This window comes from Cenococcum geophilum (genome assembly GCF_001692895.1).
Source record: "Cenococcum geophilum 1.58 unplaced genomic scaffold K441scaffold_8, whole genome shotgun sequence".
Lineage (NCBI taxonomy): Eukaryota > Fungi > Ascomycota > Dothideomycetes > Gloniales > Gloniaceae > Cenococcum > Cenococcum geophilum.
In genome coordinates, this window is record NW_027137566.1 from 2,860,757 (window position 1) to 2,927,393 (window position 66,637).

Consider the following 66,637-nt stretch of genomic DNA (forward strand, 5'->3'; position numbering starts at 1 on the left):
AACGAACGGACGAATTAAATTAAAGCTTCGGAACGTCAAAATAAGGTTACGCCAAGACGCTAACTAGACCCTTCTTAACCCTTTTAAATTAACAGCAAACGACCGTTATAACAGACGACTCCTATAGTACCACATTCTCGTAGAATAGGCCAGATACGAGGCTGATGCTAGATGGACGATTACCAAGATGGTATAGAATAATCTAAGCAGTACTACACTTAGCTGGATACTAGAAAAACAGTCACTAAATGATATTCAATTAAGAGACTATCGCAACCAGAGCCGTATAACAACCGTTTAGACAACCAAAAACACATAAGAAGAACTAGAAATAATAGGAACAATTAATTTTAATTCCAAAGCCCCAGCTTCTACAATACCAATCAAGCCTATATTGGCACCAGTTAAGCCTATATCGGCACCAATCTCAACGTATTAACGTCACCAGTTGTAATAACTGCAACGTCACCAAATTCAACGTCTTAACGTCACCAATCTCAACGTCTTAACGTCACTAGAGTTATTAAGAGACTCGGCTAAATACGACGGCTTTATCCAAAGCCTTACCATACCAAACGACGTCACCGTCGCTCGACCAGATCAAAAAGATCTACCTTAACCACAGATTAGACGACTGCCTTGAATGCAGATCGTATCACCACACCTAAATCAATTAATTCAGTAGAGCCTCCTACAAAGGATGCTAAATAGCTACCGACTCCCAGCAGAACGGTATCTCTATTAATAACTGCCTTAAATGCAGATTAAAACGGTATCACCTGGATCAAACGATTCAGTAGAGCCTCCTACAAAGGATGCTAAACATCTACCTCGGTTACAAATCAAATAACTACCCCGAACACGGATTAAATAACTGCCTTAAATGCAGATTAAATCACTACACCTCTTTAAATACAGTCTCCTAAGAGGCTGGGGAGGACACCTTTTTAAATATAGTCTCCTAAGAGGCTACGGAGGACATCTCTTTAAATACAGCTCTATGTCCAGAGATATAAAGCTAGGGAGTATAGTTTCTACCTTCATTTTTCTTTCTATAGCTTTAACTACACCATAAAATCTAGGGGGGTGTGTAACCGACTACCGGTATCAGTACCCTGCCAAAACAGTACGCTGTCTCACCAGCATACCACCCCGTCTCGACTGCGTATCACCCTGTTTTAGCTACACATTAAGTACCCCCCTTCATCTTATTACCTGCACCTTTTTCATATATTTATACCACTTGATTTCTATAGATTTATAATTAAGTTGCTCGTTCAATTCCCACACTACAAAGCTTACATCTTCTATTGGCACCGCTCTATGCTTTTAAAAAGTATAGCAATTTAATACCTAACTCTAACCTACTTTAATTGACCCGCCTAACCAATACGATTATAACTAGACTAATTAAATATATAGTAGCCGGGGTAGATAATACGGCAGAGGGTATAATTAACGACTATAAGGTAAAGGTAGAGGCCCTTGTAGAGGTTTATTTCGAAATAATTGCTAGAAGAAGTATTACGTTTATAAGAAACCGAATTGCTAGTTAACTAGGCATTCTCTTAATAAAAGGAGGCATATAATAAGTTCCGCTAAAGTATAAGAAATATTAAAAATTATAAGGTTACTACGGCCTACTTTTAAAGCTTCCTAGTTTAATATAAAGGCGTAAAAGGTCTTAAGGGTAAGGTTAATAAGGCCGAATAGCTCCTTGTAGATATAGAAATTGAGGACTACTTACCCGACTAATACTTTACTAAGTATAGTAAGGTAGATAGTAAATAAACCGTTACTATTCTTAATGACTAATCTACGCTCCATTCTATTACGAAGTTAGATATTTTTAATAAGCTAAAGGAGAGTTCCGCGTTCTCCTTTAATAATAGATACTTAGCGAACGTCTTTTATGGTATTATACTAGATACTAAAGCCGCAGGAGTATCTATAGTAGAAGAACCTTAAGTTCGAGCCCTTTAGTAGCTTAATAGCTCTGTTTAAATTAACTATTTAATAGCAGGCCAACACACGATTCGTTTTAGTAAGGGTACTATAATCTCTCTTGGTATAATTAGGGTCTAAACCCCCTTAGGGCACATCACTTTCTATATTATTCCTACGAATACCCCGTTTCTATTTTGCATTAGAGATATAAATAGATTAGGCGTTAAGCTTAATAACCTTAAGAATATACTTATTTAGGGAGATAATTGGGTGCCTGTTATACGCAAGTAGGGTTACCCCTAGTTGCTCCTTTATTAACTAGAAAAGAGTGTTACTTAAAGCCATTTAACTAAGTTAGAGTTACGTTAACTATACCGTCGTTTTGGCTACCTATCCGTTTATTAATTGCTTAGGGTTTTTTAATAAGCAGGCTATAAAGTTAAGGTTAAGGCAATTAAGCATCTTATAAAGTACTGCTATTACTACTAAATAAACCAGAAGTCCCCTGGCCGATTTAAGTTCACTCTTAAAAATAACTATAACTTTAACTTCTATATTATTGTTGACGTTATATATCTTAGCGGCAAGCNAGTACTCTAAGTTATTAACTTCTTAACCTCCTTCTAAGCCGCATGTTTCTTAAAGGATATATTAACTAGGAATATATAGGATACCCTTTAATTATACTAAATTAATGTCTACTTAGGACCCCCTGATTAAATCGTCTATAATATAGGAAAGAACTTCTTATTTATAGAGTTTTAATAATAGATAAAGGCAATGGTAATTAAGGTTAAGGAAGTCCCTATTAAGGCATATAATAGTATTGGAAAAGTAGAGCGATATTATACGCCATTACGCCGCGTATATAAGATTATCTCTTTAGAACTAAAGGACGCTAGCGAAAAACTTACCTTATAAATAGCTGTTAAAGCCATTAACGATTCCGCTGGCCTAGATGGACTCGTACCCACGTTACTAGTCTTTGGCGCCTACCCTTAAATAGCTAATAATTCTTTACTATCCCCCTCCGTTATATAATAAGCTAAGGCTATTTATAAGGCAACGAAGGAGGTATAATATCTCTACGCTATATGCTAGGTTAACGACGCACTAGGAATAAGAAATGGTCTAAACACCTTAACTACGCTTAATCTGCTACTCTAGTCTAAGGTACGCATATGGCGTAAAAAGGGAGAATGGTTAAGCCCACATTAACTTATTATAATTAATGGTTAGACTTATACTATTTAAATACCTTACGGACCTACTTAATTCCGTTTAACTATTATTAAGCCTTACTATAAAGATAATAGTTCCGAGCCTTTATAGGATGCTATAGAAGATGCCCTAGAGGAGAGCTATAATTAACGTGCTCTAGAAGGCGACCATAATTCTAATATAATTGTAGTAGATACGCCGCAACTATAACGCGGTAGAGGTCGCCTAAAAGAATTACAAAATTGCTAATACCTTATTAATTTTAAAGAGCAATTCGTTGCTGCTATTAAGAATAGAATTAAGTTATTAATGGCCTTTATAACAGCTAAGGAGAAGGCTGACTTCGAGCTTACAAAACAGCTTTAAAAGGAAGGTCGTATTATAACTTTAGGAGCTCCTTTCTAAGTATCCGATAAGTAGGAGATTGATGGTCTTATTACAAAAGGAGTCTTTAAATTCGAGAAGTATGACCTTACCAAATTCGGTAGAGTTCGCATCTTTAAGTTAAGAATAGTTAATAAGATTAAGGGCAAAGCTACCGACGCCCTATTTAAGAAATTAAGGCTTATTATCTAAGGCTATAATAACAATAGTAAGGAGGTAATTCTTATATAATCTCCTATAATTTAACAAGCTAGTTAGTAAGTTATTGTTATACTAGCTCCCTCCCTAATAAAGAATAGAATGGCGGTCTATTTATAAGATATTACTTAGGCCTACACCCAATTAGAGACGCACCTTTAGCGCTTAATATTAGCATACCTTCTAGAGCAAATTCGCTACTAATATCCCAAAGATATAATTATAGTTATGCTTAAGCTATTATATAGAATCGCAGAGGTAGGAACTTATTAGTAGGCTACCTATAGCAAGCACCATAAAGAGAAACTTTTAATAACTACTTCTATATTTGATTTATACTTCCTTATTATAACTACGGGAACCCTATTCGGAATTGTTGGTATATAAACTAATAATATAATTATCTTAGGAGACAACTAATTCTTAGCTTATAAAGAAGATAAGCTAGTAAAGGCAAATCTTATAGTAAAGCTAAAGGAAAAGCTTAATTTAATAACACTATTACTTTTTAATAGATACATCCTCCCCCTAAACGAGGATGCTATTGCTTTGCGCTAGAAGGGTTAAGGTAAGAAGATTAATATTATTAACGTTAACTCTCTAAAATAAGGATATATAGAGTAACGCGCTTATGGAGCTTATATTACTTCTATCTATTAACCTAAGGCTTTATTTAATCTCTTAGTTACTACCTAACACCAGAAACTAACTAAGGATAACGTTCTTGCCCTAAATAAGCGTTTTTCCTAGCAAATGAACCATCTCAATTAGGGACTACTCTACGTGCCTATTAATCTTCCTACCACTAAGCTCTTTATATTTATTAATAGATTATTTATAAATAATAAAGATTTTAGCTCCTAGCTAGGATATAAGATTATTATTACAAACGAATCTACTAGAGAGAATAACTTTATAATCCACGGCAATTTTATTTATTAGAGCTTAACTAAGAGTAAGCGCGTTACTTAAAGCGTTTTAGCGTTAGAGATATATAGAATAGTTGGCGGAGTTAATATAGCAATTGCAATTGGAACTACCCTAAAGATGATTATAGATTAACTCGAACTCCCTGTTATCCCTATAATTGTATATACCGACTTATATTCCCTCTATAAGTGTTTAGTTAAGCTTAGTACTACAAAGGAGAAGCGCCTTATAATTGANATTATAGCACTTTATTAATCCTATAAACGGCGAGAACTCTTTAAGATTTAATAGATTAACGGTTAAGATAACCTAGTAGATATAATAATAAAGGCAAACCTAAATAAGGCTCTAGAAACGTTTATTAATATAAACACCCTATATATACAAGTTAAAGGTTGGGTTAAAAGGGAGTAGGAGTAGGACATATTACAATAGCAGAATTTGGTAGAATTCTATAACTTGACAGAATTTGGCAGAATTCTATAACTTAGTAGAAGTTGGTAAAACTCCATAGCTTAACAGAATTTGGTAGAATTTAGCAGAATATAGCTAGTAGAATTTGGCAGAAGTCTATGGCTTAGTAGAATTTAGTAAAAGTCTATAGCTTAGTAGAATATAGTAAATTGCGGCAGATTGCGGCAGATTGCGGCAAAGTGTGGTTTTATAACACTACGCAAGTTAAGCGGTATCTATATATATATGGCAACCATAAAAGAAGAGTTGCTAGTATCGGGAATAAGGCAAGCGGTCGTTACGTGTCGCCGCGGCACTAGCGTGGCAAGGAGTCTTAAGCTCCTTACCCTTCCTTATTCTAACAAAAAGCTTTATTAACCAATATTACTATAACCTACTCGAGTAGTCGTTATTGGTGAGTCACCCTATGTGACTAATAGTAACTAAGGTTATATAATATGCTATATATTAAATAAGAGGAATAAAAGGGACTTACGTACCTTATATATAAGACATATATTATATATAAAAAGGATTTTATAGAAGTACGGTTATATATTTAAGGACCCTTAGTCCCTACCTAGATAGTTCCTTCCTTATAGTAATTCTTAGAATATAATTAGAGTTAATCTATTAGGTAACTACTCCACTAGTTATTATTACGTTGTTAACTTTAATTTACATTACCTATATACCTAGCCCATTAACGAACTTAACGTAGTTCTTGCTACAAAGTTCCGTTACAACTATAAGTATTTCTATTTTACTCTTCCTTTATTTATAAGCTAATAGGTTTATAGAAAAATATATAAAGTATATTAAAATCCTAACCCTCTCCTTTGTCTTATTACTCTTATAGTTACAATAGGACTTTATAATACTACCTTCGCCGTTTTAAATTTATAAAACCCTAAATAGATTTTATATACTTAGGTACCCGCTTAAAAACTATATAAAATCTTTAGGTAAAAGGAGAGTAAACTAAATAAACCTATATTTCGCGAATTAGAATATTATAAAGGCCAAAATTTTATATTTAAAAAGAGCCTAATACCCCTGTGCGCTAAAACTTCTTACCATTATATAAAGCGACTAAGACGCGATATTAGTCTTAAGTAGCTATTATTATAATTATATATTTAACTCGCTACTAGAAATGTAACGGAGCCTTATAGCAGGAACTACGGTAAACTCGTTAATAGGCTAGGTATATAGGTATTGCAAGTAAGTTAACAACGTAATAATAACTAGTAGAGTAGTTGCCTAACAGATTAGCTCTAATTATATTCTGAGAATTACTATAAGGAAGGAACTATCTAGGTAGGGATTAAGGGTCCTTAAATACATAACCGTACTCCTAAGAAAGTCATTACTCTATCTACTCTGTCTACTTTATTCGCTCTATTATAGATCTCGCAGATTATATAAATTATATAGATTATATTACGTAACTCTACTTACTATTCCTCGTTATATAGTTCTACGGGTTCCATCCTAGACTATGCTTATATTAACTAACTAGCTTCCTCTAACTCCTCTCTAAGTAGTTATAACATTGTACTTAAAGCGTTCGTAATACTATCTCCCTTCTCTTTATCTTCGTCCTTAAAGATACCTAGTATCTTTAAGTCGCTTACTAGAGGTGTAATATCTATTTAATTAATTTGGTTAATATTGTTACTTATAATGCCTAAAGCACCTTCTTCTTCTTTAACTCTTCGTTATACGCGTATAGTCTCTTCTATACTGTCGCTTGGTAAAGTAATACTATCTCCGTATTCTCGTTATTTAAAAGAGGGGTTAGTTTATATTACCTTAGCAAGTCCTTTATCTTAATAGCCCTCTTTCTATACAGAGTGCACTAAAGTAAACATTTAATTATCCTACGATATTCGCTTAATTTCTAACGCTAAGTATACATGTCCTATAACTCTTAATAGTCTTTAAGTTCCCTAAGTAATTTATTATAGGGTCTCGTATTTAATTTACCGCTGTAAAGCTTAATAGTAAGCTGTCCTTGGCGCTGCTTACGGTCTAATATGCCTTAGAAGAGTCCGTATATGTCCTTAAAACTTAATATCTAGCTTATACCCATCTTTAGTGTTTAAAACATATCTATAAAAAGGTTTATTTAAAGGAGTAAAAACTTATTTAATAAGGTTTATAAGAACTTAGTACTAAAAAAACGTATTCTCTTCTAATAGAGAAGGAAATAACTCTAAGTAGTTCGGTAGTCGCTCTTCCTAAGTCCCCCTTAGGTAACTCATTCTTTAGCGATTCCTCTTTATTAATATTACCTAACCTTTTCTCTTCTAATACTCCTGTACCTTTTTTATAGCGTTTTTTAGGTTCTCTAATAGTTCCTAGATAGTCTCATTATAGCCTATCCACTTTACTTTATACTATATTTTATTATCTACGTCCTTATAACTAACGATCTTTAAAACTTGCTATTTATCTTCCTTTTATCCTCTATACGTGTCTACTTTATAAACTAGTGGCTTAATATTCCCGTATGCTAGCTCTAGCATTACAATATGCTATATAGGGTAAATCTTTATCCTAGCTAGTAGGTTTAACTTAAATATAACTAATAAAATTTTCTATATAATTTTAAAAGGTCCTAGTCTAACGTAGTTTAACTTTTTACTTAGTTATTAACTCTTAAAATTTTTATATAGTAGCCACACTTTATCTCCCTCCTTAAGATCTGGTCCCTTAGATCTCTTAGCATTATAGTACTTTTTTATCCTTTACTATACCACCTTAGCTATTTCCGTAAGGTCTATATAAAGATTTATTAAACTCTTTATTCTTTACTTAGCTATGCTACTTATCTTCTTTACTTAATGTAGCGATAATAAGGTCCTTGGCTTATATCCGTAATTCGCCTTAAATAGTAATATGCCCATTCCTTTTTATAGTGTTATATTATATATAAACTATATAACTAGTAATAGCGATACCTAATTATTCTATGTATAATTAATATAATGCCTTAGATATTATTCTAGTGTCTAATTTAATCTTTCTGTTTAACTGTCTATCTGTAAATAATATACGGTAGAAGTTACTACTTAAACTCCTTACTTGGCTAAGAACACTTCCTAAAATACTACTATAAATCTTAGATCTCTGTCCGATATAATCTTACTTAGTACTTTATATCTTATAAATACTTCTATAACATAGATTCTAGCAATATCTTCCGCTAATATTTCTTCTAAATATACTATAAAGTATCCCTACTTTATAAGTTTGTCTACTATTACTAAGATTACGTTATAATCTTATCCGGTAATAGGATCTCTTAACTTTAGTAACTTAATAATAAAGTCCTATAATATAACCTCCTATAGTCTCTCTAGTATTTCGATAGGTTATAGCTCTCTATATAGCTTATACCTCGTTAGTTTATTCCTTTAGCAATCTAGATATTCTTTTATAACTTGTCTAGCTAGTCCCTAGATTCTATTAATAATATACTCCTTTTAAAGTCTTAACACTAAGCCTATAGCTCCATTGTGTCCTTAAGTTAATCCTTTATAAAATGACTTAATAAACTCTTTTGCAATAGATCTTAGTATATACGTTACTTCTTAATTTTCGTACTGCTCTAAGTTTAGATCCTCTATTTATACGTCTAGGATCTTTTATATCTAATCACTTTCTAGTAATTCGTAGGTCTTTTCTTCTCGTGTTACTGTAATTTTTAGATAATTATACCTAATTAATCTATTTATATCCTTTCGCAATAGAGCCCCTAATGGTTTTTCATCGTTTTATAGTTTAGCCTTTCTACTTAAAGCGTCTGCTTATATATTCTTTGTTCCCTTAGTATATTAAATCTCAAAATAGTATTCTGCAAGCATCTCCGCCCATCTAACCTATCTATAATTAAGTTCTTTCGTTATTAGGAACCCCGTTAGGTTTTTATAATCTATCTTAACTATAAATAGTTTTTCTGTACCTTATAAAAATGATCTCTATTTTTTTAGTGCTGTAACTATACCTAATAACTCCTTATTATAGATGTTATAGTTCAGTTCTAGTGGTGTTATCTTTTAACTATAATATGCTACTAGGTGCTATTTATCTTTATATTTCTATAGAAAGCACGCTCCTAGTGTATAGTCTAATGCATTTATTTTAACTACTATCTCTAACTGTGGTTAATATATTTTAAGAACTAGCTCCTAGGTAAATAACTGTTTAACTTTTTTAAACAGTTCCTTTTATTCCTTTCCCCATATCTATAGTTCTTCCTTCTTTATTAATCTTATAAGTGGCTTAATATTCTTTAACCATTAAGCTATAAACCTTCTGCAGTAGTTATAGAACCCTAGAAATGACCTTAACTATATTATATTTTCTAATTTTTGCCAATTTACTATAGCCTCGATCTTCTTTAGATTTATACTAAGTTAGCCTAGTTTAATAATAAATCCGATAAAATCTATCTTCCTAGTAAAGAATTTGCATTTCTTAATTGCTACTAGCATCTGTTCTTCTTATAGTCTCTTTAAGACCCATTTAACGTATTCCCTATATTCTTCCTTACTTATTAAGTAGATAATAATATTATTAAGGTATACTATAACAAATTTATCCAAGTATTCTCTTAATATATTGTTAATACGCTTCTAAAACGTTACTAGTGCGTTTATAAGCCCGAATTGTATAACTAGTAGTTTATACAGTCCTTTCTTTAACCTAAAGGCCGCCTTCTATTCGTTGCCTTTCTTAATTCTGATCTAATAGTACGCCTATCTTAGATCTATCTTTATAAAGATTTACGCGTTGCCAATCCTATCTTAAATTTCGCTAATTAAGGGTAAAGGATACCTATCCTTCCTAGTGATGCTGTTTAACTATCTATAGTTAATATATAGCCTAAGTTTTCTATTCTTCTTTAGTACAAATAGTATTGGATATCCCGCTAATAACTGCGATGGTCTAATATATCCTTTTTAAAGATTTTCCTAGATAAACTCCTTAAGTGCCTGTAACTCTTTTTCTGTTAACTTATAAGTTGGGTAGAACCTTAAACTCGTTCCTAGTTCTAGCTCTATCTTATAGTCCTATACTATATAATCTAATAGATTTTTACTTTCTAGTAACCATAGCTTCTTGCCATACTTATAGTATCTCTTTAGTACATAGCTTAATCCTTAATTAGTCTCCTTATACATCGCTCCGACTTAGTACTATACTAACTTAGTTTATTATCGCATCTTACGTCGTTATATATCTCTAATATCGACCTAACCTATAACCTAATCAATCTTTAGATTATATTCCTGTAACTAAGGCATTCCTAATTAGACTGGTTTTAGATAATGCGAATAAGCGAGCATAAAATATCCTTTATCCAATAGAAAATGCATAAAATATCGCAATCGATAAGGATAAAATGGCCTATGCAGAGCTTTTCCACCCCAACCAGGCAGAATTTGGCAGATATTGTAGATATTGCGGATATTACGGATATTGCGGATATTGCGGATATTATAGTAGGAACATATAGGCTATCTACCCCCCCAACTATATAATAGCTAAATACTTAAGGAAAAATCCCCTATTCTTCTTATAGTTCTTCTCTAATGCTAATTCTTTAAACATTCTGTTTTCTTAAGAGTTTTAGGATTTATATACATTCTCTCCCATGATACCGTACAACGTCCTCCTAAAAAGACTCTCTCTGGCTTATCACTTATCGCTGGGATTAAGAGAATTTCGATTGCCATAAGTAAGAGCCGTGGCCAGCGCTTTCGTTGTTGCTCTTAAGACCACCACTAAAGCGCAGTTGTTAAAATTTTATATGGTGTCTTAGAGATAAAGTCCTCGTACTTATCCTAACTTTTTAGTCGAAATATTATACTATTAAGATCTTCGGCAATCTTATTAAACTCATTAAGGTCTTAAGCTGGGGCTAGCTTTTTGTATAATAACGTATTTCTAGGTATAGAACTCCTATTCTAATATCTCTCCTAAAGCTCTTTAACGCTATTAAGTACAGGCTTACGCCACTTCTTTTTCCAAACCTGCTTAATATATCTCGTATAACGGGCTAGATAAAGAATAAGTGCAGCGGCGTAAAGGGGCGAGTCGTTTGTTTTATAGTAATACCTATTAAAGGTATTCTAGGCATTTCTAATGCGTTTAGAGAACTCTTTATTAAATATATACTCCTTCTATTATATAACATTAGCTAAATTAGGAAATAGAGAGAAGATAAACTAACCTAAGATTTATTAAGGTGCTTAATTATAACATCTATTATAAAGAGTATATTCTTAAGTATTGCTTCATATCCCTGACATTTTAAGGTTGCCTAGTGAAATATCTAAAGAAAACTTTTTATCGTACGAAGAGCCTCCCAGTCTTTTAGACTAAGATAGTCCTTTTTAAGTATATTAAGATAACGCTTAATATACGTATTAATGGCAGACTCTTTCTAAATTGCTACACTAAGCATAAGATACCAGCTATTCCACCTTATACAATTATTAAGCGGAATTCTTCTCCCTATAAGACTTTTAAACTCCCTTATACGACTAGCTGAGCTACGGGTATGTACAGTAATATTATAAAGCTTTCCAAGTGCGCCAAGCTTCCGAAATATATCACTTTTCTCTTTCTCCTCTTTTAGATCCAACTCCTTTCCTTCTTCGTACGACTCAATATCGTCAAGACTAATTAGGTTTTTGAAAAGAAAAGCCTATACGGCAAGGTTTAGAATATAACCCTAACAGCGGATCCGTTAGTGGACGGGATTCCATTTAATTCTTTCTTCCTAGAGAAGCCAGTTGCTTATCATACAACAGAGCTTATCGTTTGCAGTATGGTTATTAGATATAATAGCACCCAGCTTTTGCGTAATCCCGTAGCCCGTAAGTACTAGAAGGAGAGTATTCTATTGCTTATCCCTACTATAAGAGGCTACCATACAAAGGCCGAGGAGAGCGTTTGTAAGCTTTTCCTGGCTATTAATAAAATGGCCACAAATTGCGAGGAGAAGGTGATTATTTGGAGAGGTCCAGATATCGACGGAGAGATAAATGCTTATAAGTGCAGACTGCAGCCTCTTTCGTATAATATCCTTTTGTGATATCTATAAGTTATAGATCTTTTTACTGACTTCTAAATGGGCTATAGTTATATAGCCATCTACTTTAGGATTAATTAACTGTAGAAGGACATGGAACTCTGGCCACTTAACCATCCAAAATAGTAAGTTTTATACGACAATTAATGTAACAAGGGCTTCATCAATAACTTCCTTATTTAGGACCGCTCGGAGCACTTCTAAATCTAGCTCTTCTATCTCATTTTAAGACGACGCTTTAAGGTAAAGATCTTTTAATTAATCCCGTATTGCTTCTTTTATACAACTAGTTTTAGGCTTAACCGTAATACTATGCTTTAACGCTAAGTGGTTTCGGAAGTTAGAAGTCGACTATATAGCGTATAACTCTATACAGTGTTTACAATAGAGTAAAAGACGGGCCTTTTTATTTCGTATGGGCTCACTATTGCTTGGTAGACGGGTATACTCCCATATTAAAAGAGCCGAGCAACCTCTTATTTTTAATTTAGAGGTATTAATAGAGTTAAGAGCTTCTAATTCCAGCTCTAAAGCCATATTTTATACAATAATAAAGAAGAAGAAGGCGACTGAAAATTTATTTGGGGTATGCCAAGACTTATCGCGATAAGATTTATCCAAAACCAGCCTGTTCCTAATACTACCTTATTATTCCCTAATAGTAATATATTAAAAGACATCTTAACTTATCTCCCTTTAATAGTTATCTAAATTAGTCCTATTTTAAGATTAATAATACCTCCTCTATAGGCTATCGGATCTCCTAAAATTGTTACTAATAGATAAGGGTGCTTTTTTTGCCTGTGTGGTAGCCCTATCCTTTTAACTGCTGCTAGTAAGATATGGTTTTATATCACTTTACTATCTACTAACGCTTTAAACTATTAATCTTGCCAATTAACTCTTAGGTTTAGGTGTTATCCTTAAATTCCTTTAAGGGTTTAAGGCTCTACTACTGGCTTCCTTTAGTCCTATAGGCCTCTACTTTTCCTAACTATTAGCTGCTTAATCCTGTTACACTTAGCTTATTCTTTAGCCAATACCTAGTTTGCTTTTTGTTTTTAATATACTATAGATAGGTGTTTTCTAGATATTTCTACTATTATCATCTATCTAAGCATTCTTCTGTAAGGAACCTTCCTAGTTAAAGTATTAAACTTCCTTCCTCTTAGGCTTCTGCTGGATGCCAGCTGTGTATATACTTAGCATTCCTATACTATTGTTTATCTATTATCCAGTATATCCTTATAGGGTATTTCTAGTTCTTTTCCTTTAGATTCTTATATATTTTGTATATATTATCTACGTATGCAATCTATAATAGCGTGTAGTATGCTAGGTGCTTTAGGTCAACTTTTAGCTCGTCTTCATCCCCAAGTTTAAACCTCTGTCGTACTAATCTAAACGTTGCAACTTTATTCGCAGGTACTAAGACGCGCCTCTTACTTCTCTAGTCCTCTAATCGTTCCTCTAGATTCTTTAATATTATAATTAAGGCTCCCTTAATATAATTTATTGCTTTTTCCGTAATTAGGTAGTCTTGGATAACTTTTTTATCTAACTATATATAGAAATCTTCCTACTTATTATTATGTCGTTGCTTATACCACTTTTGGTATAGCTGCTAGAGTATATACGGTCTGTCCGTGAAGAAGTATCTTCTTATTGCTGCGTTATAATAGCCTTTTATATATCGTTCTTTAAACCTAGTAGGAATCTTTAGATCCTCTTTATTTTCCAGTTTAGTAAGCTACTTAGCTCTTAGTGTGCCTGTTCTTGGCCTATTAGTGATCTTTTATATAGGTACTCTATCCCTTATACAACCTAGTATGCTAGATCTTATATCTAGTTTCTTTTCTTACTATATAATGATTCTTGCTCTAAACTCGTCTATGGTTTCTTATTGCTTACGTCTTATAATTAGATCTTTAAAGTTCTCTTACTTCTTAATTACTATATTAACTTTTTAATCTTTAGGTTAAACACTATATTTACCTAGTAAGTCTTTTAGGTCTATATATCTGTCTCCTAATCTAATTACTGTTTGTACTATAGATTCCCTAATCTATAGCGAAGTCTCTTACTTCTTTCTTGCGGGTGTCCTTATTTATACTCTAAATTCTTAACCCTTTAAATCTTTTAACCCTAAGCTTGCTTCTTTCTTAAGCTACGCTCTAGCCTTAATCTAACTAGGCTTTACTAGTATCCTTATCTTGTCTTAAGAGTCCTAGATCTTACTTATCTTATTTTAAAAGTCTTATATTTTTAGGAAACTTCGTCCTAAGCTTATTTATATATTGCTAAACTAAGCTATTACTCTATTCTATTGGTTTTTGTCTATTATAAGTCCTTAAGTATGCCTTATTTTATCTTAAGAATCTTAGTCATTTCTTATCTTATCTTAAGAATCTTAAGCCTTTAGCCTTTTACCTTTATTAAGTGGTGAGCTAGTACTAGCAGTTGTTTGCTTGCTTAATTGTCTCTAGATATTACTCCTTCCGTCTTATAAAGCAATAGATGCTATATTTAATGGTGTTATAATACCCGTTACCGAACCTTGCTCTATAGCGGTCTTAGTCTTTACTTTTATTGCGTTATTAAGGTTTAGATACCCCTAGTTAGTTCCTTTACTATCCTCGTTACTGTTAATTAATAAGTACTCCGACTCCATTATTATTATTACTAATTATTATCTATATATTACTATAATATCTTAATCTAGCTTATAGAGTTAATCTTATTCTTTATCTAACTCTTTAGTTCCTTTAATTCCTTTTAACTCTAGCTCTTATAGCTAATAGCTTGCACTATACTTAGCGTCTTTATAAATTTGGTATGCGTTATTATAATAAAACGCAAAAATTCTAATTAAACATTCTTTTATTCCTCGTAGTATACTATTATCCCTCTATACGTTTATGTTATATACTGCTAGTCTAGTTCCCTTTACTATATAGTAACTCTAACTACTTTTACAGTCTTTAGTAAAATAACCCTGTTTTCCGCAATTTATATAAGCTCCCTCTTTAAACTATTACTTTTATTATAGAGTCCGCTTAAACGTCTTCTATTGCTAAGATCCTTGGTTTAGCCTATGCTCCTTAGTCCTATAATCACTTAATCCTTAACCTCTAGGTTTCTATAGTTTCTTACTCTATTTCTTATAAGTTTCTTTAGTACCACTTAGGTCCATTAGCTTTACGCCATACTATATTTTCTAATTTAGCTTGGGTTATTATATACTCTACGTCTTATACGACTATAGAACCCTATCTTAGCCTTTCTTAGCCTGTTCCCTTTAGTAGATCCTATTATTAATCTTTATCGCTTAATCTATTAGTTCCCTTAGGGTATCCGCGTCTTCTATTAGAATAATTACGTCCTAGACTTTAGCCTTAAGTCCCTATTTATACTATACTATAAGCGCCTTATTATTCTACTTAACTTATATTACTAGTGTTTAGAACTACGTTATATACTTAATTACTAAGGTTTATTACGTAATGTCTTAGAGTTTTCTTTCTACTATAGTTATTGCCTCTAGATCTCCGAACATTTATATAAGTCGCTCTACAAACCCTCCCTAACTTAAGAATATAAACCGTACCTCTTAGTTCGTTGTTATTATTTTATTTACTTATATCTCTATAAGGTAAGGCTTAAACTATTTAAGTACTCTTCCTAATAAGAACAATCCTGCGTATACTACTTAATCTATAGTTATTGCTAGTTTTATTCCTTCTTGCGCAACCTTAAAGTATATTTACGTAAGGAATCCTTTAAGCTTTAATCTCTCTCCTAAGAATCTTTTAATCAATAGTAACTTAACCTTTGCTACTCCTATTCCATTAATCCTATTTTTAAGTGCTACGTTATCTCCCATCAACTAGTTAACTATTGCTTATAGCTGTCCTACTATTACAGGTTATTGTAAATTAGTATCTGCTATACTAGTGTCGTTACCTAATCTTAACGTAGTTGCCGCCGTTAATAGCGTCGTAGTGGCTGCTTTTAGTGGCATATTATTCGACTTATTAAAACCGTAACTGTGGTAGTGATTATATAACGGAGCCTTATAGCAGGAACTACGGTAGACTTGTTAATAGGCTAGGTATATAGGTATTACAAGTAAGTTAACAACGTAATAATAACTAGTAGAGTAGTTGCCTAACAGATTAACTCTAATTGTATTCTGAGAATTACTATAAGGAAGGAACTATCTAGGTAGGGACTAAGGGTCCTTAAATACACAACCGTACTCCTAAGAAAGTCGTTGCTCTGTCTGCTCTGTCTACTCTATTCGCTCTGTTATAGATTTCGCAGATTACACAGATTACACAGATCACATTACGTGACTCTACTTACCATTCCTCGTTATATGGTTCTATGGGTTCTATTCTAGACCGTGCTTGTATTAACTAACTAGGTTCCTCCAACTCCTCTCCAAGTAGTCGTAATATTGTACTTAAAGCGTTCGTAACAAGAAATACTATTAATAGTACACTCTTCCTTATTAGCTTAATTCTACTTATTCTATAGATTTAGGCTAACTTTACTTAAATTTATAAATATAGTAACTACCGCTAAACAAGACTAGGTTATAAGCTATTTTTATAACAGTATATTTTAGTTTTATATTAACTAGCGCGTTAAGTATAACGTCTAGGTCAGTGTAGGCGAAAATAATCCAACGGTCAATATTATTGGCCAATATTTGGTATTGGCCAATATCGCTAAATTACCCAATATCGGCCAATATCGGCTAATAATTCTTGGCATTCCCCACAACCCTAAATTTCTTTTACAATATTTATTATATATACAATAAAATGGCTTCTAATAATAAAATATTAAATTCTACACTATCTACTAGTACGGAAAGATTAAAAGATAAAAGGAACCCCAAAATCTAGTGCTATACACAAGATCCATATAACAACGAGCTAAAAAAATACTAGGATAAGCAATATATTTTATATTGCAAATACTATACGGAAGAACCATACGGCGTAAAGTATATTATAAATTTCCGGAATTATCTTATAAAGAAGTATAAGATTACTGTTTCTAAAACCCCGAGTGTTGTTTATTAAGGTGCTAAAGAAAAGCTTTAAGATCTATATATACAGCTTTGTACAAAACATAATTATATAAAGGTTAATTCTTTTATACTTAAAAACGCTCTTAATAAGGAGGCTATTATAGCTGCCCTTATTTTCCTTATTACTGTACGAAATCTTCCACTTTAACTTATTAAGTGGCTAGAGTTCCATACATTCTGCCAGGTCCTTAATCCAGAGGTAGAGGGTTTTATTATAACAACTTATATATAAGTAAGGAAGAGGATTAAAGAATTATAGGAATTAACAAAAGACATTATACGAAAGAAGCTTCAGTTAGCAATATTAAGTATTCATCTTTTAGTTAATATTTAGACCTCTCCTAATCGGCATCTTCTCCTTGGAGTATGCGCCCACTTTATTAAGTAAAACTTAAAAGGACTCTCTAGAGCTCTCCTTGCTCTTCGTACGGTATAATCTTATAATAAAGATAATCAGTTCTTAACTCTGCTTCCTATACTAAAGGACTACGGGATTACACGAAATCTTAGTGCAGTTATCTCAGATAATGCGGGAATAAATGATACTCTTTATCGTACGATCGAAAAGTATATAAAAGAGGAGGAAGCTATTATATGGAAATCTTTATACAAACGAATCCGTTGCAATGGCCATATTATCAATCTTACTGTCTAAGCCTCTTTTTTTAAGGCTGAAGTTAAGCAGATTAATTTATACGAAGCTAAAGATAAAGATGAAAATTTTTAAGATATGGGCGCCCTTGGAAAGCTTTACAATATTATTATACATATATAAAGCTCTCCTGGCCGTATAAGGGCTATTAAAGAGCTAGTAGGAAGACGAATTCTACTTAATAATCGTACAAGATAGAATAGCTAGTGTGAGATATTATAGGTTACTATTTAATATAAGCCTGCAATAGATTAATACATAAAGAAGTATAGCTTAGATAATAATTTTCTAAATCCTATAGACTGGAAATAGCTTTATATAATAATAGGCTTTCTTTTTGTCTTTAAGAAAGCAACTCTTATGACTTAAGGGCATAATGCAACAATCTTAGATGTACTTTTTTAAATGGACCTCCTTATGCACTACTTTAAAAACAGCTTAGTAAGGTATATATATTTAGAGGGAGTATATATAGGCTAATATCGTATAATAGGAAGATTATAAAGAAGACAAATTCTTCTATAAGCGGATTAAGGCTGGTTAGGAGGTATTTAATAAATACTACCTAAAGTCTAATAAGTCTCCGCTATATACTGCAGCAATTATTCTTTATTTATAATGTTATATAGAGTATATTAAAGTAAATTAGAGTAAGAAGTGGCGAAAGCTAGCGCTTAATACAGTAGAGCAACTTTGGAATGAGTATCAAAGTCAGTATTAAGGCCCCCAGCCTTTACTACAAGTATTAAGTACTGCATCGTATAAAAAGGCCTTATCTAAAGAAGATCTTAATCCATATAAGCAGCTTATTGAGAACCTTAATAAGTTTAATCGCCTAAAGAGCTAAGATAAGTATAAGAACTATATCGCCGAGAACCCACTTCGTATTAAGGTTTCTCCTCTTAAATGGTAGTGTTAAGATAAGCAACGTAAGCGTTGGCCACGACTCTTATTAATGGCTATTAATATTCTATTAATTCCAGCTATAAGTAATAACCTAGAGCGGGTATTTTTAGGAGCACGTTGTATAGTTTTATGGGAGCGAGTAAAGCTTAGGGTTAATACAATTAAGATACTTAAATGCTTAAAAAATTAGAAGCAGAATTAAATGGCAATAGAAGAGTTCTAATAGAGAAGAGTTAATTATACGGATAAGAAAGGAAAAAAAAGAATACTTTAAGCTAGATGCAGAATAGAATAGAATATATATACGTATTTCTTCGTATAACACGTAATTATACGCTCCTTCTTTATGCAGTACTTCACCTTATTTAACCTCTCTTCTTCCTTTATCTTTAACCCAGCTACTATCTACCACTACAACTAGTTCTAGCTTATTAGCTACTATTAAAACATAAGTATCCTAGCTTCGTACGAGCATTACCTAAGCCTCTAGCCTTACTAATATACTCTTAACTGCCTGCCTTATATAAGTGTTAAGCACTAACGAGTAAAGCAGCAACAGCAGCACCACTACCATAACTACTACCACTACTACTACTACTACTAGTTCATCAACTACCAATATGTAAGTATTCTTACTTTATATAAGCATTGCTTAAGCCTCGCCCTTTACTAATCTACCCTAGTTGCTTGCTTTATACGAATACTGACATATATATAGGGCCCTTATTCTCTAGGATGCCGCTACCGCTACCTAAGCCCTTGCTACCGCCGCCCAGAACCCCTAAGCCCCCGTTCTCTTTATAGGACAGTAGCAGTTGGCCCTATATATACATAGTCTATAGGGCCGAGCACTTCTAGCCCTTCCTAGGCAGGATGTGGTATTTATACGTGGGAGCATTTACCCATATTAGATAGGAATGCATCGGCCCTTATACGTTAATGCCATCCTTATATAATCTCGTGGAAGGGTAGTAGATTAACCTTGCTAGCGGTGCCGCGGCGCTATACTAGGCCCATAACCCTTCCTATCGTGCCGTTGGGCTAACGGTTACTTCGGCGGTTACTGCGCTAATTATAAATAGCCTAACTATGCTAGTTAGTGCACCGTATAAGACGGGGGTAATAATGCACCTGCGCCGGCCAACCATGGCTTGCCCCTAGTAGGGGGAGGGGGGTCTAGGACGGCGACAGATCCTCTCTTAATAGAGGATAATAAGCCTGGGGCTACGGCCCAAAATGCAATTATTTTAGCTTAGGTTTATACAAATTTTCTCTCTTATATACATTAGCATATAGCTAACTATTAGGATTATTAGCAGCAACCTGCATATACCTAGCTAGTTAGGGGTGTCTCTAGCACCTAGATCTGATCTGTACCTCTACGTGGTATCTAGGATAAGTAGCTATATAGCGAAACTAAACAGATCACTATGTACACAGTTATATTAGTTTAATTTATTTTAATGTTGCGGAAATATAATTTTCCGGTCTATATTGGCTAATAACCCAATATTAACCAATATTTTATTGGCTAATAAGCGATATTAGATCTACATCGTATTTACTTATTTTTGCCTAGCCTGGTCTAGGTAATATATTTAGACGGGCTATCTAATAGGGCTTTAGTAAAGGTTATAGAAAATATAAGCCTAATATTTAACTTATATACGCTAAAAAGGTTAACTATTATAGCGACTTAGTTAATCGAGGCACGAGCGCCGTAAAGAACGTATGCAAGCCTATACAATTGGTAGTTTATAGACCCGGATATCAAGATAAGGAGCAGAAGGTGGAAAAGGACACGTCTATATACATATGCCAAGGCTTAAGCGAGCCCCCTGACTAGATCCGTTACGGTGCCGTAACATTAACTAAAAAGCAGTTATATAAAGTTATAAATTACCTAATAATAGTTAAGTTGCTTTAATAGGGAGATAATTTAATAAATAAAATAAAATAGATATGAAATGGCTTTAAGCTTTTTGTAAGGGTACATAACGTGGTATATAGGGTTTTGCTCGGTCCCTAGGTTTTGCTTAAGCTAGTAGACCGCCTCCCTTTTTAGGCTAGTAGGTTTCCTAAAGTAGAATATTACCACTTCCGAACTTTAAACATCAACTTTTTACCAACTAAACTATATTTTAACTCCACTAAATCTATTATTAAATAACAGCTATGCCCTTTAAACCTCGTGTGCCAGATACAGAAGACCGCCTATAAGCTGCTTTAACAGCCTGGCGAACTAGCGGCCTTTATTACAGCCCAGAAGCCTACATAAAGGCCTATAGGGTACTTCCTTCTACCTTTTGAAGACGCCTATAGGGTAAACACCAATCTCACTAAGTCGCCCACATCAACCAATATCGTATTACACCAGCTGGCAAAGCAGCAATTATTCGGCACTGTATTTATCTTACTAATACTAGATTTTCGTGTCAACTCTATACAATCCGGATGATAGCTACTATTATTCTATAACGCGAACACGCCTACCTTCCTCAGTACTATGAAATTTAACCACTAAGTAAGAACTGGGTTAGTTACTTCCTAAAGCGATAGGATAAGCTTTAAATCTACTATATATGGTTAATTAACCTAGAACGAGCCATTACCAATAATAATCCCGCCCTTATTACAAAGTTCTTTTCCAATTACTCTAACGCTAAGACCCAGTATAATATTAAAGACGATAACACCTAGAATATAGATGAGACTGGTACCTTAATAGGCTACGCATATAGCGTCAAGGTAGTAATATTACGAGGCAGGGCCACTAATTTTAAGACGATTAACGGCTCTAGGGAGTAGGTCTTATAGATTGATTGTATAGGCATAAGGGGAATAACTATACCGCCCTTTATTATTTTTAAAGGCTATATACACACCAAGAGAATATAGGAGGAAGCTCGCGAAGCTCTTGGCGACTATTTAATTGGTGTTAGTAAGAATAGTTAGTTAAATTAAGAAATTAGACTAAAGTAACTGGAGCACTTTAAGTACTATACCCGGCGACCTGAGATATGGAAGAGGGCAGCAGCAGAGGCAGTAGAAGGAAGAAACAGTAAATTAATTGGCTATTAACTACTGGTAATAGATGGCCATAGCAGCTATATCAACGTTGGCTTTGTCGAGTACTGCTAGAACCATAAGATTATACCTATATACCTGCCTCCGCATTTAACGCATATACTCCAGCCATTAGATCTTATTATATTTTCGCTTCTTAAGCGCGTATACTCTACAAAAGTTAACGAATACGCAGCTCGTAGAATTACTGGTATAAACAAAGACTATTTTATAAAGATTCTTGGCGAGATTCAACCGCAAATTTATACTAAGACTTTAATAAAAAGTGCCTTTAAGGCGGCAGGCCTCCTCCCATATAACCCAAATCGACCCCTCACACGCTGCTCTGCTCGGCCATCTACTCCTCCACCTTGCCTAGCTAAGGCGACGATTTTATTATTACCTTTGCATCCTCCCCCTCCTAATAGCGCCTACGCTAGATCTCGTTACTAGCAAATAATCCTCTATCCAGAAACAACTCTAGAGGCAACAGAGGCCTGTATTAATTCGCTAATACAGCACCTATAATCTTTGGAGGATAATCTTAAGTTACTACAGGTGGAAAACAAAGAGCTGCGGTAACATACTAATAAAAGGCGGGAAAGGAAGAAGCGGAAGCAGACAGTACTCTCTAAAGAGTTAGTTCTTACATTAGCGGCGGCTCAGGAACTTGCTGCTACTAGGGAAGCTGCCATAAAGGCTAAAGAAGAAGCTAAGATAGCTAGAGACGAGCTACAGAAAAAGCGCCAAATAGCAATTACGCTTGAAAGAGAACAGGTGGAAGCCAGGAAGGAAGCTCGGAGGATTGCCGCTGATGCAAAGAAGCTATTTACGCTTCATAATAGAGAGGCAGGGGGCGCGGCAAAGGTGGCGAAGAAGGCGAAGAAGGCCTTAGACGCTGCCGCCAAGATTGCTTGCCAGAAGAACACTACTAAGACCCGATTAGCGGCTATTGAAGCGGCTAATCAATGGCAGTCGCATCAATTAACGGCTAAGACGCTCCGGAAGCAAGCAGAAGAGTCTTCTTCTGCATGGGCCGCAGCTCAAGTCGTTGTTAAGCAACTTTAGAATGCAGCTAAGAAGACATCGGATCTTCCAGGTCTACTAGAGGACCTCCAGGAAGACCAGGAGGACGATGATATAACTGACAACGAGTCCTTAGATAAGGAGGGTGAGTTAATTAATGGCGACTGGGGCCAAATACACCAGCCAATTGAGCCTTGAAACACCTAGAAATCGACTTTAGATAGACCTTATATATATTTTTATTGCTTCAAGACTCCTTACCAACAATGCGATGATTTGTGATGGTTTTTACTAATTATTTACTACCAAGTTGGCATTTTGGCGAATTTTGATGTTCAAATCGAGCAAAACCCAGGGACCGAGCAAAACCCCGTGTGCCACGTTATATTAGATCCCGCCGCGCTTGCGACAAGTTCGCAAGCACTCTCAGTCTTTTTGGCCGTATGGCGACGTAAGGCGGGACACGTTACACTTTTACTCCTTTTAATAAAGAAGTCCTTATTTAATAGAGAAAAGAAATAAATGCTACTCTAAATTAAAAGATAAAGAGTTTATAAGATAAGGTTTACCTAATTGTTTACTTAATCGCCCACCCTAATTGTTACCTACTTTCTACCATTTTGTATATAACCCCTTAAGGAGGCGTACAAGCCTTCTTTAGTAAGGGAAGCGCGTTGTGATCGCGAATATTGTTTAGTAATATGAAATTAGGGAGGGCCCTATCACGACTCTACCGGGCAGGCACCTGATCGTTGATCAATACTTTGGCCTTATTTTCTTTAGCTCTACGATCACGAGGTGAGGTTGTACGGATATTTCCATTTGATATCGGCGATCACTCCACATACGGCTAGTGGAAGGCTTGATCGACACGCGCTCCGAGGTGGAAGTAATTAAAATTTAGCCACAATTAACTTTAATTTTGACGTACATTGAAATCCTAATCGCTATAAGGAGGCTTTAAATATGTTATTAGTATACATAGTAAAGCTTCTTAATGCCCTGTCGCAGATATTAGAGCCCCTTTATATGAGATCTTTTCCGGAATGAGGCAATTAATCCGGAATCGAGCCGATCAAAGCGATACATGACTCATCCCGGAACAAGGACGACCCGTTCTAGAATGAGGCAGGAATGTTCCGGAATATGCGTGTACCGGTATCAGTCGGAACAGGCGTCCTATATCTATATCGTCAGCTCGGTGGGGCATGCGGGGTTGGGACGGTATGGCAGGACGCTGGTGTATCGGCTCGACACGCAGTCTTTCCGGATCGAGGAGATGGAGGTTCTAGGGGAGGCGCCGGAGTGGACCTCTCGCCATAAAGCGACCGTCGTCTCGGATCACGAGATTTGCATTTCGGTTGGCATGGTCTTGATAGGAGATGGGTTGCAGGAACGCAGTGTTGGTACGCGGAGCTTGAGGTGGGCGCGAAGGTCGTGATGGGATTCGTCGTGTTGGAGCACTAGTAGCTTCGCTGAGATCCCGAGCAAAGGGACGGGGGAATTGAAGGTTAGTTCGGGAAGTCCTTTTCCCTCTTGCTATGAACCAGCTCATAGTAACAGTATAGTTGCAAAAGAAATATCTAGACCTCCTCTGAGAAAGTTCCACTCCGCCGAGCACCTCCCACGTCTCGTGAAACCCGGGCTATCAGCCACGACTTCCATTGTGTCGCCCCCTACAACTTCGCCCGCCATCCACCATCCCTATCCCCAACAACCACCTCCCCGGCCTCCCTCAAAACCTCCTCCACCAAACCCACCACCTCCCCCGCACACCCCCAGCTCAGCGTCCACCCCGACCCCCCATGGCCATAAGAATGCACGACCCGACTCCTTCCCCCACCTACCCTCTCCCTGCCCTCCCGCTCGACTCTCACGCCGCCCTCCCGAAACGGCCTCAGGCCCTGGACAAGCGGGTTCGTATCGAGCTCCGCGCCCCGTAGCGCAGGCAGGAACGCCTCCGCTCGCTCCCGCATCCGCACCACGGCGGGAGAGGAAACAATCAAATCTAGCGCCTCCTCCCGCGGCTGGACCAGCCCGCCCACCAGCAGGATCCCTTTGCCGCGCGGGACGAGGAACACCATATCTGCCTCCGTGTCTGCCTCTGTCTCCGCAGACAACTCCGCCGACGCTGAGCCAGCAGCCGCAGCCGCAGCCGTTCCCCTCCCACCGCCCGCCGCCCCCCGAAATACCCCCACCGACACCGCCAATGCAGCCTCCACTTTCGGAAACTCCTCCGTCCCCGGATTCCGTACCCGCAGCAACGCCCCCCGCACTGGATAAACCCCTTTATCAGCCGCGAGGACGCGACTGCCCAGCCCGGCCGCATTGACGAGAGCGGCAGCGGCATAGCGCCGCAACAACTCACCCTCCTTGCCCAGCAGATCCGCGTCGAAGGTCTCAGTGACTAGGCAGGCGCCCTTGGCGCGGACCAGGAAAAGTAGCCAGCGCATGGCGCGGGTGGTGTTGATGACGGGGGCGGTCAGGGCGTAGGCGTCCCGCGCGCCGTAGGCTGGTGAGACGGCGAAGTGTTGGATCAGGGCTGGAGTGTGGACGAAGCCGCGGACGCCGGATTGCGCTATCTCGCGCATCTTCGCGGCGTGGACCGGGTCATCCGCCACCGGCGCCGGGAAGAAGAAGGCGGAGGGCCGCATCGCGACCCCGGAGTCGCGCTGGATAGCTGGGATGTCGGCCAGCGCGGCCCAGATGGCGTACGATGTCATGGCCCAGGGCTTTGCGCGCGCGAGGGCGGGGCGGTCGTGTGGACGCCGCAGACGGCGGGCGGGAATTCCCACAGCGCGCCGGCGATTTGGGATGTCAGCAGCTTGCTGGGCGTCGTGCTGGGCCAGGCGGCGGAGAGGATGGTGACGTGGTAGCCTTTGTCAAGGAGGGCCCAGGCGGTTGTGAGGCCGGCGATGCCAGCGCCGACAATGAGGATGCGGGGGGAGGAGGCGGTTGGCGCGTTGAGGGGCTTCGGGTCTGGAGAGAGGTCGCGCCACATGGCGAGGGGGAGGTGAGGGGTTTTTTCCATTGAGGTTGGTGGGTAGAGGATTGTAAGGGTAATGATGTGAGGTGAGGTGAAAGAGAGGTGGGCTTGAGAATGTAAACTCCGCCTAGGTGGTTGCAAGAGGATCTAGATTGAGTTCTCTACTGGAGATCGGACAGGGATAAGGAGGAGTAGGATAATTTCAACGAACCGTTGTTTGGACAGGTGGAGTCTGAGTGACAAAGTATTCTGGGCCCTGCAGTAATCGGAGTTTGGAGTGTAAGGAGTTAGAAACGACGGACATGAATCCTATAAAGGAAATTGGGAAACAGAAAGATGAATCCGAAAAGCACTATATAAATTCTTTCGGCTCGTTACACAAGTGAATTATAGCGCTATTTCTATTGCATCTATACTGGAAAATGACATGCTTGAGCAATATCATTGCAGCCCAACGAAAATATCACGGCGGATATCATTTACATTCACTGTGGCGTGATTGTTAGTTTGCCAAGGTTCCTGTTCCGCTTTATACCGGTATTTGGCTTATTCCAGACTATTTCTGCATCATTCCAGAATAAAGCCGTCCTTTTTTAGGTATAAGTCGTGCTCCGCTTTATACCGGTACACGCCTTATTCCGGAACAAATCGTCCTTAAAGAGGAACAAGTTGTGTGTCGCTTTTCAGAGCTTTATTCCGGAAAATATTCAAAGCCATATAAAGCTTTTTAATAAAGCTTTTAGGTAGATTTTAGTAATTTCTATAATTTAGTATAAGAAATATAGTGTAAGCTTTGCAGTGTGGGTATTGAACGAGCGACTTGATTGTAAATCTATGGAAATCAAGTGGTATAAATACATGAAAGTAGACCCCGAACTCCGAAGTCCATGACTCATTTCAAACGTATCTGAGACATACGAGGGTAGTGCTGACGTAGGTGAAACAGGGTAATATGCAAGGTCCGGTAGTCGGTTACACACCCCCCCAGATTTGACGGTGTAGTCAAAGCTGTAGAAAGAAAAATGAAGGCAGAAACTACACTCCCTAGCTTTATATCTCCGGACATAGAGCTGTATTCAAAGAGATGTCCCCTATGCATATCTGTAACCGACTACCGAGGCTTGCATTACCTTGTGATTCACCACCCGCCCCTCGACATCATGTCTCAGTACCTATGTCTCACTACCTATTTCCATTACCTATCGCCGACTGTAATCGCTGTCTACTGAGGCAATTGTAGATCATCGTCATCATCCTCTTGCTACCTACCTCGTGTATATATAGAGACTTTACAGCTACATTTACAATCAAGTCGCTCGTTTATTTCCACACACTGCAAAAGCTTACAATATCCCCAGCCAAAGATATAGAGGAAGACGAAATGCCGCGCGGGAAAGTCTAGGCTGTTGGGTAGGCAGGTAGCTATATAGTAGAGTTTGACGTGCCTGCTTATCCACGCCTCTACCCTACTTTTCCAGCGGGGTCCCACCTATGGGCGTTATCCACCTTCTATAGTTAAGGCCCAGCCAAAAGCCCCCCCGCCTAGGTAACTCCTGTTTACCCCTTAAGTATATCTTACTGACATACCGTCCTAGCAACTAAACGGTTCCGTCTGTTAATATACTAATACGCGCCTCCGTTCTCTTGTGCTACGTAATAATCCCTCTAGCTAGGACGTAATCCCGCCTGCCTACTAGGTATATTAAGGGTTAAAGCCTAACTAAGGGATAAGGTCCTTAAAGCTAGTAGTGGCTACTATATACTACGCCCTATAGGAAGCTAGTAGTAATATAGGGGCGTAATACCCTATATATATATGCATTAGGTCGCGTATACCACGCCTATTATAAGTCACCTTTTAACGCTATAGGGCCGTTAAAGTTGGCCTATATTTCCGCTGCCTAAAGCTTTACCTATATTTTAGTAAACTTAATTATCTATTTTAGTAGGCCCTTCTTTCTTAGGATTTATAGAAATCTCTTATATAATGTATAGTTAAAGGCTCCGTTTATATCTAGGCTTAGTATAAATACTATATAGCCTAGGCGGGCTTACTATACTACCTAAACGCTAGAGGTAATTATAGTATATCTAAGAGTTAGCGTCGCTGCTAAGAGGCTAATAACGTAAGCAGTTAGTAAGCTTATAGAGTTATAATAGTTAGCTAGCTAATAGCTTGCTACCTTAGTAATAAGGTTTAGTAGTAAACTATAGCTTTTAGTAGAAGTTAAGGGTATTTAAATCTTCGGCTAAAGATCCGGTTAGTTAATTATACGCTAAGTAATAAAAAACCTCTAAGAATCTCTCACTTAGCTATAGTATTCTCGCTTATATAAGTATTTATATACTAAGAAATATTTAGTGCGTATACTATTCCTAAAATTAATTAAATTAGGTATTAACTACTTATAACTATATTATAACTATATATAATTAAAGCTTTATATTTCTAATATAGTTTCTTTACTATTCTATCTATATTATATATAAGGCCGTCAAAAACGGACTCTGCACCTGTATGTAGTGACGGCTACGAACCTAGGTCTTTAAAGTTTAGACTTAGAGCCAATATAGAGACGTTGTATAGCGTGCGATAGGACCTAGTGGTCGTGGTTATAAGCGTTATAAGCGGTGGTGAAAAATTTTCAGATGGTAAGATCTTGAAAACCACTACTATAGCCCTCTATAATTTAGCTACGCTATTCTCCTATTAAGGCACCTATATAATCTAATGTGGATATACGGCATTTAATAGTATCCCCTAACCCCTAATAGAAAGTATTAACAACCTCTTATATTAACGAACGAGCGATCGCGAGTAAATAAGTAGACGAATAAGCAAATATACGGCCCCTCCTAACCCCTAGGGCGATCGCCCGCGGAGTATGCGGTTACTCGCCGTTTTTTCTACTAAATACTACCTAGCAGCCTGGATTGCGACCTACGGTTTTCCCTATCTTCTTTTAATGGAGTAGTGACCCTTAGAAAGGGCCTAGCTGGGGCCTAGGCATAAAAGATACCTAAATATACAATATCCCGCTCGCTTATTAGTATTACGGTAGTTAGAACGGATAAATCCCCCTTATACCTTTAATAGGCCCTAGGGGGGGGAAGGTATAGCATATATAGCAATAGTTAGATAAGAAATAGCATATAGGGGATGGCTAAGATATGGGAAACAGCAGTATAGCAATTAATTGGTAAGGCCTAGCTAGGACGTAGTGAACCCTAGCTAGGGTAAGCTAGAGAAGGAAGTAGTGGTTCCTAAGGAGTTTAAATATCTAAGGAGGATAGGACGTAGCCGTAGACCTATAGGGCCGCCGCTATAGACAGACATGGCAAATTAGGGTTTTTTATCCTACTAAGGTGGCTTATAGGGTTTTTCCTCCCCCCTAGCAGCAAGGGTTTTTTCCCGTCAATATTACTTTTCCCTTATATACGGAGTAGTCTGCGTGGGGCTAAATAACATCCGTATTAAACGTTAATTAAAGAAGAATTATTATATTATATATAAGTAACTAGTTATATAATAGCTTTATAGTAGTATAATAAAGGGCAGCTATTAAGCTGTTTTATTTTATATATATAGTCGCAAAAAATATATATATAAATCTTAGATATACTTATTATAAGGGTTATTTTAACCTTTACTCGGGTGCACGCCTAGGAGCTCTTAAGGGCTACTAAGGCTAGCCCTTAGCACCTCCTTATAACCTCCTTAGGCTTACAGCCCTTCTATCCTCCTTATTAGTTCGTCTCTAAATAAAGCTATTACTATACCTACTCTTTACTATATCGTCCTCTTCTATTAACTCTCCTTATATAAGGTAAGGATGTGGATAGGGAGTCTAATAATAGAATAATAGGGTATATTGTATAAGTAGACAAATCCTTAAGGGAGAAGGAGGAGTCTGAGGTAAGGTAAGGAGGGGGTTTCCCTAGGGGTATGTGCTCTGCACGTGCCTTACAGGCGAGTTGTATGCGAGTCGCCTGTGCCTCGCAGCTATATAACTATATACTTAGGTTTTCACCTAATAATGCCCCCCCCTTTAAAAAGGGTCGTCCCTGATCCTTTATATACTTAGGCCTTAATAAAACCCTATAAAAACCTTAATAAGGAAAAAATTGGAAGGGAAAGAGCATCCTAATTTTGCGTATAGAGAGATAGGTAGTACAATTGCGCGAAGATATTAAGGAACTTTAACCGCCAGTTAAAGTTGTCTAATTAGTCAGATTTAGCTTACTAAAACTTCCCTACATTTTACTAAGCTAATAGCAATTTTATATACCCGGTATAGAAAATCCTAATTAGTCTATTTAACAGGTAGAGCTAGTAGCTCAATACTATCGCCTAAATTTAGTAGATACGAAATATTCCAAAAGCTTACTTATATAGGTAGGTTGCTAGTACCTTGCGGGTAGTTATAGGTTACTTATATATAGCCAGATTTATAAACGGTAAGGCTATATACCTATTAAACCCGCCGCTAACCCTTGCTTTAGCCTTGCGCTATACCGGCGTAGCGCCGTATATACTTTATAGGTAGGTTATAGGTTACTTATATACAGCCAGGTTAGGATAGTAAGGCTATATACCCGTTAAACCCGCCACTAACCCTTACTTTAGCCTTGCGCGTTATTTGTATAGTATATATATAGAATAGTATATAAGTTGTCTGTATAGGTTATTACTAGTAGGTTACTAGTAGGTTATAGACCTTAGTTAAAGGACCCTAGTTATAGACAGGTGTAGGATAATATAAGTCATTAGTATAGGTTACTACTAGTAGGTTATTAGCGGGTTAAAGACCTTAGTTAAAGGACCTTGGTTATAGACGGACCTATCTAGTATAAGTTATTAGTATAGGTTACTACTAGTAGGTCACTAGTGGGTTATAAACCCCGGTTAAAGGACCCCGGTTTTAAACGAACCTATTACCTAACATATAAACAGTCTGTAAAGGTAGTATAGAGTAACGGACTAGGTCTAGGCCTAGGAGAGTACTTTTTAATTACTTTAGGGTTACTAGCGGTACGCTGTAGCCTTGCTTATAAGTCGCCTGCAAGTCGCCAGGTTGCGGTAGAGTATAGCTTATATAGGATATTAATAAATTAAGCTTCACCCCGTATATATACCGCAACTCTTACTATAAGCGTTAGCTTATTTCTTAATCCCTTAGGACGTCCTCTGCCTTTCTTTAATATAGGCTATATCTTAGTAGCAGCAGCGCTTGCCTTTTGCTTACGCTTTAGCTATAAGGCTAGGTATTAGTATATTAGCTTCGTAAAACGGTCTATAAGGATAAGGAGGTGTTTTAAACTTAGGGAGATCCGTAATAGAGTTAAGTAAGTAATACCGCTAGGCTCGTATGGGGGCCTTAAGGGCTATAGCTTACTATAAGGTATATAGCGGTGCAATTTAAGGGTTAGTAGGCATTATAGTACCTAGGTATTTATGGAGGTCCTTAGTAAGGCCAGACCTTATTATACCTTAGGAGTCCTTAAGTGTTACTAGCAGGAACTTACCCCTAGGTAGTCGCGTGTAGAGCGTATAAAGGCGTCCCTTATACTTTACAGATGGACTAGTAACTTAGGGGTATTCTATAAGCCGTTTTGGCTACAGTAACTACTACTACTATTACTGTAGCACGAGACTTTGCGCGAAGTTAGTGCTAATAAGGTAACTTATAGGGTTATTACGGGGGACCGTTGCCCGGGCTAAGGGTCTAGCGCTATTAAGTTAGTTAAAGTCTTAATAAGAATAGTAGGATACTCTGGTCCGCCGGCGCTAGGTTATTAGTATAGTAGCACTAGGACCGCCTATAAGGTCTATAACCTGCAACTTTTATATAGCGTTAAGGGTTAATTTAGCACCTATTATTGTATTAAGCATATAGGCGGACTTTACCCTAGGGCGTATCCATTATAATATGTACTACAATACGTTCCTTTTCTCCCTATATAGCGTTAGGTCGCGATATGCCTACGTAAGGTATATATTTAGGGGTATACGGTATCCAAATCTAACGTCGGGTCGCGATATCTTGCGCATAATGTGCGTTTAGGGTATGCGGTATCCTAGTCTTAGCATCTAACGTTAGGTTACAATGTCCTACGCATAACGTGCGTTTAGGGTATATGTTATCCTAGTCTTATATACTAGATACTCTGCGTAGAATAATACATAAGCTGTTAGTATAGGTTACTACTAGTAGGTTACTAGTGGGTCATTAATAGGTTATAGACCCCAGTTAAAGGACCCTAGTTAAAGGACCTTAGTTATAGACGGACCTGCTACCTAATAGTTAGGCATTATTTATAGCGGTTTACCGCCAGTATTCTTTACGGTTGCTGCCTACGTTCGTCTAGTAATTTATATTTACAGCGCCGGCGTCTAGGGGGTCCTTAAAGCCATCTGGCTGTTAAGTAGTCTCCCCTAGAGCTTAGTTAGGAAAGCGTTGCCTTCCTAGGGTTCCGTCCTCTAAACCTAACCCTATGGAGCCTATGCTACAACAGCGCTTTAAACGCAAGGATCTGCTACTGTTAGCTGCGCGGTCTTTTGTAAGCTTTATAGTGTGGAGCAGTTGCTCTATATAGCAGATTTCTATAAAGAGGTCTTTAGCGGTTCTTACCCATATAGCAAAGTTCTAGCAAAAGAGCTCTGCTTGTAGGTAGGTTGGGAGGCGCAAGAACTAAAAGTCTACCTCTTAATTAGGGTCGATAAAAGGGGTGTATAAGAAGAGGTCCTCTAAGCTACATATTCGGGCTAAAAAGGTATTAAACTTCTAGTTCTCCTTTATTACCGTTAGAGCTGGCAACAATTAAATTAAGTCAAATTGAGGCCCTAGATTTGATTTGATTGCTGTTTTAGAGCGCCTGATTTGATTTAATTGATTTATTATGTAATTAGAGGCCTAATTTGTTTAATTTGATTTACTTTTAATTTAGTAGTGCGTATACCAAAGTCTTGGCATAGTGGAGGTCTATATAATGCCTTCTAGGCGTCCCAAATTGTGCTTAATATGGCCCCCCCCTATTGCCCCTCTATATAATATTATTACTAGTATTAATATAAGGTCGCCCGATTGTTCGGAGGTGGTTAGGAAGGCTAAGGCGATAACGGTAGTGAAGGGCCGGGCGTTGAAGCGATCGATATTAATGAGGGAGGGGGTGCTTTGGACGATGCTGCTTTACGCCAAATTATCAGTATAACTCACTTAATAGCTAGTTAAACTTACTACTTACCAGAGAACATTTCTAAATGCCGATCTGATAGAAGCTCCGTACTGCTTACAATGCTGCTATTGTCTTTGGCTTTAAGCTAGAACGGCGCGGTGATATTATATCACTAAGCTTACTAAACATACGCTTATAATTGCAGCTGGTAGCTAATATAGTGAGGATATTAAGCGCTAGCTGGCTAAGGCGAAGAAACTTAGTGCGATAATGTAGCTAGTACTTAATGGGACTCTTAGGAAGCGGGTATATACTATCTAGTTAGTCTAAAAGCTTCCACTTCTTATACTTATTAGTAAGAAGATTGCGCGTTATTTAAGGGCCTTCGGCAATAGATTTAATATACTCGTCCCTACTAGAACGCGTATCTCCACAGTTTAGCGGTATAAGTAGTATTAATTATAGTAAGGGCGCCTGCTTATAGTGCTACCAAAGCTTTATAAACCGCTCCTTATTCTACTTTAGCCACTTTAGGTAATCGATCCAGGCGTTCCTATAGTAGTTCTTAAGGTAAGGATGAAGTACTACTACTATATAGTATACCGGCGTATTATCTAGTAGTTTATAGTACTTCTAAAGCTTTATCCAGCCACTATTAACGTTAATTAAGTAGTGATCTTCTAAGGCTTCCTAGTATAAAAGATTATCTACTAGGGCTTTTTGTACCCGATCCTTCATTTCCTCAAACAGTTTAAGTAGCTATTTAAGCATTGGTAGCACTTCCTATATAGCTCCATTGCGCCCTAATTTACCGCGGCCCTCTAGCAGCTTTAAAGCCTCCTTAAGCGGTTGTAGAATCGCGATATAGTTACAGATGACGCTCCAATCGTAATTGTTTAATCTATTATTTAATATAAAGTTCCGCGTAGGAGGAAGAGGTTTATTTTGTACTCGTGCTAATACGGTTTCAGTATTATACTTCTTAATTATATAGTAGGCAATTAAATTAAGTGGTTAACGGAGTTCTACTACTTAAACGAAGGTATTAAGGTAGCTATTTTACCGTATTTTAACTGGTTTAACAAGTTATTTTGGAGTAAAAGAGGTAATTAGTAGTTGCTTATTATCCTTAGCTTAATACTGTTCGAACAGCTAATAGAGCTAAGGAGTATTAATAGCGTATATAAGATCGCATAGAGTGCCTAAAGAACCCTCCCAGCGCTACTCCTTAAGGAATCGCTCTTTATCCTATAGTAGGCATTAGTAAGGTTATTTAGGTAATAGATTACTATCTTTATTTACTAGTAAGTTATCTTATAAGTTTTTAAACGCTTCCTTGTCCTTACTAAATAAAATTAACTGTGCTACGCGATTAAGTATATATCCAGAGCACCGAATTCTCTTATCCTTTTCATTAAACGTGTATATAGTAGAGAGCTCTCTTATATAGGCGTTGTTGTTTATAGCGTTGTTAGTAATAAAGTAGCCTAGCCGTTTACTCGTTATACTAAACTATTTTAGTATATTGTTTAAGACCGCTACGTAGTTAACACTAAAGTGTTTTTTAAGCTGCTTAGGAAGCGCTAGTATATAATCTATAATACGCCTAGTATTGTCCAAATAATAAATGTATATGCTAGTAAGGGCGTAGCGATTGTTCTAAGTTGTCTAGTCATTAAATAAGACGTGTATCTTTGTTATAGCACCGCGGAGTTTTATTTAAATAGTAGGAAGGAAGGTAGTAAAGTCGGTAATTATATAGGCGTGTACTGAGTTATAGGACTTCCATAGCACGCTAAGGGCCTCCTTACTAGCGGCACTAATTATCGCTTAAAAGGTAGGATTCTCTACCTCTTATAGTGCTTAATTGCTCTTAGCGATTTAGTGTACTACCGCGTTCCTAAACTTCTTTATATTAAAGTTACCGATAATTTTATTTGCGATTTACTAAGAAACGTCGTGTAAGGACTATAGTATCTTAATTAGCTTTTATTTCTTAGCTATTAAACGGATAGCAATAACGGGTCCTTCCTTTATAATGCCGTGCCCATTTATTTCCTTTTTTAGGTAGTTAATAGCGCTACTTATAGCATAAGTGGTTTAATAGAGACTGCTTAATTTCTAGTAAGTATAGCAGTACTAATAAAGGAAATATTCTTGCTTTGTTTGGCGGTGCTAGATATAATAGCCGTACTTCTAGATCTAACTAGGCTTATTCTAAAGGTCTAAGGAAGGTTTTATATACTTAGGAAGGCGTTTAAAGCAGATACCGATGTAGTAAGTACCGTTATCTGGGATTTTATCGGACTCCACTAGAGCGGAGGATATTAAGGGCGTAACACTAAGAGCAACTATACTAGTAGGCGTTGCAATTGCGCGCAGATTGTCTTTAGTAAGGTCGCCCGTTATACTAGTAAAAGGGCTAAGGTTATATTTAGTAGCGTTGGGGTTTAATATAATAGAGTTAAAAGGTAGTGGTCGTTTGGGAGGGTGTTATTTTGGGTTGATTTTAATGGCGGGGGATTATTATTCCACTCTAGGCACTATATAAGGTTCGCCAGAACCTTAACATTAGCACTAATATTACTACTTTTCCTACCTACTAAATTACTACTAAATTATTAAATCAACAAATCAAATCGAGGGCCTATAATTTGATTGATTTGCTACTTTAGAAAGGCCGATTTAATTTAATTGATTTGTTTATAAAGCAATTAAATTAAATCAAATCGGCCTAGATATTTGATTGTTACCAGCTCTGATTACCGTTGTATAGTACGTAGTAGTATTTTTAAAGCGTCTTATTATAGGGTTCTTAATCTAGTCTTAAACTATAGTCTTTAATTTGTTCCACAGTAGAGGACCTTTATCTTTAGCGCCTAGGCGGTAATACACTAGTTAGGCAACTGTCTTTTCTTTTACAAAACCTTTAATGGCCTAGCGCGTACGTTACTCGCAGTTGTAGTTAGCGTTGTAGATCTTAAATCGATTCTTAATTACAGCAATCCACCGGTTGAACTTCTGTTAAGTAGTGCTACTAATATTAGGTGGTAACTTCTTAACTAGGGCGTTGAGATTTATTCATTATATACATTTAATACGCGACTTATACTCGTCACTGGAGAGGCAATAGGAGGGCTTTGTTGAATCGATAATGCTCCGTAAGTTGGCTATTTTATTAGCCAGCTTATCTAGCTCCTTTAGGTTAGCAGTATTTAGTAGTACGCTAGTAACCTTGCTAAGCTCCTATTGGGCCCAGGTATATAAGTTAAACTAGTCTCTAGCGTTCGTAGATGTCTAATCGTCTTAAGGTTTAAGAGGTGGCTCAGATGCTGCCGGTGTGCTTTTAGCACTAGACCCTAAGGCGTTCTGCTGTCGTGTCGCAGGCGTGTTGCCGTCGAGCGCAGGCGTCGATCTTATCTTCGGAGGCATTGTGGTGGAAAATTAAACCGGCTATCCTCCTAAAGGGATTGGTAAGGATTTAAATGTAAGGTGAGGATATAGATAGGGAGTCTAATAATAGAATAATAGGGTATATTGTATAAGTAGACAAATCCTTAAGGGAGAAGGAGGAGTCTGAGGTGAGGTAAGGAAGGGGTTTCCCTAGGGGCACGTGCTCTGCACGTGCCTCATAGGCGAGTCGTATGCGAGTTGCCTGTGCCTCGCAGCTATATAACTATATACTTAGGTTTTTACCTAACACCTTATAACTTATACTCGGCTTACCTACTCCCTACTATATACCTAGGTAATATGCCTTACACTTATATATTATAATAATATAAAAATTAAGGGTTATACTTTTAATATAGCTTCTATATATTACTATCTATAATCTATATAAATGGCTATTAGTTTAGTTATATTATAGTAGAGTAGTAGAAGGGTATTTAGGCTTTAGGGTTTAAGGGAAATCTTTATAGGTTTTATTATAGAGCCTTATCTACTACCTAGAGCTAAGGTATAACTTAGGGTGGTTTTAGATAAATCTTATCGCGATAAGTCTTGGCATACCCTAAATAAATTTTTAGTCGCCTTTTCCTTCTTTATTATTATATAAATATGGCTTTAAAAGTAAAATTAGAAGCTCTTAACTCTATTAATACCTCCAAATTAAAAAATATAAGAGGTTGCTTAACTCTTTTAATATAGGAGTATACCCATCTACTAGGTAGTAATGAGCCCGTATAAAATAAAAAAGCCTATCTTTTATTCTATTGTAAACACTATATAGAGTTATACGCTATATAGTTAACTTCTAACTTCTAAAACCACTTAGCGTTAAAGCATAGTATTATAGTTAAGCCTAAAACTAGTTGCATAAAAGAAGTAATACGGGATTAATTAAAAGACCTTTACCTTAAAGCGTCGTCTTAAAATAAGATAGAAGAGCTAGATTTAGAAGTACTCCAAGTAGTTCTAAATAAGGAAGTTATTAATAAGGCCCTTATTGCATTAATTGTTATATAAAACTTACTATTTTAGATAGTTAAGTGGCCAGAGTTCTATATTCTTCTATAGTTAATTAATCCTAAAGTAGACGGCTATATAACTATAGCCCATTTAGTAGTTAGTAAAAATATCTATAACTTATAGCTATTATAAAAGGATATTATATAAAAGAGGCTGCAGTCTATACTAATAAGTATTTATCTCTTCGTTAATATCTAGACCTTTTTAAATAATTACCTTCTCCTTATAATTTGCGGCCATTTTATTAATAGCCAGGAAAAACTTATAAACGCTCTTCTTAGCCTTTATACGGTAGCCTCTTATAGCGGGGATAAGTAATAGAATACTTTCCTTTTAGTACTTAAGGACTACGGGATTACGCAAAAGCTAGGTGCCGTTATATTTAATAACTATACTATAAATAATAAGCTTTGTCGTATAATAAGCGACTAGCTTCTTTAGGAAGAAGAAATTAAATAGAATACCGTCCACTAATAGATCTACTATTAGGGCTATATTCTTAACCTTACTATAAAGGCTTTTCTCTTTAAAACCTTAATTAGTCTTAATGATATTAAGTTATATAAAGAAGGAAAAGAGTTAGATCTAAAAGAGGAGAAAGAGAAGAGTAATATATTTTAGAAACTTGGCGCACTTAGAAAGCTTTATAATATTACTATATATACCCGTAGCTTAGCTAGTTATATAAGGGAGTTTAAAGGTCTTATAAAGAGAAGAATTCCGCTTAATAATCGTACGAAATGGAATAGCTAGTATTTTATACTTAGCGTAGCAATTTAGAAAGAGTCTGCCCTTAATATGTATACTAAGCGTAATCTTAATACGCTTAAAAAGGACTATCATAGTTTAAAAGACTAGGAGGCACTTTATATAATAAAAGGTTTTCTTTAGATATTTTACTAAGTAATTCTAAAATATTAGGGATATAAAGCAATGCTTAAGAATATACTCTTTGCAATAGATATTATAATTAAGCACCTTAATAAATCCTAAGTTAGTTTATCTCCCTCTCTATTTCTTAATTTAGCTAATATTATATAATAGAAGAAGTATATATCTAATAAGGAGTTCTCTAAACGCATTAGAAATGCTTAAAATACCTTTAATAGGTATTACTATAAAACAGATAACTCGCCCCTTTATACTACTACACTTATTCTTTATCTAGCCTATTATATAAAATATATTAAGTAGGTTTAAAAGAAGAAGTGGCGTAAGCCTGCACTTAATAGCGTTAAAGAGCTTTAAGAAAGATATTGAAATAGAAGTTTTACGCTTAAAAGTATATCGTTATATAAAAAGCTAGCTTTAGCTTAAGACCTTAATAAGTTTAATAAGATTGCTAAGGATCTTAATAGTATAATATTTTAACTAAAAAGTTAGGACGAGTATAAGGACTTTATCTCTAAGACGCTGTATAAGATTTTAATAACTATACTTTAGTGGTGGGTTTAAGAACAGCAATAAAAGCGCTAGCTACGGCTCTCGCTTATAGTAATTGAAATTCTCTTAATTCTAGTAATAAGCGATAATTTAGAAAGAGTTTTTTAGGAGGACGTTGTACGATATTATAGGAGAGAATATAGATAAATCCTAAAACTCTTAAAAAACAAAGTGTTTAAAAAATTAGTATTAGAGAAGAACTATAAGAGAAATAAGTGATTTTTCTTTAAGTATTTAGCTATTATATAGTTGGGGGGGAAAGGTCTATAATATCCGCGATATCCATAATATCCGTTATATCCGCAATATCTACAATATCTACAATATCTGCAATATCTGCAATATCTATAATATCCGCAATATCTACCAAATTCTGCCTGGTTGGGGTAGAAAAGCTCTATATAGGGCACTTTTATCCTTATAGATTGCGATATTTATGCATATTCTATTAAATAAAGGATATTTTATACTCGCTTATTCGTATTATCTAAACCACCCTAGTATAACTTACTCTATAATAATAAGGAACTATTATAGAAGTAGGTATAAGCTAGAATACAATATACTAAACGGGGTAGTAATTAAAGAAGGCTACGTACGCGTAACTATACATAGTTAATATAAAGACATTTAGATAAGGAAATAGAATAGGTTAGGTTAATATAGTTAAAGAAATAGGGGTAGTTATAAGATGTGCGTAGATATTACGGGATAGACGTGCGCGAGTAACTCCTGTAACAGTAACTAAGACTTTTTAAGTTAGGAATATCCTATTTATAGTAACTATTATCTCTCTAAGGAATATCTAGTTAAAATATAAGTAGTAATACTTATTAATTTTAATAAGGGCGCGTACTAAGATGTTTTTTAGTATATAAATACTTATATAAGCGAGAATAAATAAAGTATTTTCTGTAATATCTCTATTACGCGCTAAAACCAATTCTTTTATATAAAATTTTACTATTTTGTTACTCTTATTAAAAAAACTACACAGATACTACTAGTGTAGTAGTTAATTTTATTAACTAAAATAATAGACTATAAGCATCTCTAGGAAAGGACGCATTTATATTAATCTTTAGGGATATCTCTAACGTTAGTAAAATAGCTAAAGATTAGAGAAACTAATATAATAAAGCTAAAGAGACTATCTAAAAGGCCTAGGGATAAGAGGTTCTTAACAGACCACTTAAATACGCAGTCTTCTATAACTTCCTCTCCGCTATCTAAAAGCTTATAATCTACCTACTGTAACGAAGCCTTATAGCAGGAACTACGGTGGACTTATTAATAGGCTAGGTATATAGGTAAACAGGAAGTCAATAACGTAATAATAACTGGTAAAGTAGTTGCCTAATAGATTAACTCTAATTACATTCTATGATTTACTATAAAAAGAAGAACTATCTGGGTAGGGACTATGGTCCTTTAAATACACAACCATACTCCTAAGAAATCCTCCTTATACGTGAGGTACGTCTTATATATAAGGTATATAAGTTCCTCTTATTCCTCTTATTTAATATATAGCACGTTATATAACCTTAGTTACCATTCCTCGTTATATAGTTCTATCGGCTCTATTTTAAACCGTACCTTAATTAACTAACTAGCTGCTTCTAACTCCTCTCCTAGTAGTCGTAATATTATACTTAAAGCGTCCGTAATACCATCTCCCTCCTTTCTATCTTTGTCCTTAAAGACTCTTAATATCTCTAAGTTATTTACTAAAGGTGTAATATCCATCTAATTAATTTAGTTAATATCGTTGCTTATTATACCTAAAGCTTCTTCTTCTTTACACACCTAACGTTATACCCACACTGTTGCTGTAATATTATCGCTTAGTAAAATTATACTATCTCTATATTCTTATTATATAAAAGAGGGGTTAGTCTATATTATATTAGTAAGTCCATCTTTATAATAACCGTTCTCTTATTTAAAGTGCACTAAAGTGAATATTTATTTATCCTATAACGTTTGCTCTACCTCTAATACTAAATATACGCGTTTTATTATTCTTAATAGCCGTCTAGTTCCCTAGTTAATTTATCTTAGGGTCTTATATTTAATCTACTACTACTTATCTTAATAGCGAGTTATCTTAAGCCCTTACTAAGTTAAAATGTTCTTATAATGCGGAACAGAAGGCCCTAAATGCTTATATCGCGGCGTCTACTTAATTACTCCGTCTTAAGAAGGTTTATAAAAAGGTTTATTTTAAAGAGTGGAAACTTATAAAATATGGTTTATAGAAACTTAGCAATAAAAGAACGGATTCTTTTCTATCTAAGAAGGGAACAGATCTAAGTAGTTCGGCAACTACTCTTCTTAGGTCCCCCTTAGGTAACTTATTCTTTAGCGATCCTTCTTTATTAATACTACCTAACCTAATTTCTTCTAATACTCCTATACCTTTCTTATAGCGTTTTTTAGATTCTCTAGTAGTTCCTAGGTAGTCTTATCGTAGCCTAACCACTTAACTTTGTACCATATTTTATTGTTAATGTCCTTATAACTTACTATTTATCTTCCTTTTATCCTCTATATATATCTGCTTTGTAAACTAGTAGCTTAATATTCCTATATACTAGCTCTAGCATTGCAATATACTATATAGGGTAGATCTTTATTTTAGCTAGTAGGTTTAACTTAAATATAACTAGTAAAATCCTTTACGTAATTTTAAAAGGTCCTAGTCTAATATAATCCAACTTCTTGCTTAGTTATTAACTCTTAAATTTTTTATATAGTAGCTATACTTTATCTCCCTTCTTAAGATCTAGTCCCTTAGATCTCTTAGCGTTATAGTACCTTTTTATTCTCTCTTATACCTTTTTCGCTAATTCCATAAGGTTTATATAAAGATTTATTAATATCTTTATCCTTTCTTATAGTGTTGCATTGTATGCAAACTATATAACTAGTAATAACAATACCTAATTATTCTGTGCATAATTGACATAATATCTTAGGTACTACTCTAGCGTCTAATTTAATCTTTTTGTTTATCCGTCCGTCTACGGATAATATATAGTAGAAGTTACTACTCTAACTCCCTATTCTACTAAGAATACCTCTTAAAATGCTACTATAAATCTTAGATCCCTATCTAATATAATCTTACTTAGTGCCTTATATCTTATAAACACCCCTTTAACATAGATTCTAGCAATATCTTCCGCTAAGATTTCTTCCACATATGCCATAAAGTAGCCCCATTTAGTTAACTTGTCTACTATTACTAAAATTACGTTATACTCTTATCCGGTAATAAGATCTCTTAACTTTAGTAACTTAATAATAAAGTCCCATAATATAACCTCCTATGGTCTCTTTAGTATTTTAATAGGTTATAGCCCTCCGTATAGCTTATACCTTATTAGTTTATTCCTTTAGCAATCTAGACACTCTTTTATTACTTTTCTTATAATATTCTAAATTCTATTAATAATATATTCTTCTTAAAGTCTTAATACTAAGCCTATTGCTCCATTATGTCCTTAAGTTATTCCCTTATAGAAATCTTCCACGAAATGCTCTACTATGCTCTTTAGGATGTACTTCGCTTCTTAATTTTTATATATATCCATCTATAGATCTTCTAGCTATGCTTCTAGAATTTTTTACGCCTAAAAGCTCTCTAGTGTCTCGTAGACTCTTTTTAGTTTATTATCCTCTTAAATTACTACTAGCTTAGGGTAATTATATTTAATCTATCCGTCCTTATTTTTACGTAGCATTATTCCTAATAGCTTTTTATTATTCTATAGTTTAGCTTTCCTATTAAGTGCGTCTACCCTTACATTCTTAGTGCCTCTAGTATACTAAATTTTAAAATAGTATTCTATAAGCATCTCTGCCCATCTAACCTATTTTTAATTAAGTTCTTTTATTATTAAGAACCCCGTTAGGTTCTTATAATCTATTTTAACTATAAATAGTTTCTTTATACCTTATAAGAATACTCTTTATTTCTTAAGTACTATAACTATACTTAATAACTCCTTATTATAGACATTATAGTTTAACTCTAGTAGTATTATCTTTCTACTATAATATAATACTGGATACCATACGTCCTTATACTTCTATAGTAAGTATGTTCCTAGTATATAGTCTAATATATCTGTTTCTATAACCATATCTAGTCCTAGTTAGTAAATCTTAAGGATTAACTCCTAGGTAAACAGCTCTTTAAGTTCCTTAAATAACTTCTTTTATTTATCTCCCTATACCTATAGTTCCTCTTTCTTTATAAGCCTAGTAAACGGTTTAATATTCTTTAACTATTATACTATAAACCTCCTATAGTAGTTGCAAACCCCTAAAAATAACCTTAACTATATTACATTCTCTAGTTCTTACTAACTTACTATAGCTTTAATCTTCTTTAGGTCTATACTAATATAACCTAGTTTAATAATAAATTTAATAAAATCGGTCTTCTTTATAAAGAACTTATATTTCTTAATTGCTACTAGTATCTATTCTTCTTATAGTCTCTTTAAAACCCATTTAACGTATTCTCCGTACTTTTCCTTAGTTATTAAGTAAATAATAATATCGTTAAGGTATGCCATAATAAACTTATTAAGGTATTCTCCTAATACACTATTAATTTGTTTCTAAAATATAGCTAGTATATTCGTTAACCTAAATTATATAACTAATAGTTTATATAGTCCTTCTCTTAACCTAAAGGCTGCCTTCTATTTATTGCCTTCCTTAATTCTAATCTAATAGTATACTTATCTCAAATCTATCTTTATAAAGATTTGCGCGTTACCTATCTAATCCTAAATTTCGCTAATTAAGGGTAAAGGATACCTATCCTTCNGAGTAATGCTATTTAACTATCTATAGTTAATATATAGCCTAAGTTTCCCGTTTTTCTTTGGTATAAATAGTACTAGATATTCTACTAATAACTATAATAGTCTAATGTATCCCTTTTATAAGTTTTCTTAGATAAACTCTTTAAGTACTCTTAACTCTTTTTAGGTAAGCTTATAGGTTAGAAAGAACCTTAGACTTATTCCTAGTTCTAACTCTATTTTATAGTTCTATACTATATAATCTGCCAGCTTTTTACTTTCTAGGCTCTATAGTTTCTTGCCATACTTATAGTATCTCTTTAGTACGTAACTTAAGCCTTACTTAGTCTCTTTATATATCGCTCTAACTTAATACCATACTAACTTAGTTTATTATTACATCTTACGTTATTAAGTATCTCTAATATTGACCTAACCTATAATCCAATTAATCTTTAGATTATAATCCTATAACTAAGGCATTCCTAATACTGCCTTATCTCGTCCTAATAGTAGGATATTAAAAGATATCTTAATTTATCTTCCTTTAATAGTTATCTAAATAGGTCCTATTTTAAGGTTAATAATCCCTTCTCTATAGGTTATTAGATCTCCTAAAATCGTAACTAATAGGTAAGGTTATTCCTTCTATCTATAAGGTAATCCCATTTTCTTAACTACTATTAGTAAGATATAGTTCCATATTACTCTACTATCTATTAGTGCTTTAAACTGTTAATCTTACTAATTAACTTATAGATTTAGGTATTGTTCTTAAATTTCTTTAAGGGTCTAAGGCTCTATTACTAGTTTCCTTTAGTTTTATAGGCCTTTACTTTTCCTAACTATTAGCTACTTAATTCTATTATACTTAGCTTACTCTTTAGCTAATACCTAGTTCGCTTTTTATCCTTAATATACTATAGATATATATTCTCTAGGCATTCCTACTACTATTATCCGTTTAAGCATTCTTCCGTAAAAAATCTTTCTAGTTAAAATATTGTCATGCCCAAGCCCAACCTACTCGGCTATACAAACCACTAAAAAGGTAGCAGCAGTGTCTCGCGACTAGACGGGCTGCCGGTTGGAATGCCTTATAAGCTCTATAGCCTATACCGCCGTATAGGTAGCGCAAGGTCTAATAACTATACCCCCTCTTAGGGCGAATGTCCTTAGGCGCCTAAATTACGATTATAGCTAGCCTCTCGCCAGGTAGTCTTAGCTACGCAGCGCGCGAGCTACCCGTAGTACCCTAGCTACAATATAAGGCGTCCCCGCTAGCACCCTAGCTAGCATATTAAGCTTTCTATAAGGTAACCTCTAGTAAGTATATACGATAACCCCGTACTAACTACAGAGAGTATAGTTACTTAGGCTGTCCCGTACTTATAAATGCTTAACCTTACACTAGATTAAACACTAACCTCTAAGTAGTCGCGAGACACATTATTATACCCAAGCCCAGTTATTAGACCTTGCGCTACCTATATAGCGGTATAAGCTGTAGAGCTTATAAGGCATTCCAACCGGTAGCCCGTCTAGTCGCGAGACACTACTACTACCTTTTTAGTGGTTTATATAGCCGAGTGGGTTAGGCTTAAGTATAATAATATGTCTTATAACTACCTAGAGGTTAGTATTCAATCCAGTGCAGGGTTAAGCATTTATAAGTACGGGACAGCCTAAGCGACTACACTCTCTGTAGTTAGTATAGGGTTATTATACGTGCTTACTAGAGGTTACCTTATAGAAAGCTTAATACGCTAGCTAGGGTGCTAGCGGGGACGCCTTATGTTGCAGCTAGGGTGCTGCGGGTAGCTCGCGCGCTGCGTAGCCAAGACTACCTAGCGAGAGGCCAGCCATGATCGCGATTTAGGCACCTAAGGACATGCGCCCTAAGAGGGGGTACAGTTATTAGACCTTACGCTACCTATACGGTGGTATAGGCTGTAGAGCTTATAAGGCATTCCAACCAGCAGCCCGTCTAGTCGCGAGATACTACTGTTACCTTTTTGGTGGTTTATATGGCCGAGTGGGTTAGGCTTAGGCATAATAAATATTAAGTCTCCTAACTCTTATACTTCCGTTAGGTGCTATCTATATATATATTTAATATTCCTATACTATTACTTATCTAGCGCCTAATATATCCTTATAGGGTACTTCTAATTCTTTTTTTTTTTTTAATTCTTATATATTTCGTATATATTATTTACGTATACAATCTATAATAGCGTATAGTATACTAGGTGCTTTAGGTTAACTCTTAACTTATCTTTATCTTTAAGTTTAAACCTCTATTATATTAATCTAAACGTTATAACTTTATTTATAGGTATTAAAATACGTCTCTTACTTCTCTAGTCCTCTAATTATTCCTTTAGATCATTTAACGTTATAATTAAGGCCCCTTTAATATAACTTATTGCCTTTTCTATAATAGGGTAGTCCTAGATAACTTTTTTATCTAACTATATATAGAAATCTTCCCACTTATTGTTATATCGTTGTCTATACCACTTTTAGTACAGTTACTAAAGTATATACGACTTATCCGTAAGGAAATATCTTCTTATTACTATATTGTAACAGCCTTTTATATATTATTCTTTAAACCTAATAGGGATCCCTAAATCCTCTTTATTTTCTAGTTTAATAAGCTACTTAGCTCTTAGCGTACCTACCCTAGGCCTATTAGTAATTCTTTATATAGGTGCTCTGTCCCTTATATAACCTAATATACTAATCCTTTAATCTAGCTTTTGTTCTTACTATATAAGGATTCTCTATCTAAATTCCTCTATATTTTCTTTTAGTTTTTGCCTTATAAGTAAATCCTTAAAGTCTTCTTACTTCTTAATCTTAGTTTATTTAGTAGTCCTTATTTATATCTAGAAATCTTGGTCCTATAGGATTCTTAATCCTAAGCTTGCTTTTATCTTAAGCTTTACTCTAGCCTTAGTTTAACTAGGCTTCTTTAGTGTTCTTATCTTGTCTTAAGAGTCTTAAATCTTATTTATCTTATCTTAAGAGTCTTATACCTTTAGAAAACTTCATCCTAAGCTTATTTATATATTACTAAACTAAGCCATTACTCTACTCTATTAGTTATTGTCTATTATAGGTCCTTAAGCTTATTTTATCTCACCTTAAGAATCTTAAGTCCGTAGCTTTTTGCCTTTATTAAGTACTAAAGTGGTTTATTATCCTACTTCTCTTACGTCTTACAAAGCAATAGATATTATATCTAGTGGGGTCTTAATCCCTACTAATATTCCCTATTCTATAGTGGAATTATTCTCTACCTCTTTTATAATATCTCTAAGGTCCATATACTCCTAATAAGCTACCTTTATTACTTTATCGTTACTAAATATTTCGCCTATATTAAATTTATCGTCCTTAATATCCGATTTATAAACTAGTTCGTTAGTTCCTCTAAACTCTAATAATTTTAGCTCCTATGGCTAATAGCTTATGCCGTACTTAGGGTCCTTATAAATTTGGTATATGTTATTATAACAAAACGTAAAACTCTTAATTAAATATTCTTTTATTCCTTATAGTATATTATTATCCCTCTATATATATATATCGTCTACTAGTCTCGTTCCTTTTACTATATAGTAACTCTAACTACTTCTATAGTCTTTAATATAATAACCCTATTTTCTGCAATTTATATAAGCTCCTTCTTTAAACCATTTTTTTTACTATAAAGTCCGCCTAAACGTCTTCTACTACTAAGATCCCTAGTTCGGCCTCTATTCCTTAACCCTTTAATTACTTAATCCTTATCCTCTAGGTTTCTATAATTTCTTATTTTATCTTTTAGATTCTTTAGTACTACTTAGGTCTATTAGCTCTACGCTATACTATAGTTTTTAACTTTAACTTTATCGTTACGTTCCCTACGCCTTATATAACTATAAAACTCTATCTTAACCCTTCTTAGTCTACTCTCTTTAGTAGATCCTATTGTTAATCTTAATTACTTAATTAATTAAATCCCTAAGAGTATCCGTATCTTCTATTAAGATAATTACGTCCTAGACTTTTACCTTAAGTCCTTATTTATACTATACTATAAGCGCCTTATTATTCTATTCGACCTATATTACTAATATTTAAAACTACGTTATATATTTAATTGCTAAAGTTCTTTATACTAGGTTTTAAAGCTTTCTTTTTACTATAGTAGTTGCCTCTAGGTCTTTAAATATCTGCGTTAATCGCTCTATAAACCCGTTCTAACTTAAGAATATATATTATACCTTCTAGTTAGTAGTCGTTATGCCGTGCTCTTATACCTCTATAAGGTAAGGTTTAAACCACTTAAGTACTCTTCCCGTTAAGAATAATCCTACGTAGGTAACTTAATCCATAGGCGTTCCTAGTTTAACTCCTTCCTATATAACCTTAAAGTGCATTTACGTAAGGAATCCTTTAAGCTTTAACTTCTCCCCTAAGAATCGCTTAATTAAAGGTAACTTAACCTTAGCTACTCCGATCCCATTAATCCTTTCTTTAAATATCCTATTATTGTCTGTTAATTAATTAACCATTTCTTATAGCTATCTAACAGTAACTAGTTGCGAGTTAGTATCTGCTATACTAGTGTTATTACCTAATCCTAAGGTAGTCGCCGCTGTGGACGCCATTATAGCTGCTACTTTTAGTGGCATATTATTTAACTTTATTAATACCGTAACCTTAATAGTAAATATATAACGAAGCCTTATAGCAGGAACTATGGTAGACTTATTAATGGGCTGGGTATATAGGTAAATAGGAAGTTAACAACGTAATAATAACTGGTAGAGTAGTTGCCTAATAAATTAACTCCAATTACATTCTAAGATTTACTATAAAGAAAAGAACTATCTGGGTAAGGACTATAGTCCTTTAAATATACAACCGTACTTCTAAGAAATCCTCCTTATATATAAGGTACGTCTTATATATAAGGTACGTAAGTTTCTCTTATTCCTTTTGTTTAATATATAGCACGTTATATAACCTTAGTTACTATTCCTCATTATATAGTTTTATCGGCTCCATTCTAAACTATGCCTTAATTAACTAACTAGCTGCTTCCGACTCCTTTCCTAGTAGTCGTAATATTGTACTTAAAGCGTCCGTAACACCTACTTCCTAAAGTTATAGTAAGAGTTAATAAAGCTCTAATTAGTAGGCTTAATTATCTAGGACGCAGTATTAAAAATACTACTTAACTAGAGCTAACTAATTTTGCGCTTGCGCCTAAAATAATAGAAAGGGCAATATTGGACTAGGTGGTAAATAAGTATAGTTTAGGAAGACACTTAACTAGCTTTCTTATTCTAAATAAGAACCTACTACTAAGAAGTAAAAAACTAGCTACTATAGGACTAGAGGTTATTAATATTGGAATTAAATAAGTAGGAAAGAACTTAGCTCTTATACTATAACCGCATTTATAATATACTTCTAATATAATAAATCTATTAGCTTTTTAGCCGTTAATACCTATTTAAGGAGGAGGCGTTAGTATTATACTAAGTCCATCCCAACAAGGATTACCTATATTAGTTAACTCGCCTTTATTATCTATAAACAAAAGTATTCTTATAGCTAGAACGCCTATTAACTCACCCTTATAGCTGCTAGTATCCTCTTTAAAAAGGAATCTAAGAAGAGGGCTAGTAGTTGCTTACCTAGAAGAGGGCTAGAAGTAGAATTAATATTTAATAAAAACGTTATTAAACTAGGAGATAATAAGGAGTATATTAAAGAAGCTATAGATACTATAGTAATACTCTATATAAAATAAGGATATAACTATAAAGATAATATACTAGCATATTTTAAGCGTCCCTAAACTAATAAAGGTTATAAAGCTCTTGCGTAGTTAGTATAGGGCAGTTAATTCTAATTTAGAGATATATAAGGTCTACTAGATGCATATATAAGTAATAAAAAGGCGTGTGGGTTTGGTAATAAAGGGTCTAAATTATACCATACTATATTATAGACTCCGCTTAATATATTACGCTTATAACTACTTTAGTACTATAAAAATAGATCCTACTATATACTCCTAGTTTAGAAAAGCTTATAGACCTCTAGTTTTATCCAACTCCCTAAAACTATATAAGTTTATTTATAACTTAGTATTAAGGTTTTTCTATAATAGAGAGACTTTACTTAATTAGATAATAATACTAGATAACTAGGGGGTATAATAGTAAGAAAAATCTATAGTTTTGAATATATTTAGATAATAGTAGAACTTTAGTATCTTAGTAATAATTAATAAAGGAATATATATATACCGTTATTATTAGCGTCTAATTAATAGGCGGCTAAATTACAGCTAGTTAAAAATAATAGTCTATAGTCTTTACCAGAAGCTAATAAGGTAGGATCCTTAATATTACTGTCTTTATTACGCCCTTAGGCCTAATAGCTAGTAGTAACTTATCTCCTACCCTTATTATATAAAGTTTGCCGTTAAGGGAGACTCTATAGCTTTCCGCTATATTAACACTAATATTCCTTCTCTCTTAGAGAGTAGATACGGTGCTAATATAATCTAAAAAAGCGTTTCCCTAGATAATAAGACTAAGGATAACTATATAATTATCCTATTAGTTATATATTATTACTTAAAATTACAGGAGGAAGATTTTAAAGCGTAAGAATTAACTAAGGGCGACGAATTTATATATAAGATCTTAGACCATAACTGGACTACTAAGGATATTAAAAAGTATGCGACTAACTAGGTGGCTTAGCCATATAAAAAAGGAGACATGCGTATAAATATACCTTACCTTCCTTATAAAATAAAAGGACCTTTAGTTAGAACCTAGCAAATAATACTACTATAGTTTATTAGTATTTAAGACGATTATAATAACCTTAAGGTTATAGAAGGAGAAACCTAGGTAGAACTAGTAAATGCTTACTAAGACTTAAAAGTACCGCCCTATACACCATCTAGACATACTAATCTTTATAGCGCAATTCTATACTACTTCCCTACTGTAGTTAAGCTTATAGCCGCTAGCGCCTTATTAGACGCCCTTTTAGGTAAACGATAATGGGATTCTCTAATAGTAATTTAAGATTATAACCTTCTTCTTAATAGTAATAGGAACGAAGGTAGGAAATAGATACATTTCTACCGTCTTAGGGCTATTAAAAACTATAAGGGTGCGTTTTAGCTTATACGTATAACTAAAATAAAGCGCTTTAATAGCCGCTTATACTTTTACTACGTTAATTATAGAATTAACCCTTTACCTATTGTAGTAGATTTAAGTAGAGTGCCCCCTATTATTATAAAAGGATAAAGTTATATAGAGTTACCTAAAGAACTATAGGATAGAACTAAGTAAATAGAAAGATATGAAAAAGCTATATTATCTAAAAGCCGCTAGTCTAATATCTTTTATACTACCCTACCAAGCGGACGTAAGCGGTTTTATTTAACTAGAACAGAGTCTCCTTACTTACTATCTTGGGTTTATAGTAAGGGTAAGGAACGCATATAGTTACCTACTATACCTTTATTTTAAAGATAGGGAGTTTTAGAAGTCGTTAGGGGACAATAACTTAGGCTAGGGGGTATAGAGTGAGGTAAATTGGCCCACTAGATTTAACATCTAGTAAGGTATAGCTTTAGGAGAGTATAGGCCTTCTATAGATATATAGATTGGCCCGCGGCCTTAGAGTCTTTAATAACTCTAATAGGCATAATAGACAGACAGTCTCTTTAAATATACTCTTTTCTTCTCTTCTTACTAACTGCTTTACTAATTACTTTTAACTAATTATAACCGACTAACTAACTAACCAACTAACCGATAGACAGATTAACAGCATAGTGACTTCCTATCTAAGAGTGGTCATACCCTCCTACATTAGGTACTATTTTATCCTTAATAATATCTTTTCTCTAAGTGTTTATATATAGTCTTAAGTCCGCTATTATATCTTATTAAGTCCTCTTAAAATCTTTTATATTTATTATTTAATCTAAATCCAGTATATTAATAAAGAAGATATTCCATACTAAGCTAAATATAATAGCTTGCATAAATGCCTCTAAACCGAAGCTTGTAGAATGCTATCTTACAAAGATACTAAGCTAAGGAGAAGAAAAAGGGGGTCGCTAGGGCTAATATAAATAAATAAGTAGCGCAAGTCGCTAAGGCGCTAGTAGTGTAGTGGGGTAAAATGGGCCACTACTTAGTGCCTTGGCATTTTCCTGTATATATTAAGCCTTCGGCTTCTCTCCTTCTCTCTATCACGACCTACCCGAATACATTCTTTCCTTTCTTCTTACTAACTGCTTTCCTACTAATTAATGACGACCAACTAACTGACCGACAGACAGACAGACAGTATTATAACTTCCTATCTAAGAGGGACCGCGTATACTACCATAGTAGTAGGCGAGCTAATAGTAGAAAACAGTACTAGATAGTATACGACAATATAAGACAATATAATAGGTAGCAGAATATAGTAGAACTTATATAGAACTTAGCAGGTAACGCGCTCTAGCACCATTACATTACCCCCCCCCCCTTCTAAAAAAGCCTGCCCTTTAGCGTTGTCTAAGCTCCCTATTATCGTCTAAATTGTTATAGTTATCTAACCCTTCTTCCTAGCACTTAATCTAGTTATCTAATTTATATAGTGGTCTGGGGAGGTTAGGGTAGGCTATATAAAAGTCCTATAACTTATAGGGAGAGTACTTAAAATTAGATGCGAGGTACCATTCTAGGTCTTTATCGTGGCCTACCTAGCTTATATGGTATTTTAAGACATTACAGTCCTTTCTAACTGCTAGGATTTCTTTAACTTCCTATTCCTCGTCCTTTATAATCTAGATTGGCAGTAGGGGGTCGTTATACTGCCTAGGCAGTAGATTATTTATAGCCTGTTATAGTCGGTCCAGGGAGAAAACGGAGTAGATCCTTATTGACTCTAGTAGCTTAACCTTAAAAAAGTGTCCTACCTTTTAAAGAATCTCGTATAGGCTAGCTATTTAGTGGTCTAGCTTATAGCTCAGCCTCTAGGTTTTCTAGTTCTTTATTAATACCTATACCTTATCTCCTACTTAGAAGTCTACCTTATAATAATATTGGTTTATATTAGACTCCTTCTTCTCTTACGCCTTTTTTATAATTGTTTAAGCAGTCTCCTAAGCTCTATGCATTCTCTTAACAAATGCCTAGGCCTCTTTATAGCTAAGGCGTTTACAGGCTATAGTGGGTTTGGTAAGCCTATCCTAATTAAAGGACGTTTGTGGTGTATACCCGTAGAGCAGTTTAAATAGCGATATCCTTATACTATTATAGGGGAGTATAAGCTGCGCGTAGTCCATTATAGGCAGTAGTTCCAACTAGTTATCTTAATAATAGTCTATAAAGAGGCATAGTCGCTAGTTAAGGTACTAGTTTATAATTTTAGTTTAGCCGTTAGTCTAAGGGTAGAATATAGTAGAGAGCTTAATCTTAATCCCGAGGATATAGTAGAGTTTATTCTAGAAATCTAATATAAACTAGGGATTACGGTTAGAGACAATTAATTTAGGGGCGCCGTAAAATTAATAGATGTTATTAATATAGAGGCGGGCCATATCCTTTATAGTTATAGTCTTAAAATAAGGAAGGGAGATAAATTACTTATATAATCGGTTAATTACTATAAAGACCACATTTTAGCCGTAGGCGTCCTTTAGAAATAACGTAAAGTCTATTATAATATATTACTAAGGGCGTTTTAGAACTAGTAGCGGCTATAGCTACCTAGGAGTGCGATCCCTAGGGGTATCTGCGCGCCTATAGGCGTAGTAGTTTCTTATAAATCGATCTATATTTAATAGAAGTCCTCGCTAGTAGTAACAGGGCGTTAGTAATTAGTAAGTCTTATCTTAGCTAAGGTATACTATTAAGACTTAATAGTAGGCTTTACGGATTAGCTCTGTCTATAGGTTATTAATATCTAAAACTATAAGTTGTTCTTAGTATAGAAGTAGCCCTTCTTCCATTTCTAAATTAGGGTTACTTTTTATGGCTTAGTCGCGGAGGGCCTTTAGGGAGTTAGCCGTGCGGTTTATAGCTAGAATGCGATTAACTAGCCCTATTAGTTTATCTAAGACTTCTTTTATAAGTACTAAATTATTCTACTTAGAGTCTAGCTCCTTAAGGATCCGCGGGTTAAGCTATTTGGGGTAAAGAAGGGCACGCATCCGGTATTAGGCCTTTAGCTTATCTTAGGGTCCTATATCTTATTCCCTTTAGGTTAATATATTAGCCTTAGAGTTTTACTTATTAGAATAATATATAATTATAAAGAATTAGGAGAGTATTTTAGCCTAATAAGCTTATTATTTAGTAAGCTGCTTTATAGTTATAAAGTACTCTAGGGCTTTATAATCTATATATAACTTAATCCGGGAGTTTATACCTTTAAGCTCTACGCGCTATTAAGATAGTAATTAGATAATAGCTAGCATTTCTTTATTATATACTTTATAGTTACACTTAGTCAAGTTTATTATTTTTAAGAAAAAGGTAATAGTGTTAGGTGACGACAGGGAACGTATATATATTGGTTACCGAGCCGTTAAACCATTCGGTTCGACACTGTACCTTTTTAGCCAGTTGCGTTCGTTTAGCTCGGTGGGCGATCGTTACAAATAGGGTACTATTCGCCGTCTAGATATAACTATAATAGGATTTCTACTACAACTCTATTAGAAGCATCCGTTTCTAGTATTAATTTAAGGTCTAGGTTATAGTAATAAAGGATTAGGGAGGAGGTAAGCTAATTTTTTATCTCTTTAAAGGCTTCTATATAGCTATTATTAAAGATAAAAGGCATGTCCTTCCTAGTTAGTCGTATAAGAGGTTTTACTATAATTCTATAGTTACGGATAAACTAGTAGTAGAAGTTATAAAAGCTAAGAAAGGACTAGATCCCTTTTACTATATAAGGGGGCTTCTAGTTACGGATTATCTTTACCTTTTTAGTGTTAACCTTAATTCTTTCTATAGTTACGATAAACCTAAGGTACTTTATACGTTTTACCCTAAACTCGCATTTCTTAATATTAACCTACAAGCCCGCGTTTTATAGTCTCTTTAGGACCTTCTTAATATAAACTTAATACTTAAGTTTATTATTTTAAGTATATAAGAATTTTATCCAAGTATACTGTATAGAAATCGTTTAGGTAATTAAAAAGAATATTATTTATATACCTTTAGTACGTAGCTAGTCCGTTTATTAGTCTAAAAAAAGAACCTTATATTTATAGGAGCTATAATAGGTATAGAACGTTATTAAATCTTTAAATACGGGGTTTATTCTAATTTGGTGGAAAGCTTAATAGATATTAAGTTTAGTAAAGATCTTTATCTAGCTTAGACGTGCAAGGGTTTTATTAATTAAAGAAATAAAATACCAATCCCTTTAAATAATAGCGTTTAGCTTTTAATAGTTAATATAAAAGCAAAGGCCTTTATTAGGCTTTTTTATAAATAGAATAGAAGAAATAAAAGGGGCTTAACTTAGCTTAATAAACCCTTTATCTAGGTTATTAATTAGGTACTGCTTTGTTACTTTTAGCTTATCCATTAATTATTAATAGAGGGGGCTATAACTAAGCGAGTTATTAGCTTTTAATTAAATCTTATAATTATATATCTAATAAGGGGGTAACTTATCTAAAGCCGCCTTTAAGAATATATCCTTGTAGTTTATATAGATAGTAAAAAGAAGGCATTTAACTAGTTCCTCGTTGGTTTCCTTAGCTAGCTCTTTCTCCTTATTATTAATAATTTAGTTAATCTTATATAGGCTTATTATAAAGACCTTATTATCCTTCTAGTATATATTAAAGTAAAACACTATAGCGCTAATTACGGTAATGTTTACGGTAGGGGGGTTATATAATAATAGGGGTGTATATAACTTTAGGGACTTTTAGGGTACTAGCGTTATTGTTACTCCATTTAGCTCCTATTGCATCTTTTAAAGGTTATCCCTTATATCCTATTAATGCGTTCTTTTCTATACTAGTTAGGTCTACACGATTTAAATATTATCTATATTATTACGGCACTGACCTAACGTATATTGTTTCATACTGTCTCGTACTATTTCCTACTATTAGCTAGCCCACTACTAGTGACTTAGCGGCCAGCCCTACTATTTATATACAATACCCCCTTTCTACCTTCTTCCCCTCTTTATACCACAACGTAGTTATTTAGTTTACTTTATTGCAGCACTATAACAGTTTATAGTATCTTTAATTTACGCCCTATCGCGATTACTAATTCCTTATACCCTAGCTAATTAACCTCCGCCCTAGAGCAATCGCGACCTATATACGCCTCTACTAAAACTAATACGTCCCTAGTATAGTCTTAAAACGATCCTTAGTTTTTACCTAGCGCCTAAATAGGCAATACTAATGACGCTAAAATAGCCGAAACCTAGAACCCCCGTAACGTTTTCGCAGACCTCTTTATAAAGATATACCCTAATATCGCGTAAATAATCCGCCGCTCCCTATTATACCCTAAGACCTTTAAGCCTAGTAAAGCTTACCTTACCCTTATTAACTATACTAATAAGTTCCTTAATAATACTAAAGTAGGACTATAGTGTATATATAACACAAACACCACTAATAAAAAAGCTAATAAAAACCTTAGTGCCCTTATCGCTTCCTAGATAGAAACTATTAACTCTTAGGTAGAGACTATCGCCGTTCTAAAATAATTAACCCCTATAATAACGGTAGTAACCTAGCAGAAAAAACGGAGATCTAAAGACCCGCTAATATTTAGCGGAAAAGGCACCCTACTAGAATAATAAGCTAATTTTAAGACCTAGTATATTAAGATTAAGGGAGTCTTTAACTGGAACTAAGACTACTTTAACACAGTTTAGTCCCAAATCCTTTATATCTTAGACATACTAGAGGATAAGGCCTATAAGTTTATTAAGTAGGGCTTAGAGCTTATATATAAGAACCTAAACAATATATCTATATAGAAATGGCCTACTAAGGAAGATATATTTAAAGACCTTACTACCTACTATAAGGTCCTTAATATAACCCAGGTTATAAAAAATAAGCTTAACTATTTCCCCTAGGGCGAGTATAATTACTAGTCCTAGAAGAAAGAGCTTAATAAGCTAATAGTCCGCGCTAAGAAGATAGATAAATAAAAGGTAGACCTACTTTAAAAGTTTATCTCTCTAAAGATAGAAGAGCTAGTACTTAGACTTACCTATAAAATTAATAACAGTAACTATATAGGTTAAAGTAAGTAGATAGATATGTTTGCTAAGAACTTTGTAAACTATATATACTAAGCTAACCTTAAAAAGAACGCTAACCACCGCCTACCTACCTAAGCCTCTGCCTCTATATTAACCCTAACCCTAATAGTAACTAGAGAACCTATAGACTTTAATAAAATCTTAGACACAGAGTATAAGCGCCGCGTTAATAATAGATTATACCTTACCTATAGCCTACCTGGCCACTAGAAAGACGCCTATAACCCTACTAAGATAGCAAACCTAGTCCTAATGCCACCCTATTAAATAACGCGAACTAATAACTATGGACGCGGTAACTATAGAGTCTATTATAGACGCGGCGACCACGGAGCCTATTATAGCTACGGCAGATAACCTCCCCCCTTTAACCCTATAGCTTAGTTACTTTAAACTATACCCTATATAGGAGCCTAACCTATTTATAATACCTAGTATTAGCGACTCCGTGCTAGTAAATATAAACATAGCTATATTATTAGTAAGGTATTATCTTCCTATACCCTAACTAAGACTAAGACCGATACTATTAGCTAAATAGATACTAGACCGCCCTACTAAAACAGCTTTATACCCTAGTTATTAAAAGGCAAACCCTTAGACTAAGTTATATCTAAGGGTTTAAACTATATAAGGAGGAAGACGAGAAGATTAGGTCCCTATTACTAGATTAATTAATCCTTTCTATTAGTAAACTACTACTTAATCTTAGATTAGCAAATAGTAATAAGAAATTAATCCTTATTTAAACCTAACTCTCCTTATTATGTAACCTATACCCCTAAGTTTATATTAATATAGTAAGCCTAGTAGACTCTAGTAGTACTATAATAGCATTTACCGACATAGAGTCTATTATAAAAAAGTATAATATTATAACTAAGAAGCTGCTAGTACCTAGGCCACTGCGCCTTGCAGATAGTATCCTAACTTCGCTTATTATAGACTACTTTACTACCTAAATATTAATTGGCCTCTATACTAAAGCTATACTCTTTTTTGTTACTAAACTCTTGCCTACTACCCTAATTATCCTAGGTATACCTTAGCTTTAAAAGTATAAGCCCTATCCTAGCTTTAGGAAACTTAAGATCCGCTTTAACTTAGACTATTACTTTAAGTACTACCTCCTATAGGGGATAACCAACGGTAATAGGGACGCCCTATATAGATACTTAGCACTACTAAGCCTAGTGCCTAGGACTATATATAAAGCCCTAATAGTAGAAGACGTTCCTAATAAAAGGGAGCCTATATAGCTGTAAAGAAATAAGATAGTAAAAGACTGGACTACCCTAGCACTTAAGACTAAAATAACGGGCTAGCCAGCCCTACTAAGACCTAGGAAGAAGGTCCGCTTCGCGCCGCTACTATTAAAAATCTAACCCTAACCTAGGCACTATTTAAACCCTAGCCGCCTAGCCTAATACCTAGAACTAAGCTATATGCTATATACGCACACTATAGCTTGCGTTATAGTAAGGACTAGCTATAAAACTACTAAAACCCAGATAATAGAAACCGCGCCACTATAACGCCTAACCTTATACCTATCTCCCGCGCGTACCGTATAGAGCCACCGCCTTATTTCTGCCCCCCTAGGCTAACTAAGCTGTGCTAGCCTAGCTATGGTACCAGAAAACTAGACACGCCCTAACCTAGATAATATTAAATGCACTTATACTATTAATTTCACCTAGTTCTATAAATAAAAAGACGTAAAGGTAATAAGAATCTATATAGCGGAGCTAGTAGAACTAGNTAAATAAGATAAGTACTAATAGCTACTTAAAGAGCTGCCTATAGGCCTAATAGAAGTACTAAACCTATTAGAAAGGTCTTTCCGCTAGCTAGTAGAAGGCGACTATATAATAAAGGAAGCCCGTAAAGTGCTTCCCCCCTATTTCTATAACTTCCTTAAAATAAATTTAAAAACTAAACCCAAGCTTCTACGTTAGAAGATAGTCAATACTAATATTAAAAAATTCCTAAAAAGCAAACCAGAATTAACCTATAAAGACATTTTATAACGCCTATTAAAGGAGTTTTGTAAACATATTAGGTACTTCTTCCCTAAAAATGTAAATAAGCTGCCCCCTTACTAACTATAAAATTAAGATTATCCCCGGAAACTAGGCCCTATACTATAAAAATAAACCACTCTTATCTGCTAAACTTAGGTGTGTAAAGAAGTGGATTAATAAGATGCTGGATAAGGGCTTTATCCGCAAATTAACCTTACTAATTACCGTACTACTCCTCCTCGCTATTAAGCCTAGCGGTAGTATATAAATCTACTATAACTACCAAGGCCTAAATATAGTTACTATTAAGAATTGGTACCTACTGCCACTAATCTATAAGACATTTAACGCACTTTATAGTGCTAAGTACTTTACTAAACTTAATATAATTGCTGTGTTTAACTAGATCTAGATTGCAAAGGGCTATAAGTAGCTTATAGCATTTATTACCTAGTTTAGACTCTATAAGATACTAGTTATACTATTCGGCCTCTGTAATGCACTAGCTATATTCTAAAACTATATTAACTATATTCTATATAACGCCCTTAATAATTACTGTACTATCTACCTTAATAACATCCTTATCTTTTTTAAAATATGCGCTAAGTATACTAAGTATATAAATAAAGTCATCTAAAGACTTAGTAATGCTGGACTTTAAATTAATATTAATAAGTTTAAGTTCTACTCCACTAAAACAAAATACCTTAGCTTAATTATCTTAACTAATAGTATAACTATAGACCCTAAGAAGGTATAGGCCTTATAGGAATAAAAAACCCCGACATTAATTAAAGAACTATAACAATTTCTTAGCTTCGCAAACTTCTACTAATAATTTATCTAAGGCTACTCTGCTATCGCTATACCTATAATAAAACTCCTAAAGAAGGATATTAGATAGCTATAGGGACTAAAATAAGCTAAATTATTTAAGGCCCTTAAGGGAGCCTTTACTTTAGCACTAGTACTAGTATACTATAACTATATAAAGAAAACAGTAGTAGAGATAGACGTATTAAATTAGGCTTTTGGCGGAGTCCTTTCCTAGTATAATAATAATAGAAAATTAAGACTAGTTGCATTCTTCTCTGTAAAGCACTTTACGCTAAAGTATAACTATAAGATCTATAATAAAGAACTCTTAGCTATTATTAAGGCTTTAAAGGAATAGCGTCTTAAGCTATAAGGGACTGAGCTGTTTGAAATTATTACCAACTATAAAAACCTATAGACATTTATAACTATTAAGCAGCTAAATTAGCGCTAAGTCTGGTAGGTAGAGTTCCTTTTATAGTTTAACTTTATAATTATATATAGACCTAGTAGCAAAGCTACGCTCCCTAATGCCCTAAGCCGGCTACTAGGAATAAGGCCTAAGGATACTAATAATAAACGCCTCTGCTACTAAGCCTAAGTCGTTATACCACCCTAGAAAGTTAACCCTATAATCTTAGAAGAATTACTATATAAGTCCCATAATTCTAATAATACGGAATTTATAGCCGCTCTAGACCCTAAAATAGCTAAAAAGTTACTAGATAAGTTAATCTAGCTAAGATACTAGGAGAACGAACTTATAAGAGATATAGTAGCGGCCTTATATAATTAGAAAGCTTACTATTAGCTAAAGAAGATTAGGAAATTACTTTGTTATAATAAGTTAGAATATAGTATTGTTAACAGATAGATCTACTTCCGCTAATATCTCTTTATCCCTAATGCCCTAAACCTCCGCCTAGAAGTTACCTATTACTCTTATAGTAGTAGCCCCGCTAGTTACCCTAGCTAGGTTAAAACTCTCAACCTCTTAAACTAAATATACTGGTGGCTAGGAATCTCCTAGTTTATAGCTACCTTTGTTAAAGACTATGCCCTATACTTTTATACTAAGACCCTTTATTCTACCCCGCCCGGTTTTCTAAAGCTACTAAAATTACCCGCCCGCCTATAAACTAATATCTTAATTAACTATATTATAACGCTGCTAGTATACTAACGCTATAGTAAGGCATATAAATATATCCTTATTATTGTAGACCGCCTAACTAAAATGTAATACCTTATTTTAGTAACAGGACTCTTAATAAAGGAGCTAGTTAATAGCTTTATTAATAATATATATAAGCTCTATAGTATACTAAGTATAATTATCTCTAATTACGGTATATAATTTATTAGCAACTTCTAGTAACGACTAAGTAAACGCCTTAAGACAACCTTATAACTAAGCTTAGCCTAATACCTAAAAACGGACGGCTAAACTAAAATTATTAACGCTGCCATAAATAAATACCTCTATGCTTTTGTTAGCTTTATATAGAATAACTAGGTTAACTACTTACCGCTTACTAAGTTTGCTATAAATAACTAAGTTAATAAAAGTATAGGCATCTCCCCATTTTTTATAAACTATAGCTTTAAACCCTTACCTTAGAATTAAGCCTGCTAGCCCCTACCTACTAATATTATCAGTATAAGTAAAGAAGGAGTTCTTCCGTATAGACTTTATGGCTAACTGCTTTAAGCGGATATTAATACAGCTTAAGGCCCTAGCCTAGATTTTATAGTAACGCTATAAAAATAATATTAATACCTATAGGGATAAAAGCGCGTTATTCTATAAAGGTAATATAGTTATAGTTAGCTTAGAAAATATAAAGATAAATAAACCTAAGAAGAAATAGGACGATAAATGGGACGGCCTATACCCCGTACTCACAGTATACTAAGGGGTAGTTATAGTAAACCTCCCGGACTATATCTAAGTAAATAAATCCTTTTATATATTTAAGGTCCGCCTTTAGGCTGCTAAAGAGATCCNTAGCTAAGCAAATATTAATNCNNTANAGCGCNGTAATNTANAAGGATAAGTAGTAGAGAGAGATAATAACGGCAATATAGAAGATAAATAGGAGTTTAAGAAAATCCTTAATGTATATAACGAAGACCCCTAGGGCCTAACTTATAAGATTAAATGGAAATATTATAAGAATATAACCTAGCAGCTAGAGGAAGACCTAAAGGGTTGTAAATAAGCTATACAGCGCTTCTATAAGCAACACCCTAAGAAGCTAAGACCCCCAGACTAGGCATAAGATAAGGAAAAGTTACGCTAAGGTCGCGGCCGACCACCATATTAAAATTTGTAGGGGTTAAGATATTATAGAACTTTAACCAGCGGTTAAAGTTGTCTAATTAGCCAAATTCTTACCAAGAAACGCCACGCGGGTAGTAGTGTAGAGTTTTGCTAACCTTACTCACTAAACTAACTAATTAGGATTTTCCATGCCCGATATAGAAAATCGCTATTAGCTTAGTTAAGGGCGGTAAGCAGAACTAATATCTTTGCAGTAAAAAAAATAGGCAACCCCGTATACTGCCTATTTTTAAGTTATTTATTTAGTTTGGGAACTAAACCATCTAAGGGAGAGGAGTACTATTACGGCACTGACCTAACGCATACTGTTTTATACTATCTTGTACTGTTTCCTACTATTAACTAGCCTACTACTAGTGACTTAGCGGCTAGCCCTACTATTTATATATAATACCCCCTTTCCACCTTCTTCCCCTCTTTATACCATAACGTAGTTATTTAGTCTACTTTATTGCAGCACTATAATATATATTACTATTTATCCTACTTCTATATATAAAGTCCTCTTTAAATATAGCGCTTTAGGAGAGTATCTATATTAGTATAGGGTTCTTTCTAGCTTTATAGCGTGTGTCTTTTTAAGCAAAGGCTAGGTTATAGGCCTAGGCATCCTACTAGTAGGTAGGGTTAGTCTTCGTAGCTAGTATCTTATAGTTGGTTTGGATTTCTCTAATAAAGGAGGGTATCTTTAGTCTATCCTCCGGCTAGACAAACTGTTTTTACTGTATATTTAGCTAAATATTAAAGTAGGATATCTATTTTTAGTTAAGGATTATATTATAGAACCCTAGGTCTAGGATATAAGGGTATATTTAGTTACAGCTCTAGATTAAATCTAAAGGCTTTAGAACCGAGTTAATCTAAAGCCTCAATCTAATCTAGAGGTAGGTGTTTAGTTAATCTGACGACTTTCTAATCTAGAGCTCCTCTAGATCGGCAACCGCGTTAAATTCGCACGCTTTACCATATATAGTAGTTAAACTTAAGCTCTTAGCGTCAGATTAATCTATAGCTTTTTTCTATAGGTTAATCATTAAGTCGAATCTAGAGCTCTACTTATACACTTATCCAATTGCCCATTATAACCCTACCGCCACTACCCTCACTAATGACGGTATTACTATAGCAGCTACAAGCCCCATATAATGTCCTCTTCTTAATCCTTACTGTCGCCGTTTAGATCTAACTAGTTGGCGTTTATACTTAACACACTAATATATAGCGGGGGACGTCGTAGACAACGTAATTACTCTATGGCCACCTATAGAGGCTCTATAATTTAACAAGGATGCAACTAGAGGTATTTAAAAAGTTGCTTAAATGGCTTTAAATTAATAGCGACTTAAAGGACATAAAGCTTCTATCGGTAGTAGAGAAGCTATTAATATTCCAGCTAATATTTAGTAATAATTAGTTATACTAGTTGGTTTATAAGGAAACGCAGCACGCCTTATTAATGGTTAAAGAGTAGGTAATATATACTTTAATATAGTCTTTTTACCGGAGCTAATTTAGTATATAGAGCAGTATATGTAGTTCTTCCTAGGCTTATTAAATTATATAAGGAGCTCGTTAATTTATCTAAAAATACCACACTAGATAAGATTGTAGATAACCTAAAGTAATATCCGTTCTTCGCCGATTATATTAAAGCGCTTAACAGTACGCATCTACTAATCGCGATTAAAGGCGGGTATAAGCAGCAAGCTCCCTGGCGCGGTAAAAAAAAGTATCTTAACGCAGAACGTTCTAACTGCCGTTAATTTTAATATAAACTTTGTGTACGTTCTAGCTGGATAGGAAGGTACCGCTTATAACTATAAAGTCATTAATTCGGCAAAGAAGAAAGGCTTTAAAGCTCTATAAGGTTAATATTATCTTACTAACACTAGTTATTTAAATACCTTTATAACGTTAGTACTATACTAAGGCGTTTAATATTATCTTTATAAATAAGCTTAGGTAAATATAAAGGAGCCGTTTAATCTATATTATATAGAACTAAGAAATATTATTAAGCGTACCTTTAGAGTCTTTAAGAGACGATTTTAATACTTTAAGGCAGTAAGATAGAACTTCTCTCTGGTAACGTAGATTCTTTTAGTATATATATTAACAGCGGTATATATATTAACAGCGGTATATAACTTCTTAAATATACATAATCTGGATAATCTAGAGGACTACGGTTAGTAGGGAAAAGAGGTTAATAAAGAGGACACATAGATAGTAGAGGAAGAGAGTGAGGTTGCTATAAATTAAAGACGGAATGAAATTGCAAAGCTTATATAGAGAGGCTATTGTTAGGCAATTAGGAGGCCTTTATAATATATAGATACATAATCTATAGACAAATTACTATACTAAATTATATACCAATACATTTTACCGCTATATAGCGCGCTTTAGAAGAGCCTTTTAATATAATAACTTCCTAATAATCACATATAGAAAAGTGGTTGCTTTAATTTTATAGAGTATATTTATAATAGGTTTAAGGATTTACTAATTTATATATAAAATCCTTACTAAAAAATAAAATTATTAATAGTAAAGTAATTATAAACGTAAAGTAAAAGCAGCTACTAATTTTAACCCTTAACGTCTTCCTTCTTCTTTATTTTTGCCAAAGTTCTATTTATTAGTCTCTTCCGTAACGCCCCTAATATAATTAAAAAGGTCCTTACCGTTAATTCCGTCTTAAAGGCTTCTAGAATAAGCACTTAGTCGTTAAGGTCTATATTATTAAACTCGTTAAGGAACTCTACTAAGGCCTTTTCTAGAGGCGGCTTTTAACTAAGAAGCTCTCACGTAGCTCTAATCTCTTTTAATACTAGCTCTATAGTCTCTTCTAGTAGGTTCTTTATCTATTGCCTATCTCTAGGTCGCTAACGCTTTATATCTAGTTTATTTAATATAGCGGCTCGTTTAGTAGCGCGTTTTCTTATAGCTAGCGAAGACTTTTAAGTAAGCGTTAACGAAGGCGTATAATAAAGGCTTAGGCCTACTAAGGACGACAATTATTAACTAGAAGGTGTAGTAGAGCGATTATCTACGGAAATATTACTAGCTGACGAAGCTAACTAACGCTGTTCTATAGAAGATTAAGGTTTATCCTTATTAGCTACCTTATCGTCTTCCTTATTAGAAGACTCTTCCTCCTCGCTTCTACCGCCCTATACAGTAGCAGCGCTTTCCTTCTCTATTAGCGCAGGATTAATCGGCGGCCCATTCTCTATTTAATTAAGAGCTTTATTAACTATAAGAGCATAGTCGCCCATTGCAACTACGCCTTAAAATAGCTTATTAAGCTCCTTTAGGAAAGGCGGCGGAGCGTCTCAAAACTTCGCGGCGTTAGGATTGGCTTTAAAATATCTATTTATAACGTCTTTAGAGGCAACTGGTATACCTTTATCATCGTCCTACCCCTAGCTAGATTAACTGCAGAGCTCCTTCCACACCTTCTAATCCCTTTTTTGGCTATCGTACTTACTTTTAAGCTGCCGTATAGTAATTAAATATTAAGTCTTTACCTACGCGGCGTCTAGAGCTATTTACTAGCCTTCCTTCTTACATAAGCTATCTGCGCGGAGCCCTTTCTAAACAGCCTCTACTAGGCCTTTAATTATAGCTTCTTCTATTTTATAAGTCTAGCTAATACGCTATTTCTTTATAGTTGCTTGGCAAGCTATAGGCTATATATAAAGGGGCGAAGGGCGTAAAGAACGTAGTATATACGCATTAGTGGCAGAAGTAGGGGTGGCAGTTGTTAATAATATAGTAATAGGACACTGAAATAAGGAGCTGGTAGTAGAGGTTTAGTAGTAGGTACGTTTTAGTAGAGGATTAATCAATGTGGGTAGAAGACGTCGCTAATTTTAAGCCTCATCTAAGGCCTTTTTAGAACGATTAACCAAACAGTTAGCTTTATTTCAGATTGAGTACAACTACCAGATTAAGCGCTACTAATTATCTACTAATTGACGCCGGCGAAAGCACAGATTAACGTCAGATTAAAAAAGCTCCAGATTGCAACCGAACACGCCCTAAAACGATATATTATATTAGCGTCGTCTATTAAGAGAAATATATAACTTTAAGATATAGGTAACTGGTTAACCTACTTAGCTATTATAGCCTTTTACCTAAATAGGCTTTTCTAGTAGGGTAGCTTTTATATTTAGAAATTTAGCAACGT

The 66,637-nt window shown here is 34.8% G+C and overlaps 4 protein-coding genes across 4 annotated transcripts; 3 read left to right on the top strand and 1 right to left on the bottom strand.

Annotated features, from left to right (window-relative positions):
* Positions 1-17,778: 17,778 nt before the first annotated feature.
* On the top strand, positions 17,779-17,997 carry K441DRAFT_545102 (uncharacterized protein; the record flags this gene model as incomplete). Its single annotated transcript, XM_067642795.1, has 1 exon — positions 17,779-17,997. A coding segment is annotated over one exon (219 nt), but the record flags the coding sequence as incomplete, so codon positions are not given.
* A 916-nt stretch (positions 17,998-18,913) lies between these two features.
* K441DRAFT_544924 (uncharacterized protein) lies at positions 18,914-19,090 on the top strand (the record flags this gene model as incomplete). Its single annotated transcript, XM_067642785.1, has 1 exon — positions 18,914-19,090. A coding segment is annotated over one exon (177 nt), but the record flags the coding sequence as incomplete, so codon positions are not given.
* A 4,855-nt stretch (positions 19,091-23,945) lies between these two features.
* Positions 23,946-24,584, top strand: K441DRAFT_344270 (uncharacterized protein). The gene is made up of 2 exons (XM_067641282.1): positions 23,946-24,502; positions 24,570-24,584. Exon 1 carries the CDS (start codon positions 24,080-24,082, stop codon positions 24,431-24,433), a length of 354 nt encoding a protein of 117 aa, XP_067507633.1. The 5' UTR covers positions 23,946-24,079; the 3' UTR covers positions 24,434-24,502; positions 24,570-24,584.
* Positions 24,585-24,668: 84 nt separating this feature from the next.
* Positions 24,669-26,309, bottom strand: K441DRAFT_703637 (nucleotide-binding domain-containing protein; the record flags this gene model as incomplete). The annotated part of the gene is made up of 2 exons (XM_067653489.1): positions 25,760-26,309; positions 24,669-25,724 (listed from the first exon to the last, which is right to left on the bottom strand). The coding sequence occupies exons 1-2, from the start codon at positions 26,021-26,023 to the stop codon at positions 24,669-24,671; spliced, it is 1,320 nt and encodes a 439-aa protein (XP_067507634.1). The 5' UTR covers positions 26,024-26,309.
* Positions 26,310-66,637: the final 40,328 nt, after the last annotated feature.

Bases quoted from the DNA above. Each gene is read 5' to 3' on its own strand.
- K441DRAFT_344270 (XM_067641282.1), top strand. From the start codon at position 24,080: ATGACTCATCCCGGAACAAGGACGACCCGTTCTAGAATGAGGCAGGAA.